The following is a 72,089-nucleotide window of genomic DNA, read 5'->3' on the forward strand; positions in this document are numbered from 1 at the left end:
CAGTTAGATTGGCAAAGGCAGTCAGGAGATATTGCCAGTTTTTAGTTGTAGCGCCCCCTATTGACGAAATGCGGCCCGCCTCGGACCGTGTCCCCAGAATGGTGTAGGGAGGTAGCATTTCAAATTTGGTCAAGGTAGGCCAAGGCACGGCCAAGTTATAGCCGTCAGACCAAAACGGGCCAAATTTGGACATTGTTTGGGCGTGGCTAATGGCCGTAGGATATAAAAATGTCTGAATTTTGTGGATAATTCTTGATCAGCAGAGAATTCTGATTCGTCTGACACCTCATTTGTCTGATTTGGTAGGACAAGCCAGGACTTTAAGGAAAAAGTAGGATTGGCAAATTATGCAAATTAGCAAAAAATCTAAGTAGGCGGAGCTTCATAGTCCAAATGGCAAGTTGGTAGGGCTTTGCTGTCTGTATATGTAGAACAAAGAATTTCGATTGTAGGTCTAACAGGACAGGAGATATCGACCGAAACGTGTTGGGGGGCGCTAAGGCGCCCCCATCTGGCTGGCAGGACTGGGTAGGACAACCTGAGTAGTGGGTAGGAATTGACATCATCTGACCAAGTTTGGTTGGTCTAGCTCTTACAGTTTAGGCTGTACATTCAGTTTTAGGGCAGAAAAATAATAATAATAATAATAATAATAATAATCCTAAGAAAAACAATAATGGTCCATAAGGACTTCGTCCTTTGGACCCTTAATAATAATCCTAAGAAAAACAATAATGGTCCATAAGGACTTCGTCCTTTGGACCCTTAATAAAAGAGAAAAATCCTAAGAAAAACAATAATGGTCCATAAGGACTTCGTCCTTTGGACCCTTAATAATAAAAGAGAAAAATCCTAAGAAAAACAATAATGGTCCATAAGGACTTCGTCCTTTGGACCCTTAACTAGAAACTGCAGGCAGTTACTGAAGGGTCCAAAGGGTATGACAAGTAGGACAGGTAGGACAGGTAGGACAAGTAATAGAGCAATAACGGCAGGGGACTGGTGACCAGGAAAGTAGAAAGTCATACAGAATTAGACTGCCATAACAGGATGGAGATTTAACGTAGCTCTAATGTGACAGGAGATGTAGAGCAAACCGTAGAGGAGGGTACTAACAAGTCAGACAGAAATACAGGTCAGCAGATGTCAGACAGAACAGAACTTGTTTGGGTCAGATGGTTTGAGTAGAAGGTAGAAATCAGGATGGAGATTGTTGAGTGTTGGTCTAACAGGTCAAGAAATGTAGGACAGAATGTAGAACCCTGTGGTGTAGTGCCTGAACCTGACTGAATGCATTGTTTTGGTCAGATGGTCTGAGTAGTAGGTAGAAATCAGGATATAGATTAGTTAGTATCGGTCTAACAGGTCAGCAAATGTAGGACAGAATGTAGAACCCTGTGGTGTAGTGCCTGAACCTGACTGAATGCATTGTTTTGGTCAGATGGTCTCGGTAGTAGGTAGAAATCAGGATATAGATTAGTTAGTATCGGTCTAACAGATCAGCAAATGTAGGACATAATGTAGAACCCTGTGGTGGAGTGCCTTAGCCTGACTGAATGCATTGTTTTGGTCAGATGGTCTCGGTAGTAGGTAGAAATCAGGATATAGATTAGTTAGTATCGGTCTAACAGGTCAGCAAATGTAGGACAGAATGTAGAACCCTGTGGTGGAGTGCCTGAACCTGACTGAATGCATTGTTTTGGTCAGATGGTCTCGGTAGTAGGTAGAAATCAGGATATAGATTAGTTAGTATCGGTCTAACAGGTCAGCAAATGTAGGACAGAATGTAGAACCCTGTGGTGGAGTGCCTTAGCCTGACTGAATGCATGGTTTGGGTCAGATGGCCTGACTAGTTGGTAGATTTAGGGACCTTCATACCTGGTCTGGTAAGTCTAGATATTACAGAGTTGCTTTTTTATACTGCCTGTGTAAACATAGGCTGTGTTGCATATTCTTAACAAAGTGCTGAGTTGCGTAGTGTCACATGTAACAGCAGTAATATCATGCTGTATCGTATTCTAGGTTATACATTTAGACAGGAGAAAGGCTAAAAGTATTGAAGGCATTATTGAAATGGAGCGCTGACTCCACCTGCTGGCCAATTTATTATAAAATTGTAATTGCTGCAGTGTACACAGCCTGAAGAAAGATTGAAGTTTGAAAGATTTGTAAAAGTCAAATGGCAGGAAAATATAAGCAGATTAAAAATATGGACTTAGATGAAGGGAAAGGTGATTAATATTTTAATTTTTAAATAAACAATAAGCAGATTTCAGCTGCATTAACAAAGGTTAGTCTTAGACAGATTAAGACAGTGGCTGTAGGGCCCCCGTTTGACCTATTGCCTCCAAACTTGGAAGGTCTTTCTGAAGTCTAGTAACACAGATGTGCGTCAAATTTTGTGAGGATTGGATGAAGCATGCCAGAGATATAGCTATTTGAATGAAATGGGCATGGAAATAGTGTGGCCAGCAGGTGGAGTCAGCGCTCCATTTTAGAAATTATATTGAATACTTTCAGACCTTCTTATGTGTAAATTAAGTCTGATAATGTTCTATGAGGCAAATGGGTGAAAAATGAAAGTGAATAAAAAATATGGACTAAGGTGAAGGGAAAGGTAAGAATTCTTTCAAGGTTTTATGAGAAATAAGGACATTTCAGCTGAATTTGCTAAGGTGGGTCTTAGACATATATGGACAGTGGCTGTAGCGCCCCCGTTTGACCGATTGGCACCAAAATTGGAGGGTCTGTCTGAGGTCCCTTACTACATTAGCCGGTCAAATTTGATGAGGATTGGATGAAGAATGCCTCAGATTTAGCTGTTTGATTGAAATGAGCATGGAAATGCTGTAGGTTCAGTGTGGCTGGTGGCCATACTGTACAGGCAGGTGAAGTTATCTTTATAAATTATACATAAGGGCAGTGTCCTGATTGATCTACTACCAGAATGACCTACTTCGGCTGGACATTGCAGTAGTGTTAGTTATATGTTATTTATTAAGTTTTTAAATATGACAAGGGAATGCAAATGACTATCATGCGACATTGCATATATCTTGATTTGGCATGAATCACTGAAATTGCTGGACAAATGATTTTAACCAGTGAAATGTCACTGGATCAACAATTAGATAAATGTAAGATGAACTGATTTTGCAGGTTTACACAGACATGTTATGTTGCTGTAGCGCCCCTGTTTGACCGATCGGCACAAAATTTGGAGGGCCCTTCCGCAGTAATGTCTTACATTATGGATTTAAGTTTGGTGATGATTTGGTGAGACATGCCTGAGATATAGCTGTCTGATTGAAATGGGCGAGGCACCAGTACAGTCAGGGTGTCCCTGGTGGCCATACCTTACCGAAAGTTTATGTTTTTTCTGTAAATCTTTAAAAGGACTGTCTCCTGATTATAATGACAACAGACTTATGTAGATTGGCCGAAAATCCTAGGAGATGAATGAAAAAGCCTGTTTTTATAAAAATATAAATTGTGCAAAAACGCAAAGATGAAGAGAAAAGCTCTATATGTTGTTTGATTTGTCATGACATAGTGGATTAGACTGGCAATAAATTTCAACTGTAGGCATGACAGTTCTGCAGATATAGGCAGAAATGTAAATCAGGGCACTGTAGCGCCCCCATGTGGCTCAGTGAGGTGTCCTTTGTATAGTGGGCTGCGGGTCGTAGGCCAAATATACCACCAAAAGTTGGTCTTGATTGGTCATTGATAAGCCTGTCAAATGGCTGCTCGATTTTGATTGGCTGATGGCGGCCACTCTTTAAGCAATAATGACTGCCATTGTATGTGACTGACCTCAGGCTGGGCCCTAGTACATATCTGCCAAATTTCAGTTTGATTGGCCAAGGCAGTCAGGAGATATTGCCAGTTTTTAGTTGTAGCGCCCCCTATGGACGAAATGCAGCCCGCCTTGGACCGTGTCCCCAGAATGGTGTAGGGAGGTAGCATTTCAAATTTGGTCAAGGTAGGCCAAGGCACGGCCAAGTTATAGCCGTTAGACCAAAACGGGCCAAATTTGGATATTGTTTGGGCATGGCTAATGGCCGTAGGATATTAAAATGTCTGAATTTTGTTAATGATTCTTGATCAGCTGAGAATTCTGATTCGTCTGACACCTCATTTGTCTGATTTGGTAGGACAAGCTTTGACTGTAAGGAAAAAGTATGATTTGCAAATTATGCAAATTAGCAAAAAATCTAAGTAGGCGGAGCTTCATGGTCCCATTGACTTTTTGGTAGGGCATGGCTGTCTGCATCAGTAGAAAAAAGAATTTCGAACGTAGGACAAACAGGACAGGAGATATCATCCAAAACGCGTTGGGGGGCGCTACGGCGCCCCCCTTTGGCTGAGTCGGACGGGTCGGACACGCTGAGTAGTGGGTAGGAATTGCAATCATCCTACCAAATTTGGTCGGCCTAGGACTTACGGTTTAGGCTGGGCATTCAGTTTTACGGCAGAAAAATAATAATAATAATAATAAAAGAGAAAAATCCTAAGAAAAACAATAATGGTCCATAAGGACTTCGTCCTTTGGACCCTTAATAATAATCCTAAGAAAAACAATAATGGTCCATAAGGACTTCGTCCTTTGGACCCTTAATAACTAGAAACTGCAGGCAGTTACTGAAGGGTCCAAAGGGTATGACAAGTAGGACAGGTAGGACAGGTAGGACAAGTAGGACAAGTAATAGAGCAATAACGGCAGAGGACTGGTGACCAGGGTAGTAGAAAGTCAGACAGAATTAGACTGCCATAACAGGATGCAGATTTAGTGTAGCTCTATTGCGACAGGAGATGTAGGGCAAACTGTAGAGGAGGGTACTAACAAGTCAGACAGAACTACAGGTCAGCAGATGTCAGACAGAACAGAACTTGTTTCAGTCAGATGGTTTGAGTAGCAGGTAGAAATCAGGATGGAGATTGTTTAGTGTCGGTCTAACAGGTCAGGAAATGTAGGAAAGAATGTAGAACCCTGTGGTGTAGTGCCTGAACCTGACTGAATGCATTATTTTGGTCAGATGGTCTCAGTAGTAGGTAGAAATCAGGATATAGATTAAATATTATCGGTCTAAAAGGTCAGCAAATGTAGGACAGAATGTAGAACCCTGTGGTGGAGTGCCTTAGCCTGACTGAATGCATGGTTTGGGTCAGATGGCCTGACTAGTTGGTAGATTTAGGGACCTTCATACCTGGTCTGGTAAGTCTAGATATTACAGAGTTGCTTTGTTATACTGCCTGTGTAAACATAGGCTGTGTTGCATATTCTTAACAAAGTGCTGAGTTGCGTAGTGTGACATGTAACAGCAGTAATATCATGCTGTATCCTATTCTAGGTCGTACATTTAGACAGGAGAAAGGCTAAAAGTATTGAAGGCATTATTGAAATGGAGCGCTGACTCCACCTGCTGGCCAATTTATTATAAAATTGTAATTGCTGCAGTGTACACAGCCTGAAGAAAGATTGAAGTTTGAAAGATTTGTAAAAGTCAAATGGCAGGAAAATATAAGCAGATTAAAAATATGGACTTAGATGAAGGGAAAGGTGATTAATATTTTAATTTTTAAATAAACAATAAGCAGATTTCAGCTGCATTAACCAAGGTTGGTCTTAGACATATTAGGACAGTGGCTGTAGTGCCCCTGTTTGACCGATTGCCACCAAACTTGGAAGGTCTTTCTGAAGTCTAGTATCACAGATGTGCGTCAAATTTTGTGAGGATTGGATGAAGCATGCCAGAGATATAGCTATTTGAATGAAATGGGCATGGAAACAGTGTGGCCAGCAGGTGGAGTCAGCGCTCCATTTTAGAAATTGTATTCAATACTTTCAGGCCTTCTTTTGTGTAAATTAAGTCTGATAATGTTCTATGAGGCAAATGGGTGAAAAATAAAAGTGAATTAAAAATATGGACTCAGTTGAAGGGAAAGGTAACAATTCTTTCAAGGTTTTATGAGAAATAAGGACATTTCAGCTGAATTTGCTAAGGTGGGTCTTAGACATATATGGACAGTGGCTGTAGCGCCCCCGTTTGACCGATTGGCACCAAAATTGGAGGGTCTGTCTGAGGTCCCTTACTACATTAGGCCGTCAAATTTGATGAGGATTGGCTGAAGCACGGCTGAGATTTAGATGGTTGATTGAAATGAGCATGGATATGGTGCAGGTTTGTTATAGCTGGTGGCCATAGCATACAGGTCAAGATATTTTTTATGAATTATCCATAAGGGCAATGTCCTGATTGATGTACTACCAGAATGACCTACTTGGGCTGGACATTGTAGAAGTTACAGTAATATTTTATTTATTAAGTTTTTAAACATCACAAGGGAATGAAAATGACTATCATTGGGCATTGCATATGTCTTGATTTGGCATGACTCACAGAACTGGCAGTACAAAATATTTTAACCAGTAATATGTCACTAGAACAGAAATGAGATAAATGTAAGTTGAACTGATTTTCAAGGTTTATACAGACATGTTATATTGTTGTAGCGCCCCCGTTTGACCGATTGGCACCAAAATTGGAGGGTCTGTCTGAGGTCCCTTACTACATTAGGCCGTCAAATTTTATGAGGATTGGCTGAAGCACGGCTGAGATTTAGATTGTTGATTGGGTCAGATGGTTTGAGTAGAAGGAAGAAATCATGATGTAGATTGTTGAGTGTCGGTCTAACAGGTCAGGAAATGTAGGACAGAATGTAGAACCCTGTGGTGTAGTGCCTGAACCTGACTGAATGCATTGTTTTGGTCAGATGGTCTGAGTAGTTGGTAGAAATCAGGATATAGATTAGTTAGTATCGGTCTAACAGGTCAGCAAATGTAGGACAGAATGTAGAACCCTGTGGTGGAGTGCCTTAGCCTGACTTAATGCATGGTTTTGGTCAGATGGCCTGACTAGTTGGTAGATTTAGGCACCTTCAAACCTGGTCTGGTAAATCTAGATATTACATAGTTGCTTTTTTATACTGCCTGTGTAAACATAGGCTGTGTTGCATATTCTTAACAAAGTGCTGAGTTGCGGGAGTGTGACATGTAACAGCAGTAATATCATGCTGTATCGTATTCTAGGTTATACATTTAGACAGGAGAAAGGCTAAAAGTATTGAAGGCATTATTGAAATGGAGCGCTGACTCCACCTGCTGGCCAATTTATTATAAAATTGTAATTGCTGTAGTGTACACAGCCTGAAGAAAGATTAAAGTTTGAAAGATTTGTAAAAGTCAAATGGCAGGAAAATATAAGCAGATTAAACATATGGACTTAGATGAAGGGAAAGGTGATTAATATTTTAATTTTTAAATAAACAATAAGCAGATTTCAGCTGCATTAACCAAGGTTGGTCTTAGACATATTATGACAGTGGCTGTAGTGCCCCCGTTTGACTGATTGCCACCAAACTTGGAAGGTCTTTCTGACGTCTAGTAACACAGATGTGCATCAAATTTTGTGAGGATTGGATGAAGCATGCCAGAGATATAGCTATTTGAATGAAATAGGCATGGAAACAGTGTGGCCAGCAGGTGGAGTTAGCGCTCCATTTTAGAAATTGTATTCAATACTTTCAGGCCTTCTTATGTGTAAATTAAGTCTGATAATGTTCTATGAGGCAAATCGGTGAAAAATGAAAGTGAATAAAAAATATGGACTAAGGTGAAGGGAAAGGTAACAATTCTTTCAAGGTTTTATGAGAAATAAGGACATTTCAGCTGAATTTGCTAAGGTGGGTCTTAGAAATATATGGACAGTGGCTGTAGCGCCCCCGTTTGACCGATTGGCACCAAAATTGGAGGGTCTGTCTGAGGTCCCTTACTACATTAGGCCGTCAAATTTGATGAGGATTGGCTGAAGCACAGCTGAGATTTAGATGGTTGATTGAAATGAGCATGGATATGGTGCAGGTTTGTTGTAGCTGGTGACCATAGCATACAGGTCAAGATATTTTTATGAATTATCCATAATGGCAATGTCCTGATTGATGTACTACCAAAATGACCTACTTGGGCTGGACATTGTAGAAGTTACAGTAATATGTTATTTATTAAGTTTTTAAACATCACAAGGGAATGAAAATTACTATCATTCGGCATTGCATATGTCTTGATTTGGCATGACTCACAGAACTGGCAGTACAAAATATTTTAACCAGTAATATGTCACTAAAACAGAAATGAGATAAATGTAAGTTGAACTGATTCTCAAGGTTTATACAGACATGTTATGTTGTTGTAGCGCCCCCGTTTGACCGATCGGCACCAAATTTGGAGGGCCCTTCCGGACTACTATTGTACAGGATATATTAAAGTTTGGTGATGATTGGCTGAGGCAGGCCTGAGATATAGCTGTCTGATTGAATTGGGCATGGCACCTGTATGGTTTGTGTGTGGCTGGTGACTATACGTCATGGAAAGTTTATGATTTTTTTATGAATTATTTATTAGGACTGTCTCCTGATTTAAATGATACCAGATTTGTGTAGGTTTGGTGAAAATCCTAGGAGGTTAACGAAATGTCTTGTTTTCAGACCAATATGAATTATGCAAAAACGCAAAGATGCAGAAGCAAGTTCTACATGTTGTTTGATTTGGCATGTCGTACTGAATTGACCTGGCAAGAAATGTCGATTGTAGGCTTCACCGTTCTCGAGAAATTGGCAGAAATGCAAAAGTTGTCACTGTAGCGCCCCCATCTGGCCGAGTGAGGTGTCCTTTACAGGGTAGGCAGAGGGTCAGAGCACAAATGTATCACCCAAATTTGATTTAGATTGATCATTGAGAAGCCTGTGAAATGCCTGCTTGATATTGATTGGCCGATGGCGGCCACTCTTTAAGGAAGAATTACTGCCATTGTAGGTGACTGACCACAGGCTGGGTCCTAGTACATATGTACCAAATTTCAGTTAGATTGGCAAAGGCAGTCAGGAGATATTGCCAGTTTTTAGTTGTAGCGCCCCCTATTGACGAAATGCGGCCCGCCTCGGACCGTGTCCCCAGAATGGTGTAGGGAGGTAGCATTTCAAATTTGGTCAAGGTAGGCCAAGGCACGGCCAAGTTATAGCCGTCAGACCAAAACGGGCCAAATTTGGACATTGTTTGGGCGTGGCTAATGGCCGTAGGATATAAAAATGTCTGAATTTTGTGGATGATTCTTGATCAGCAGAGAATTCTGATTCGTCTGACACCTCATTTGTCTGATTTGGTAGGACAAGCCAGGACTTTAAGGAAAAAGTAGGATTTGCAAATTATGCAAATTAGCAAAAAATCTAAGTAGGCGGAGCTTCATGGTCCCATTGACTTTTTGGTAGGGCATGGCTGTCTGCATCAGGAGAAAAAAAAATTTCGATGGTAGGACAAACAGGACAGGAGATATCGTCCAAAACGTGTTGGGGGGCGCTACGGCGCCCCCATCTGGCTGGCAGGACTGGGTAGGACAACCTGAGTAGTGGGTAGGAATTGACATCATCTGACCAAGTTTGGTAGGCCTAGGACTTACGGTTTAGGCTGGGCATTCAGTTTTAGGGCAGAAAAATAATAATAATAACTAGAAACTGCAAGCAGTTACGAAAGGGTCCAAAGCGTAGGACGATCGGACTGGTAGGACAGTAGAGGAATTAGGGCAGAGATCCGGCGGCCAGGGTAGTAGAAAGTCAGACAGAATTAGACTGCCATAACAGGATGGAGATTTAGCGTAGCTCTAATGCGACAGGAGATGTAGGGCAAACCGTAGAGGAGGATACTAACAAGTCAGGCAGAACTACAGGTCAGCAGATGTCAGACACAACAGAACTTGTTTAGGTCAGATGGTTTGAGTAGAAGGTAGAAATCAGGATGGAGATTGTTGAGTGTCGGTCTAACAGGTCAGGAAATGTAGGACATAATGTAGAACCCTGTGGTGTAGTGCCTGAACCTGACTGAATGCATTGTTTTGGTCAGATGGTCTCAGTAGTAGGTAGAAATCAGGATATAGATTAGTTAATATCGGTCTAACAGGTCAGCAAATGTAGGACACAATGTAGAACCCTCTGGTGGAGTGCCTTAGCCTGACTGAATGCATGGTTTGGGTCAGATGGCCTGACTAGTTGGTAGATTTAGGGACCTTCATACCTGGTCTGGTAAGTCTAGATATTACAGAGTTGCTTTTTTATACTGCCTGTGTAAACATAGGCTGTGTTGCATATTCTTAACAAAGTGCTGAGTTGCGTAGTGTGACATGTAACAGCAGTAATATCATGCTGTATCGTATTCTAGGTTGTACATTTAGACAGGAGAAAGGCTAAAAGTATTGAAGGCATTATTGAAATGGAGCGCTGACTCCACCTGCTGGCCAATTTATTATAAAATTGTAATTGCTGCAGTGTACACAGCCTGAAGAAAGATTGAAGTTTGAAAGATTTGTAAAAGTCAAATGGAAGGAAAATATAAGCAGATTAAAAATATGGACTTAGATGAAGTGAAACGTGATTAATATTTTAATTTTTAAATAAACAACAAGCAGATTTCAGCTGCATTAACCAAGGTTAGTCTTAGACATATTATGACAGTGGCTGTAGTGCCCCCGTTTGACCGATTGCCACCCAACTTGGAAGTTCTTTCTGAAGTCTAGTAACACAGATGTGCATCAAATTTTGTGAGGATTGGATGAAGCATGCCAGAGATATAGCTATTTGAATGAAATGGGCATGGAAATAGTGTGGCCAGCAGGTGGAGTCAGCACTCCATTTTAGAAATTGTATTCAATACTTTCAGGCCTTCTTATGTGTAAATTAAGTCTGATAATGTTCTATGAGGCAAATGGGTGAAAAATGAAAGTGAATAAAAAATATGGACTCAGGTGAAGGGAAAGGTAACAATTCTTTCAAGGTTTTATGAGAAATAAGGACATTTCAGCTGAATTTGCTAAGGTAGATCTTAGACATATATGGACAGTGGCTGTAGCGCCCCCGTTTGACCGATTGGCACCAAAATTGGAGGGTCTGTCTGAGGTCCCTTACTACATTAGGCCGTCAAATTTGATGAGGATTGGCTGAAGCACGGCTGAGATATAGATGGTTGATTGAAATGAGCATGGATATGGTGCAGGTTTGTTGTAGCTGGTGGCCATAGCATACAGGTCAAGATGTTTTTATGAATTATCCATAAGGGCAATGTCCTGATTGATGTACTACCAGAATGACCTACTTGGGCTGGATATTGTAGAAGTTACAGTAATATGTTATTTATTAAGTTTTTAAACATCACAAGGGAATGAAAATGATTATCATTGGGCATTGCATATGTCTTGATTTGGCATGACTATCAGAACTGGCAGTACAAAATATTTTAACCAGTAATATGTCACTAGAACAGAAATGAGATAAATGTAAGTTGAACTGATTTTCAAGGTTTATACAGACATGTTATGTTGTTGTAGCGCCCCCGTTTGACCGATTGGCACCAAATTTGGAGGGCCCTTCTGGACTACTATTCTACAGGATATATTAAAGTTTGGTGATGATTGGCTGAGGCAGGCCTGAGATATAGCTGTCTGATTGAATTGGGCATTGCACCTGTATGGTTTGTGTGTGGCTGGTGACTATACCTCATGGAAAGTTTATGATTTTTTTATGAATTATTTATTATGACTGTCTCCTGATTTAAATGATACCAGATTTGTGTAGGTTTGGTGAAAATCCTAGGAGGTTAACGAAATGTCTTGTTTTCAGACCAATATGAATTATGCAAAAACGCAAAGATGCAGAAGCAAGTTCTACACGTTGTTTGATTTGGCATGTTGTACTGAATTGACCTGGCAATAAATGTCGATTGTAGGTTTCACCGTTCTCGAGAAATAGGCAGAAACGCAAAAGTTGTCACTGTAGCGCCCCCATCTGGCCGAGTGAGATGTCCTTTACAGGGTAGGCAGAGGGTCAGAGCACAAATGTATCACCCAAATTTGATTTAGATTGGTCATTGAGAAGCCTGTCAAATGCCTGCCTGATTTTGATTGGCCGATAGCGGCCACTCTTTAAGTAATGATGACTGCCATTGTATGTGACTGACCACAGGCCAGGTCCTAGTACATATCTGCCAAATTTCAGTTAGATTGGCAAAGGCAGTCAGGAGATATTGCCAGTTTTTAGTTGTAGCGCCCCCTATTGACGAAATGCGGCCCGCCTCGGACCGTGTCCCCAGAATGGTGTAGGGAGGTAGCATTTCAAATTTGGTCAAGGTAGGCCAAGGCACGGCCAAGTTATAGCCATCAGACCAAAACGGGCCAAATTTGGACATTGTTTGGGCGTGGCTAATGGCCGTAGGATATAAAAATGTCTGAATTTTTTTAATGATTCTTGATCAGCTGAGAATTCTGATTCATCTGACACCTCATTTGTCTGATTTGGTAGGACAAGCCAGGACTTGAAGGAAAAAGTAGGATTTGCAAATTATGCAAATTAGCAAAAAATCTAAGTAGGCGGAGCTTCATGGTCCCATTGACTTTTTGGTAGGGCATGGCTGTCTGTATCAGGAGAAAAAAGAATTTCGAAGGTAGGACAAACAGGACAGGAGATATCGTCCAAAACGTGTTGGGGGGCGCTACGGCGCCCCCCTCTGGCTGAGTCGGACGGGTCGGACAACCTGAGTAGTGGGTAGGAATTGCAATCATCCTACCAAATTTGGTAGGCCTAGGACTTACGGTTTAGGCTGGGCATTCAGTTTTAGGGCAGAAAAATAATAATAATAATAATAATAATAATAATAATCCTAAGAAAAACAATAATGGTCCATAAGGACTTCGTCCTTTGGACCCTTAACTAGAAACTGCAGGCAGTTACGAACGGGTCCAAAGCTCGGACAAGTAGGACAGGTAGGACAAGTAATAGAGAAATAACGGCGGAAAACTGGAGGACTGTCACTGGCGGCCAGCATAGTACAAAGTCAGACATAACTATAATATTATAACAGGATGTAGATTAAGTGTAGTTCTAATGATATTGTAGATGAAAGACAGAGCAGGAGTGGTTTTGATGAGATGGTCGTAGTATTAGGTAGAACTTTTGATGAGATGCTTTTAGTGTAGCTGTAACAGGTCAGTAGATGTTGGATAGAATGTTGAACCCTCCGGTGAAGTGCCTTTGCCTATCTTAATTATAATAAAGAAGCTTCATTGCCTAAATAAACAGTACAGGCATAATTTGCAGAACATAATGTAAGACCTGGAGGAGTGACTGTTACTGGTGGCCACTGTAGTAATATGTCAGATAGTAGTAATCAGTGCTTGGACAGGATAGAGATTTTTGAGTCTAGGCCTAATGTCTGAGGAGATATAGGACAGAATGTAGAAACCTAGCAGCTCCCTCGCTTTGGATGTCTGATTTGGTTGAGATAGTCTGAGTAGCTGAGTAGTACAGTAGGTAGAAATAGTCAGCTTCTTACCTATTCTGGTAGGTGTAGATCATACAGGTTAAGCTTTGTTTGTGCTGCTGTGTAAGCTTAGACTTTCTTGCATATTCTGCACAGCATTGCTCTGTTGGGACATGGCCCATATAATAGCAGTATGATCATACTTTGTCCTTCGTACAAACTGTTCATCTAGACATGAGATGGCCTTAAAGTACTTAATGGCATTCATGAAATGTAGCACTGACTCTGTCTGCTAGCCAATTCACTTACAAGTGTTACATGTCCAACATATTAAACAGTCAGACAGTAGTATTCCGAAATTGACAACTTCCTACCTAATTTGGTAGGTGTAGATGTTACAGGTTAAGCTTGATTTATGCTGGCTGTGTAAACTTAGTCATGCAAATTTACAGCAATATTGCTGACCTGGGGCGTTGGTCAATATAACAGAACTACAGTAATGCTTTGTCGTTTTTGTAGGCTCTTCATTTAGATGTGATTTTAGCCTCATATATGCAGTAGTATGTTAGTTGTGCTGTTACCAGTATTGTGACTATGAAATCCTTTATCAGCTGCCTCAGACAGTAACATAAGCATAGTAGTTTGTTTCAGACAACTGTAGTCTATTTTCATTTTACAATGTGTATAATGTGTTTTCCATTATGTCTCTAATGAATAATAATAAATATTATAATCATTAATAAAGTCATCATTCTTAAGCATGTTAAATACACATGTAAATGTCACAATAAATTTCAATTACGGTAGGTGAAACAGGCAGTAAAGGAAATACACATACAGAAAGTATTACAATGTCCTGAGCAACATTGAAAGAAAAACACAATACACTATAATGACATTATATTGTAAATGGCCATAATGTATAAAATTAGCCTGCTGTATGCATGCAGTCCCTGGTGTGGCAGTTTGACTACTGCCATTTGCAGAAGCAGCATTAGTACACCAATATAGGATATAATATAGAACCCTTTGGTGAAGTGCCTTAGCCCAAAATAATGTGTGGTTTGTGTCAGATGGTCTAAGTAGTCGGTAGAAATAGGCACTTGCATACCTAATATTTTAAGTCTTGATCATAAAAGTTAAGCTTACTTTATAATACCTCAATAAACAGATGCTGTCTTGTATATTTAAAACAACAGTGGCTTATTCCATTTGTAAAGTATTCTTTTAGACATGAGAAGCCCTGAAATAATTAAATGGCATTAATGAAATAGAGGACAAACTCCACCTGCTGGCGAATCCATAAAAAATAATCCAAAAAAGTGCAACATAAATAGAGCAACATCTCCACCTACAGTACTGGCCAATTTAATACAAAAATGCAAAAAATCTGCAATATATTCTGCCTGGCTTATAAATAAAATCTGATAATTTTCTATAAGGCAAATAGCAGAAAAATTAAAGGAGCTTAAAAATATGGACTGAGGTGAAGAGAAAGTTAACAATTCTTTGAAAGTATTATGAAGGATATTTCAGCTGAATTAGCCAAGGTAGGTATTAGACATAGTAGGACAATAGCTGAACCACTCCCGTTTGACTGATCGCCACCAAACTTGGAAGGTCTGTCTGAAGTCCAGCGATACCAAAGTGAATCAAATTTTGTATGGATTGGATGAAGCATGCCTGAGATTTAGCTGTTTGAATGAAATGGGAATGGAAATGGTGTGGCCAGCAGGTGGAGTAAGCGCTCCATTTTAGAAATGCTATTAAATGCTTTCAGACCTTCTCATTTGAAATGAAGTCTGATAATGCTGTATAAGGCAAATTGGTGAAAAATTAAAGGAAATTAAAAATATGGACTCAGGAGAAGAGAAAGATAACAACTCTTTGAAGGTTTCATGAGGAATAAGGACTTTTCAGGTGAATCTGCTAAGGTGGGTCTTAGACATATATGGACAGTGGCTGTCGCGCCCCCAATTGACTGATCGGCACCAAACTTGGAGGGTCTGTCTGGGGTCCCCTGCTGCATTAGTCAGTAAAATTTGATGAGGATTTGATGAAGAATGCCTAAGAATTAGCTGTTTGATTGAAATGAGCATGGAAATGCTGTAGGTTCAGTGTGGTTGGTGGCCATACTGTACAGGCAGGTGAAGTTATCTTTATAAATTATACATAAGGGCAGTGTCCTGATTGATCTACTACCAGAATGACCTACTTCGGCTGGACATTGCAGTAGTGATAGTAATATGTTATTTATTAAGTTTTTAAATATGACAAGGGAATGCAAATGACTATCATGCGACATTGCATATATCTTGATTTGGCATGAATCACTGAAATTGCTGGACAAATGATTTTAACCAGTGAAATGTCACTGGATCAACAATTAGATAAATGTAAGATGAACTGATTTTGCAGGTTTACACAGACATGTTATGTTGCTGTAGCGCCCCTGTTTGACCGATCGGCACAAAATTTGGAGGACCCTTCCGCAGTAATGTCTTACATTATGGCTTTAAGTTTGGTGATGATTTGGTGAGACATGCCTGAGATATAGGTTGGTGGCCATACTGTACAGGCAGGTGAAGTTATCTTTATAAATTATACATAAGGGCAGTGTCCTGATTGATCTACTACCAGAATGACCTACTTCGGCTGGACATTGCAGTAGTGATAGTAATATGTTATTTATTAAGTTTTTAAATATGACAAGGGAATGCAAATGACTATCATGCGACATTGCATATATCTTGATTTGGCATGAATCACTGAAATTGCTGGACAAATGATTTTAACCAGTGAAATGTCACTGGATCAACAATTAGATAAATGTAAGATGAACTGATTTTGCAGGTTTACACAGACATGTTATGTTGCTGTAGCGCCCCTGTTTGACCGATCGGCACAAAATTTGGAGGACCCTTCCGCAGTAATGTCTTACATTATGGCTTTAAGTTTGGTGATGATTTGGTGAGACATGCCTGAGATATAGCTGTCTGATTGAAATGGGCGAGGCACCAGTACAGTCAGGGTGTCCCTGGTGGCCATACCTTACCGAAAGTTTATGTTTTTTCTGTAAATCTTTAAAAGGACTGTCTCCTGATTATAATGACAACAGACTTATGTAGATTGGCCGAAAATACTAGGAGATGAATGAAAAAGCCTGTTTTTATAAAAATATAAATTGTGCAAAAACGCAAAGATGAAGAGAAAAGCTCTATATGTTGTTTGATTTGTCATGACATAGTGGATTAGACTGGCAATAAATTTCAACTGTAGGCATGACAGTTCTGCAGATATAGGCAGAAATGTAAATCAGGGCACTGTAGCGCCCCCATGTGGCTCAGTGAGGTGTCCTTTGTATAGTGGGCTGCGGGTCGTAGGCCAAATATACCACCAAAATTTGGTCTTGATTGGTCATTGATAAGCCTGTCAAATGGCTGCTCGCTTTTGATTGGCTGATGGCGGCCACTCTTTAAGCAATAATGACTGCCATTGTATGTGACTGACCTCAGGCTGGGCCCTAGTACATATCTGCCAAATTTCAGTTTGATTGGCCAAGGCAGTCAGGAGATATTGCCAGTTTTTAGTTGTAGCGCCCCCTATGGACGAAATGCAGCCCGCCTTGGACCGTGTCCCCAGAATGGTGTAGGGAGGTAGCATTTCAAATTTGGTCAAGGTAGGCCAAGGCATGGCCAAGTTATAGCCGTTAGACCAAAACGGGCCAAATTTGGATATTGTTTGGGCATGGCTAATGGCCGTAGGATATAAAAATGTCTGAATTTTGTTAATGATTCTTGATCAGCTGAGAATTCTGATTCGTCTGACACCTCATTTGTCTGATTTGGTAGGACAAGCTTTGACTGTAAGGAAAAAGTATGATTTGCAAATTATGCAAATTAGCAAAAAATCTAAGTAGGCGGAGCTTCATGGTCCCATTGACTTTTTGGTAGGGCATGGCTGTCTGCATCAGTAGAAAAAAGAATTTCGAACGTAGGACAAACAGGACAGGAGATATCGTCCAAAACGCGTTGGGGGGCGCTACGGCGCCCCCCTTTGGCTGAGTCGGACGGGTCGGACACGCTGAGTAGTGGGTAGGAATTGCAATCATCCTACCAAATTTGGTCGGCCTAGGACTTACGGTTTAGGCTGGGCATTCAGTTTTACGGCAGAAAAATAATAATTATAAAAGAGAAAAATCCTAAGAAAAACAATAATGGTCCATAAGGACTTCGTCCTTTGGACCCTTAATAATAAAGATAACTGCAAGCAGTGACAATCGGGTCCAAAGCTAATGGAAAGAAGCAATGAAGAGGAAAGAAGTGAATGGCATAAAATTAGAAGTTCACTAATTATTTGAAATGAAGTACAGACTGTAATTGATGAGCAATGCATTTAAATCAGCAGAAAATAGGAAATGCTACTATGAGATGATACCTGACATTTGAACATTACCGTAGAAATGTTGATTAAGGTACAATAAATGGAAATCGGTAGATGAGAAACAGAAGGGAAATGTGGTGACTAGCTGTTCAAAGAAATTGCAATTGCTGCAATGTACAGAGCCTGAAGTATCACTGAAGTTTGATACATTTCTAAAAGTCTAATGGCAGGAAAATTAAAGCAATTTAAAAATATTAACTGAGATCAAGGTAATGGTGATTAATCTTTAAATATTTGATGAGAAATAAGGTAATTTCAGCTGCTTTAGCCAATGTTGGTCTTAGACATATTTAGAGAGTAGCTGTAGCGCCCCCCTTTGACCAATCAGCACAAAAGGTGGAGGGTCTGTCTGTGGGCCAGAGATAAATCAGTCGGTCAATTTTTGAGAGGATTGGATGAAGCATGCCAGAGATATAACTGTTTGATTGAAATGGGCATGGAAATGGTTTGGCCAGCAGGTTGAGTCAGCACTCCATTTTAGAAATACTATTTAATAATTTCAGGCCTTCTCATGTGTAAATGAAGTCTCATAATGTTGTATGAGGCAAATTGGTGAAAAATGAAAGGAAATTAAAAATATGGACTAAGGTGAAGGGAAAGGTAACAATTCTTTGAAGGTTTTATGAGAAAGAAGGACATTTCAGCTGAATCTGCTAAGGTGGCTCTTAGACATAATACAACATTGGCTGTAGTGCCCCCGTTTGACTGATCACCACCAAACTTAGAAGGTCTGTCTGTAGTCCAGTGCTGCAGGAGTGAGTCAAATTTTGAGAGGATTGGATGAAGCATGCCAGAGATATAACTGTTTGATTGAAATGGGCATGGAAATGGTTTGGCCAGCAGGTTGAGTCAGCACTCCATTTTAGAAATACTATTTAATAATTTCAGGCCTTCTCATGTGTAAATGAAGTCTCATAATGTTGTATGAGGCAAATCGGTGGAAAATGAAAGGAAATTTAAAATATGGACCTAGGTAAAGGGAATGGGAACAACAGATTTAATGTTTGATGAGAAATAAGTACATTTCAGCTGAAGTTGCTAAGGTGGGTCTTAGAAATATATGGACAGTGGCTGTAGTTCCCCCATTTGACCGTTTGGCACTAAAGTTGGAGGGTCTCTCTGGGGTGCAGTGCTATATTAAGCGGTCAAATTTAGTGAGGATTGGTTGAAGCACGGCTGAGATTTAGATGGTTGATTGAAATGAACATGGAAATGGTGCAGGTTGGGTGTAGCTGGTGGCCATAGCATACAGGTAGGTCAAGATATTTTTATGAATCATACATAAGGGCAGTGTGCTGATTGATCTACTACCAGAATGAGCTACTTGGGCTGGACATTGTAGGAGTTACAGTAATATGTCATTTATTAGGTTTTTAAACATCACAGGTCAATGCAAATGACTATCATTGAGCATTGCATATATCTTGATTTGACATGACACAAAGAAATTGCAGCACAAATGATTTTAATCAGTAATATGTCAATTGATCAAAAATGAGATAAACGTAAGTTGAATTGATTTTTCAGGTTTATACAGACATGTTATATTGCTGTAGCGCCCCCGTTTGACTGATTGGCACCAAATTTGGAGGGGCCTTCCGGAGTAGTATCCTACACAACATATTAAAGTTTGGTGATGATTGGCTGAGGCATGCCTGAGATATAGCTGTCTGACTGAAATGGCCATGGCACCTGTATGGTTTGGGTGTGGCTGGTGGCCGAACCTCATGGAAAGTTTAGGATTTTTTTAATATTTATTTATTATGACTGTCTCCTGATTTAAATGATACCAGACTTGTGTAGGTTTGGTGAAAATCCTAGGAGGCTAACGAAATGTCTTGTTTTCAGACCAATATGAATTATGCAAAAATGCTAAGGTGCAGAAGCAAGTTCTACATGTTGTTTGATTTGGCATGTCGTACTGAATTGACCTGGCAGTAAATGTTGATTGTAGGCTTCACCATTCTCGAGAAATAGGCAGAAACGCAAAAGTTGTCACTGTAGCGCCCCCATCTGGTCGAGTGAGGTGTCCTTTACAGCGTAGGCAGAGGGTGAGAGCACAAATGTATCACCCAAATTTGATTTAGATTGGTCATTGATAAGCCTGTCAAATGGCTGCTTGATTTTGATTGGACGATGGCGGCCACTATTTAAGGACGAATTACTGCCATTGTATGTGACTGACCACAGGCTGCGTCCTAGTACATATCTGCCAAATTTCAGTTAGATTGGCCAAGGCAGTCAGGAGATACTGCCAGTTTTTAGTTGTAGCGCCCCCTATTGACGAAATGCGGCCCGCCTTGGACCGTGTCCCCAGGATGGTGTTGCGAGGTAGGATTTCAAATTTGGTCAAGGTAGGCCAAGGAATTGCCAAGTTATAGCCGTCAGACCAAAATGGGCGAAATTTGGCCATTGTTTGGGCGTGGCTAATGGCCGTAGGATATAAAAATGTCGGAATTTTGTAGATGATTCTTGATCAGCTCAGAGTTCTGATTCGTTTGACACCTAATTTGTCTGATTTGGTAGAACAAGCTAGGACTTGAAGGGAAAAGTAGGATTTGCAAATTATGCAAATTAGCAAAAAATCTAAGTAGGCGGAGCTTCATAGTCCAAATGGCAAGTTGGTAGGGAATGGCTGTCTGTATCAGCAGAAAAAAGAATTTCAATTGTAGGACTAATAGGACAGGAGATATGGACTGAAACGCGTTGGGGGGCGCTAGAGCGCCCCCATCTGGCTGACAAGACTGGGTCAGAGAATCTGAGTAGCGGGTAAGAATTGACATCATCTTACCAAGTTTGGTTGGTCTAGCTCTTACGGTTTAGGCTGTACATTCAGTTTTACGGCAGGAAAAAAATAATAATAATAACTAGAAACTGCAGGCAGTTACTGAAGGGTCCAAAGGGTATGACAAGTAGGACAGGTAGGACAGGTAGGACAACAGATGGTTTGAGTAGAAGGTAGAAATCAGGATGGAGATTGTTGAGTGTCCGTCTAACAGGTCAGGAAATGTAGGACAGAATGTAGGACCCTGTGGTGTAGTGCCTGAACCTGACTGAATGTAATGTTTTGGTGAGATAGTCTGAGTAGTAGGTAGAAATCAGGATATAGACTAGTTAGTATCGGTCTAACAGGTCAGCAAATGCAGGACAGAATGTAGAACCCTGTGGTGGAGTGCCTTAGCCTGACTTAATACATGTTTTGGGTCAGATGGCCTGACTAGTTGGTAGATTTAGGGACCTTCATACCTGGTCTGGTAAGTGTAGATATTACATAGTTGCTTTTTTATACTGCCTGTGTAAACATAGGCTGTGTTGCATATTCTTAACAAAGTGCTGAGTTGCGGGAGTGTGACATGTAACAGCAGTAATATCATGCTGTATGCTATTCTAGGATGTATATTTAGACAGGAGAAAGGCTAAAAGTATTGAAGGCATTATTGAAATGGAGCGCTGACTCCACCTGCTGGCCAATTTATTATAAAATTGTAATTGCTGTAGTGTACACAGCCTGAAGAAAGATTAAAGTTTGAAAGATTTGTAAAAGTCAAATGGCAGGAGAATATAAGCAGATTAAAAATATGGACTTAGATGAAGGTTAAGGTGATTAATATTTTAATTTTTAAATAAACAATAAGCAGATTTCAGCTGCATTAACCAAGGTTGGTCTTAGACATATTATGACAGTGGCTGTAGTGCCCCCGTTTGACTGATTGCCACCAAACTTGGAAGGTCTTTTGCAGCTTGGCTGAGGCAGTCTAGTAACACAGCCGTGCATCAAATTTTGTGAGGATTGGATGAAGCATGCCAGAGATATAGCTATTTGAATGAAATAGGCATGGAAACAGTGTGGCCAGCAGGTGGAGTCAGCGCTCCATTTTAGAAATTGTATTCAATACTTTCAGGCCTTCTTATGTGTAAATTAAGTCTGATAATGTTCTATGAGGCAAATTGGTGAAAAATGAAAGTGAATAAAAAATATGGACTCAGGTGAAGGGAAAGGTAACAATTCTTTCAAGGTTTTATGAGAAATAAGGACATTTCAGCTGAATTTGCTAAGGTGGGTCTTAGACATATATGGACAGTGGCTGTAGCGCCCCTGTTTGACCGATTGGCACCAATATTGGAGGGTCTGTCTGAGGTCCCTTACTACATTAGGCCGTCAAATTTGATGAGGATTGGCTGAAGCACGGCTGAGATTCAGATGGTTGATTGAAATGAGCATGGATATGGTGCAGGTTTGTTGTAGCTGGTGGCCATAGCATACAGGTCAAGATATTTTTATGAATTATCCATAAGGGCAATGTCCTGATTGATGTACTACCAGAATGACCTACTTGGGCTGGATATTGTAGAAGTTACAGTAATATGTTATTTATTAAGTTATTAAACATCACAAGGGAATGAAAATGACTATCATTGGGCATTGCATATGTCTTGATTTGGCATGACTCACAGAACTGGCAGTACAAAATATTTTAACCAGTAATATGTCACTAGAACAGAAATGAGATAAATGTAAGTTGAACTGATTTTCAAGGTTTATACAGACATGTTATATTGTTGTAGCGCCCCCGTTTGACCGATCGGCACCAAATTTGGAGGGCCCTTCCGGACTACTATTCTACAGGATATATTAAAGTTTGGTGATGATTGGCTGAGGCAGGCCTGAGATATAGCTGTCTGATTGAATTGGGCATGGCACCTGTATGGTTTGTGTGTGGCTGGTGACTATACCTCATGGAAAGTTTATGATTTTTTTATGAATTATTTATTATGACTGTCTCCTGATTTAAATGATACCAGATTTGTGTAGGTTTGGTGAAAATCCTAGGAGGTTAACGAAATGTCTTGTTTTCAGACCAATATGAATTATGCAAAAACGCAAAGATGCAGAAGCAAGTTCTACATGTTGTTTGATTTGGCATGTCGTACTTAATTGACCGGGCAACAATTAGACTGCCATAACAGGATGGAGATTTAGCGTAGCTCTAATGTGACAGGAGATGTAGGGCAAACCGTAGAGGAGGATACTAAAAAGTCAGACAGAACTACAGGTCAGCAGATGTCAGACAGAACAGAACTTGTTTAGGTCAGATGGTTTGAGTAGAAGGTAGAAATCATGATGTAGATTGTTGAGTGTCGGTCTAACAGGTCAGGAAATGTAGGACAGAATGTAGAACCCTGTGGTGTAGTGCCTGAACCTGACTGAATGCATTGTTTTGGTCAGATGGTCTCAGTAGTAGGTAGAAATCAGGATATAGATTAGTTAGTATCGGTCTAACAGGTCAGCAAATGTAGGACAGAATGTAGAACCCTGTGGTGGAGTGCCTTAGCCTGACTGAATGCATGGTTTGGGTCAGATGGCCTGACTAGTTGGTAGATTTAGGGACCTTCATACCTGGTCTGGTAAGTCTAGATATTACAGTTTTCTTTTTTATACTGCCTGTGTAAACATAGGCTGTGTTGCATATTCTTAACAAAGTGCTGAGTTGCGTATTGTGACATGTAACAGCAGTAATATCATGCTGTATCATATTCTAGGTTATACATTTAGACAGGAGAAAGGCTAAAAGTATTGAAGGCATTATTGAAATGGAGCGCTGACTCCACCTGCTGGCCAATTTATTATAAAATTGTAATTGCTGCAGTGTACACAGCCTGAAGAAAGATTGAAGTTTGAAAGATTTGTAAAAGTCAAATGGCAGGAAAATATAAGCAGATTAAAAATATGGACTTAGATGAAGGGAAAGGTGATTAATTTTTTAATTTTTAAATAAACGATAAGCAGATTTCAGCTGCATTAACCAAGGTTGGTCTTAGACATATTAGGACAGTGGCTGTAGTGCCCCCGTTTGACCGATTGCCACCAAACTTGGAAGGTCTTTCTGAAGTCTAGTAACACAGATGTGCGTCAAATTTTGTGAGGATTGGATGAAGCATGCCAGAGATATAGCTATTTTAATGAAATGGGCATGGAAACAGTGTGGCCAGCAGGTGGAGTCAGCGCTCCATTTTAGAAATTGTATTCAATACTTTCAGGCCTTCTTATGTGTAAATTAAGTCTGATAATGTTCTATGAGGCAAATCGGTGAAAAATGAAAGTGAATAAGAAATATGGACTCAGGTGAAGGGAAAGGTAACAATTCTTTCAAGGTTTTATGAGAAATAAGGACATTTCAGCTGAATTTGCTAAGGTGGGTCTTAGAAATATATGGACAGTGGCTGTAGCGCCCCCATTTGACCGATTGGAACCAAAATTGGAGGGTCTGTCTGAGGTCCCTTACTACATTAGGCCGTCAAATTTGATGAGGATTGGCTGAAGCACAGCTGAGCTTTAGATGGTTGATTGAAATGAGCATGGATATGGTGCAGGTTTGTTGTAGCTGGTGGCCATAGCGTACAGGTTAAGATATTTTTATGAATTATCCATAATGGCAATGTCCTGATTGATGTACTACCAGAATGACCTACTTGGGCTGAACATTGTAGAAGTTACAGTAATATGTTATTTATTAAGTTTTTAAACATCACAAGGGAATGAAAATGACTATCATTGGGCATTGCATATGTCTTGATTTGGCATGACTCACAGAACTGGCAGTACAAAATATTTTAACCAGTAACATGTCACTAGAACAGAAATGAGATAAATGTAAGTTGAACTGATTTTCAAGGTTTATACAGACATGTTATGTTGTTGTAGCGCCCCCGTTTGACCGATCGGCACCAAATTTGGAGGGCCCTTCCGGACTACTATTCTACAGGATATATTAAAGTTTGGTGATGATTGGCTGAGGCAGGCCTGAGATATAGCTGTCTGATTGAATTGGGCATGGCACCTGTATGGTTTGTGTGTGGCTGGTGACTATACCTCATGGAAAGTTTATGATTTTTTTTATGAATTATTTATTATGACTGTCTCCTGATTTAAATGATACCAGATTTGTGTAGGTTTGGTGAAAATCCTAGGAGGTTAACGAAATGTCTTGTTTTCAGACCAATATGAATTATGCAAAAACGCAAAGATGCAGAAGCAAGTTCTACATGTTGTTTGATTTGGCATGTCGTACTGAATTGACCTGGCAAGAAATGTCGATTGTAGGCTTCACCGTTCTCGAGAAATAGGCAGAAATGCAAAAGTTGTCACTGTTGCGCCCCCATCTGGCCGAGTGAGGTGTCCTTTACAGTTTAGGCAGAGGGTCAGAGCACAAATGTATCACCCAAATTTGATTTAGATTGGTCATTGAGAAGCCTGTGAAATGCCTGCTTGATTTTGATTGGCTGATGGCGGCCACTCTTTAAGGAATAATTACTGCCATTGTAGGTGACTGACCACAGGCTGCTTCCTAGTACATATCTACCAAATTTCAGTTAGATTGGCAAAGGCAGTCAGGAGATATTGCCAGTTTTTAGTTGTAGCGCCCCCTATTGACGAAATGCGGCCCGCCTCGGACCGTGTCCCCAGAATGGTGTAGGGAGGTAGCATTTCAAATTTGGTCAAGGTAGGCCAAGGCACGGCCAAGTTATAGCCGTCAGACCAAAACGGGCCAAATTTGGACATTGTTTGGGCGTGGCTAATGGCCGTAGGATATAAAAATGTCTGAATTTTGTGGATAATTCTTGATCAGCAGAGAATTCTGATTCGTCTGACACCTCATTTGTCTGATTTGGTAGGACAAGCCAGGACTTTAAGGAAAAAGTAGGATTGGCAAATTATGCAAATTAGCAAAAAATCTAAGTAGGCGGAGCTTCATAGTCCAAATGGCAAGTTGGTAGGGCTTTGCTGTCTGTATATGTAGAACAAAGAATTTCGATTGTAGGTCTAACAGGACAGGAGATATCGACCGAAACGTGTTGGGGGGCGCTAAGGCGCCCCCATCTGGCTGGCAGGACTGGGTAGGACAACCTGAGTAGTGGGTAGGAATTGACATCATCTGACCAAGTTTGGTTGGTCTAGCTCTTACAGTTTAGGCTGTACATTCAGTTTTAGGGCAGAAAAATAATAATAATAATAATAATAATAATAATCCTAAGAAAAACAATAATGGTCCATAAGGACTTCGTCCTTTGGACCCTTAACTAGAAACTGCAGGCAGTTACTGAAGGGTCCAAAGGGTATGACAAGTAGGACAGGTAGGACAGGTAGGACAAGTAATAGAGCAATAACGGCAGGGGACTGGTGACCAGGAAAGTAGAAAGTCATACAGAATTAGACTGCCATAACAGGATGGAGATTTAACGTAGCTCTAATGTGACAGGAGATGTAGAGCAAACCGTAGAGGAGGGTACTAACAAGTCAGACAGAAATACAGGTCAGCAGATGTCAGACAGAACAGAACTTGTTTTGGTCAGATGGTTTGAGTAGAAGGTAGAAATCAGGATGGAGATTGTTGAGTGTTGGTCTAACAGGTCAAGAAATGTAGGACAGAATGTAGAACCCTGTGGTGTAGTGCCTGAACCTGACTGAATGCATTGTTTTGGTCAGATGGTCTGAGTAGTAGGTAGAAATCAGGATATAGATTAGTTAGTATCGGTCTAACAGGTCAGCAAATGTAGGACAGAATGTAGAACCCTGTGGTGTAGTGCCTGAACCTGACTGAATGCATTGTTTTGGTCAGATGGTCTCGGTAGTAGGTAGAAATCAGGATATAGATTAGTTAGTATCGGTCTAACAGGTCAGCAAATGTAGGACAGAATGTAGAACCCTGTGGTGGAGTGCCTGAACCTGACTGAATGCATTGTTTTGGTCAGATGGTCTCGGTAGTAGGTAGAAATCAGGATATAGATTAGTTAGTATCGGTCTAACAGGTCAGCAAATGTAGGACAGAATGTAGAACCCTGTGGTGGAGTGCCTTAGCCTGACTGAATGCATGGTTTGGGTCAGATGGCCTGACTAGTTGGTAGATTTAGGGACCTTCATACCTGGTCTGGTAAGTCTAGATATTACAGAGTTGCTTTTTTATACTGCCTGTGTAAACATAGGCTGTGTTGCATATTCTTAACAAAGTGCTGAGTTGCGTAGTGTCACATGTAACAGCAGTAATATCATGCTGTATCGTATTCTAGGTTATACATTTAGACAGGAGAAAGGCTAAAAGTATTGAAGGCATTATTGAAATGGAGCGCTGACTCCACCTGCTGGCCAATTTATTATAAAATTGTAATTGCTGCAGTGTACACAGCCTGAAGAAAGATTGAAGTTTGAAAGATTTGTAAAAGTCAAATGGCAGGAAAATATAAGCAGATTAAAAATATGGACTTAGATGAAGGGAAAGGTGATTAATATTTTAATTTTTAAATAAACAATAAGCAGATTTCAGCTGCATTAACAAAGGTTAGTCTTAGACAGATTAAGACAGTGGCTGTAGGGCCCCCGTTTGACCTATTGCCTCCAAACTTGGAAGGTCTTTCTGAAGTCTAGTAACACAGATGTGCGTCAAATTTTGTGAGGATTGGATGAAGCATGCCAGAGATATAGCTATTTGAATGAAATGGGCATGGAAATAGTGTGGCCAGCAGGTGGAGTCAGCGCTCCATTTTAGAAATTATATTGAATACTTTCAGGCCTTCTTATGTGTAAATTAAGTCTGATAATGTTCTATGAGGCAAATGGGTGAAAAATGAAAGTGAATAAAAAATATGGACTAAGGTGAAGGGAAAGGTAAGAATTCTTTCAAGGTTTTATGAGAAATAAGGACATTTCAGCTGAATTTGCTAAGGTGGGTCTTAGACATATATGGACAGTGGCTGTAGCGCCCCCGTTTGACCGATTGGCACCAAAATTGGAGGGTCTGTCTGAGGTCCCTTACTACATTAGCCGGTCAAATTTGATGAGGATTGGATGAAGAATGCCTCAGATTTAGCTGTTTGATTGAAATGAGCATGGAAATGCTGTAGGTTCAGTGTGGCTGGTGGCCATACTGTACAGGCAGGTGAAGTTATCTTTATAAATTATACATAAGGGCAGTGTCCTGATTGATCTACTACCAGAATGACCTACTTCGGCTGGACATTGCAGTAGTGATAGTAATATGTTATTTATTAAGTTTTTAAATATGACAAGGGAATGCAAATGACTATCATGCGACATTGCATATATCTTGATTTGGCATGAATCACTGAAATTGCTGGACAAATGATTTTAACCAGTGAAATGTCACTGGATCAACAATTAGATAAATGTAAGATGAACTGATTTTGCAGGTTTACACAGACATGTTATGTTGCTGTAGCGCCCCTGTTTGACCGATCAGCACAAAATTTGGAGGGCCCTTCTGCAGTAATGTCTTACATTATGGATTTAAGTTTGGTGATGATTTGGTGAGACATGCCTGAGATATAGCTGTCTGATTGAAATGGGCGAGGCACCAGTACAGTCAGGGTGTCCCTGGTGGCCATACCTTACCGAAAGTTTATGTTTTTACTGTAAATCTTTAAAAGGACTGTCTCCTGATTATAATGACAACAGACTTATGTAGATTGGCCGAAAATCCTAGGAGATGAATGAAAAAGCCTGTTTTTATAAAAATATAAATTGTGCAAAAACGCAAAGATGAAGAGAAAAGCTCTATATGTTGTTTGATTTGTCATGACATAGTGGATTAGACTGGCAATAAATTTCAACTGTAGGCATGATAGTTCTGCAGATATAGGCAGAAATGTAAATCAGGGCACTGTAGCGCCCCCATGTGGCTCAGTGAGGTGTCCTTTGTATAGTGGGCTGCGGGTCGTAGGCCAAATATACCACCAAAAGTTGGTCTTGATTGGTCATTGATAAGCCTGTCAAATGGCTGCTCGATTTTGATTGGCTGATGGCGGCCACTCTTTAAGCAATAATGACTGCCATTGTATGTGACTGACCTCAGGCTGGGCCCTAGTACATATCTGCCAAATTTCAGTTTGATTGGCCAAGGCAGTCAGGAGATATTGCCAGTTTTTAGTTGTAGCGCCCCCTATGGACGAAATGCAGCCCGCCTTGGACCGTGTCCCCAGAATGGTGTAGGGAGGTAGCATTTCAAATTTGGTCAAGGTAGGCCAAGGCACGGCCAAGTTATAGCCGTTAGACCAAAACGGGCCAAATTTGGATATTGTTTGGGCATGGCTAATGGCCGTAGGATATAAAAATGTCTGAATTTTGTTAATGATTCTTGATCAGCTGAGAATTCTGATTCGTCTGCCACCTCATTTGTCTGATTTGGTAGGACAAGCTTTGACTGTAAGGAAAAAGTATGATTTGCAAATTATGCAAATTAGCAAAAAATCTAAGTAGGCGGAGCTTCATGGTCCCATTGACTTTTTGGTAGGGCATGGCTGTCTGCATCAGTAGAAAAAAGAATTTCAAACGTAGGACAAACAGGACAGGAGATATCGTCCAAAACGCGTTGGGGGGCGCTACGGCGCCCCCCTTTGGCTGAGTCGGACGGGTCGGACACGCTGAGTAGTGGGTAGGAATTGCAATCATCCTACCAAATTTGGTCGGCCTAGGACTTACGGTTTAGGCTGGGCATTCAGTTTTACGGCAGAAAAATAATAATAATAAAGATAACTGCAAGCAGTGACAATCGGGTCCAAAGCTAATGGAAAGAAGCAATGAAGAGGAATGAAGTGAATGGCATAAAATTAGAAGTTCACTAATTATTGGAAATGAAGTACAGACTTTAATTGATGAGCAATGCATTCAAATTGGCAGAAAATAGGAAATGCTTCTAAGAGATGATACCTAACATTTGAACATTACCGTGGAAATGTTTATCAAGGTACGATGAAGGGAAAAGGGTAGATGAGAAACCGAAGGGAAATGTGGTGACTAGCTGTTTGAGAAATATTGCAATTGCTGCAGTGTACACAGGATGAAGTAACATTGAAGTTTGATAGATTTCTAAAAGTCAAATGGCAGTAACATATAAGCAGATTAAAAATATGGACTTAGATGAAGGGAAAGGTGATTAATATTTAAATGTCTAAATAAACAATAAGGAGATGTCAGCTGCATTAACCAAGGTTGGTCTTAAATATATTAGGACAGTGGCTTAATTGGAAATGAAGTACAGACTGTAACTGATAGCCAATGCATTTAAATAGTCAGAAAATAGGAAATGCTACAATGAACATGCAGCTTCCTGGTTTTACTCTCTTTTCCAGTGCCTTATCTTCATATCAGTGACACCATACTCACCACATCAAGTTTCCCTGCACCCATTTTTTCGACAACCAAAGCGTTCTCTAAAGAACTCAGACTGCACACAGACAGTATGAACTACAAACAGATACCTGAAGTGAAATGCACCAGAAATCATCTCCACACACTATAGTCTGACAGCAAAGGTACTTTGAGTAAAATGTGCTGTTGCTTGTGGATATTTATTGCTGTGATGTCGCACAATTTTTTTTGTATTATTTATTAAGTTATTTTCAGTTTTACTCTGCAATAACAAAACATTAATGATGTGTTGTAACAGTTCTGCACTACATAATATGTTACGGAATTTACAGTCATGATGCCATGGTTAAATTGATGTCAAAATAATGGTCCAGCTTTGTTTGTGATGCCTGTGTTGACTTACACTAAATTGTATATTCAAAAGAATATTGCCATGTTGGGACTTTTGTAGTATATATATATATGAGTGCTACTATCACACTTTGTGGTCTTTATACACTGTTTATGTAAGAATGGTATGCACATCATATGCGAAATATTATGTCAATTGTGCTGGCTCAACTATTGTGGTCTCAATGTACTTTTTCAGCCTCCTCAAACAATGACACAAACCTAAATGTTTGGCTAAGACAGATGTATTTAATTGCAATTTTACAATGTGTATAATGTGTTTTCCATTATGTCTCTAATGAATAATAATAAATATTATAATCATTAATACAGTCATCATTCTTAAGCATGTTAAATACACATGTAAATGTCAGAATAAATTTCAAATACGGTAGGTGAAACAGGCAGTAAAGGAAATATACATACAAAAAGTATTACAATGTCCTGAGCAACATTTAAGGAAAAACATACTACACTATAATGACATTATATAGTAAATGGCCATAATGTATAACATTAGCCTGCTGTATGCATGCAGTCCCTGGTGTGGCAGTCTGACTACTGCCATTAGCAGAAGCAGCCTTAGTACACCAATATAGGATAGAATATAGAACCCTTTGGTGAAGTGCCTCAGCCCAAGACAATGTATGGTTTGTGTCAGATGGTCTAAGTAGTCGGTAGAAATAGGCACCTGCATACCTAATATTTTAAGTCTGGATCATACAAGTTAAGCTTACTTTATACTACCTCAGTGAACACATGCCGTCTTGTATATTGAAAACATCAGTGGCTTACTCCATTTGTAAAGTATTCTTCAAGACATGAGAAGCCCTGAAAGAAATGAATGGCATTAATGAAATAGAGGATGAACTCCACCTGCTGGCTAGTCTATAAAAAAAAAATCCAAAAAATTGCAATATAAATAGAGCACCATCTCCACCTACTGGCCAATTTAATACAAAAAAGAGAAAAATCTGCAATATATAATGCCTGGCTTATAAATAAAATCTGATAATTTTCTATAAGTCAAATAGCAGAAAAATGAAAGGAGCTTAAAAATATGGACTGAGGTGAAGGGAAAGTTAATTCCTTGAAAGTATTATGAAGGATATTTCAGCTGAATTAGCCAAGGTAGGTATTAGACATACTAGGACAGTGGCTGTACTGCTCCAGATTGACTGATCGCCACCAAACTTGAAAGATCTGTCTGTAGTCCAGTCATACAGAAGTGAATCAAATTTTGTAAGGATCGGATGAAGCATGCCTGAGATTTAGCTGTTTGAATGAAATGGGAATGGAAATGTTGTGGCCAGCAGGTGGAGTCAGCGCTCCATTTTAGAAATGATATTAAATGCTTTCTGACCTTCTCATTTGTAAATGAAGTCTGATAATGTTGTATAAGGCAAATTGGTGAAAAATGAAAGGAACTTAAAAATATGGACTAAGGTGTAGGGAAAGGTAAAAATTCTTTGAAGGATTTATGAGAAAGAAGGACATTTCAGCTGAATTTGCTAAGGTGGGTCTTAGACATATATGGACAGTAGCTGTAGCACCCCCATTTGACCAATTGGCACCAAATTTGGAGGGTCTGTCTGAGGTGCAGTGGTACATTAGTGGGTCAAATTTGGTGAAGATCAGATAAAGTATGCCTTAGATTTATCTGTTTGATTGAAATGAGCATTTAAATGTTGCAGGTTAGGTGTAGCTGGTGGCCATAGCATACAGGTAGGTCAAGTTATTTTTATAAATTATCCATAAAGGCCATCTCCTGATTGATCTACTACCAGAATGACGTACTTCAGCTGGATATTGTAGTAGTTATAGCAATATGTAATTTTTAAAGTTTTTAAATATCACAAGGGAATGGAAATGACTATCATTAGGCATTGCATATATCTTGATTTGGAATGACACACAGAACTTGCAGGACAAATGATTTTTATCAGTAATATGTGACTGGAACAGAAATAAGAACAATGTAAATTGAACTGATTTTCCAGGTTTATACAGACATGTTATATTGCTGTAGCGCCCCCGTTTGACCGATCGGCACAAAATTTGGAGGGCCCTTTCCGAGTAATGTCCTACATTATATATTTAAGTTTGGTGATGATTGGTTGAGGCACGCCTAAGATATAGCTGTCTGATTGAATTGGCCATGGCACCTATATGGTTTGGGTGTGGCTGGTGGCCGATCCTCATTGAAAGTTTAGGTTTTTTTGGATAATTATATATAAGGACTGTCTCCTGATTTAAATGATACCAGATTTGTGTAGGTTTGGTGAAAATCCTAGGAGGCTAACGAAATGTCTTGTTTTCAGACCAATATGAATTATGTAAAAATGCTAAGGTGCAGAAGCAAGTTCTACATGTTGTTTGATTTGGCATGTCGTACTGAATTGACCTGGCAGTAAATGTTGATTGTAGGCTTCACCATTCTCGAGAAATAGGCAGAAACGCAAAAGTTGTCACTGTAGCGCCCCCATCTGGCCGAGTGAGGTGTCCTTTACAGGGTAGGCAGAGGGTGAGAGCACAAATGTATCACCCAAATTTGATTTAGATTGATCATTGATAAGCCTGTCAAATGGCTGCTTGATTTTGATTGGATGATGGCGGCCACTCTTTAAGGACGAATTACTGCCATTGTATGTGACTGACCACAGGCTGCGTCCTAGTACATATCTGCCAAATTTCAGTTAGATTGGCCAAGGCAGTCAGGAGATACTGCCAGTTTTTAGTTATAGCGCCCCCTATTGACGAAATGCGGCCCGCCTTGGACCGTGTCCCCAGGATGGTGTTGCGAGGTAGGATTTCAAATTTGGTCAAGGTAGGCCAAGGAATTGCCAAGTTATAGCCGTCAGACCAAAATGGGCGAAATTTGGCCATTGTTTGGGCGTGGCTAATGGCCGTAGTATATAAAAATGTCTGAATTTTGTTGATGATTCTTGATCAGCTCAGAGTTCTGATTCGTTTGACACCTCATTTGTCTGATTTGGTAGAACAAGCTAGGACTTGAAGGGAAAAGTAGGATTTGCAAATTATGCAAATTAGCAAAAAATCTAAGTAGGCGGAGCTTCATAGTCCAAATGGCAAGTTGGTAGGGCTTTGCTGTCTGTATATGTAGAACAAAGAATTTTGATTGTAGGACTAACAGGACAGGAGATATCGACCGAAACGTGTTGGGGGGCGCTAAGGCGCCCCCATCTGGCTGACAGGACTGGGTCAGAGAATCTGAGTAGCGGGTAGGAATTGACATCATCTTACCAAGTTTGGTTGGTCTAGCTCTTATGGTTTAGGCTGTACATTCAGTTTTAGGGCAGGAAAAAAATAATAATAACTAGAAACTGCAGGCAGTTACTGAAGGGTCCAAAGGGTATGACAAGTAGGACAGGTAGGACAGGTAGGACAACAGATGGTTTGAGTAGAAGGTAGAAATCAGGATGGAGATTGTTGAGTGTCCGTCTAACAGGTCAGGAAATGTAGGACAGAATGTAGGACCCTGTGGTGTAGTGCCTGAACCTGACTGAATGTAATGTTTTGGTGAGATAGTCTGAGTAGTAGGTAGAAATCAGGATATAGACTAGTTAGTATCGGTCTAACAGGTCAGCAAATGCAGGACAGAATGTAGAACCCTGTGGTGGAGTGCCTTAGCCTGACTTAATACATGTTTTGGGTCAGATGGCCTGACTAGTTGGTAGATTTAGGGACCTTCATACCTGGTCTGGTAAGTGTAGATATTACATAGTTGCTTTTTTATACTGCCTGTGTAAACATAGGCTGTGTTGCATATTCTTAACAAAGTGCTGAGTTGCGTAGTGTGACATGTAACAGCAGTAATATCATGCTGTATCCTATTCTAGGTCGTACATTTAGACAGGAGAAAGGCTAAAAGTATTGAAGGCATTATTGAAATGGAGCGCTGACTCCACCTGCTGGCCAATTTATTATAAAATTGTAATTGCTGCAGTGTACACAGCCTGAAGAAAGATTGAAGTTTGAAAGATTTGTAAAAGTCAAATGGCAGGAAAATATAAGCAGATTAAAAATATGGACTCAGATGAAGGGAAAGGTGATTAATATTTTAATTTTTAAATAAACAATAAGCAGATTTCAGCTGCATTAACCAAGGTTGGTCTTAGACATAGTAGGACAGTGGCTGTAGTGCCCCCGTTTGACCGATTGCCACCAAACTTGGAAGGTATTTCTGAAGTCTAGTAACACAGATGTGCGTCAAATTTTGTGAGGATTGGATGAAGCACGCCAGAGATATAGCTATTTGAATGAAATGGGCATGGAAATAGTGTGGCCAGCAGGTGGAGTCAGCGCTCCATTTTAGAAATTGTATTCAATACTTTCAGGCCTTCTTATGTGTAAATTAAGTCTGATAATGTTCTATGAGGCAAATTGGTGAAAAATTAAAGCAAATAAAAAATATAGACTCAGGTGAAGGGAAAGGTAACACTTCTTTCAAGGTTTTATGAGAAATAAGGACATTTCAGCTTAATTTGCTAAGGTGGGTCTTAGAAATATATGGACAGTGGTTGTAGCGCCCCCGTTTGACCGATCGGCACCAAATTTGGACGGCCCTTCCGGAGTACTATCCTACACGACATATTAAAGTTTGGTGATGATTGGCTGAGGCATGCCTGAGATATAGCTGTCTGATTGAAATGGCCATGGCACCTGTATGGTTTGGGTGTGGCTGGTGGCCAGCGATTATTGCGGCTGGTGTGGCTGCTTCCCAGCGATTATTAATTGCTTTTATAAAACCAAGACCTAAATGAGAATGATACTAAAAAAACATTAGCATAACTTAAACCATCTAAAAACAGAAAACAGCAAATCGTCAACAAACTACAATTAAAAAGATGTGCCGTCAGACAATATTACAGATATTCTTACCTCTTGCAATGCCAGCAGCAAAATCTAAAAGACAAGCCTTGCAATGGCGGACACCGGAAAGCGGTCACGTACGGCAGCCAATCAGAACCGTAAAAACATGTCCCCCTTTTGGCGAATGTCTACTGAGCACAAACAAAATGTCCGCCACAGAAAGGCGTCTTCGCCGCTATGTAAGGGATAATGTACAGTCAGCCGGTAGTTATCGCAGAAATAAGCCCCGACAGTGTGATCAGGACCCGACGCGAAGCGGAGGGCCTTGTATCACACTGAAGGGGCTTATTTCGCGATGACTACCGGCTGCCTGTACATTATACCGCTTATTACACAGCTATTTGTCACATAAGGAAAAAACCTGGACATCAATATAAATTTGAAACATTTTATTGGCATATTTGTTTTAAATTAGCATTTTTACCCTTCCGCGAAACGATATAGTACCACGTGACCATGCGTTATTACTTTGGAGAGGTTATTTGAAAAGAACGAACCTGCAAATGTCTCAACTGACCAATCAGAATCAAGCATTCCAGAGAGCCATGTAATAAGCCGAATTAATGCTTAACCAGTTTATCCCTTTATGAAGTTAGTTTAGTCTAAATTAATAAATTCAACAGACTTAGCTCTTAAAGCATATAGCAGCAAACCTTTAACATACAACTAAAAACACCTTCGGCTGACAAAGAGCATATGATAACCTAGGCTGACCAGATAATCCATGTCAGGGAGGACACTTTAAGCTACTCCAGGTTTTACAAACTACTTTAAAACTGAAAGGCACCTGTGTTTGGCTAAATAGCTCACTTCTTCTTGTGCTTTGACTGGTTTGATTGAAAAACTCATCCAGCTGTTACACATTAACATTAGTGGCATATGCATGATTATAGGAGACTGATCAATCAGCACACAGCAAGAATTCGGTGCTTAACTGAGATCCAGGTCCTTTTAATTTAAATGGTATTTTACAAATCCTGTCCTAGCTCAATGTGTCCTCCCTGACATGGATTATCTGGTCACCCTAGATAACCCAATTAAAAAAGTAATAAAGTACAACTCCGACACTGACCAAAAAGCAATCATTTGCGTGCCGTTTGCGGTAAATCCCTTGTTGTAAACAATAACTACTAATCGAATTTTAATAACACAGAAGGATTCAAACATCGCCTGGCTGTTTCAGAATGCTTCGTTTTTGCTTAACCCGATAACATGTCTTATTGTAGGCAGTCCGGGCTAAATGTTAGTAAACGAAAATAAAGTTTATTTATTTAAAACTGAGGTACGCCTATCTAAAATCCAACAACAAGCAATCCAGCGAAAGAGGAAATGCTGCTTTCTGAAACTGACCCCAGCCGTTCGTAAAACTATTTATATTCATGGCTATATTTCACTGTTTGTCCGCTTTTTAGTCTTCACCGAGTAGGCCTATAGTCAATTAAACCGCAGATAATACCTAAGTAATAACAGGCGCTCTAAAACTACTAAAACGTTAAAACTGGACTGCATTATGCGTCTAGTTTCGGTCGCAAACCTACAGTCGATTTGTACGACAGACACGCGTATTTAATAAATGCTTCCCAGCGATTATTAATTGCTTTTATAAAACAAAGACCGAACTGAGAATGATACTAAAAAAAACCTTAGCATAACTTAAACCATCTAAAAACAGAAAACAGCAAGTCGTCAACAAACTACAATTAAAAAGATATGTCGTCAGACAATATTACATATATTCTTACCTCTTGCAACGCGACCAGCAAAATCAAAAAGACAAGCCTTGCTGTGGCGGGGGAATGTGGTCACGTACGGCAGCCAATCAGAACCGTAAAAACACATCCCCCTGTCGGCGAATGTCTACTGAGCTTAAACAAGAGAAAGGCGTCTTCGCCGATATGCCGAATTAATGCTTAACCAGCTTATCCCTTTATGAAGTTAGTTTAGTCTAAATTAATAAATTCCACAGACTTAGCTCTTAAAGCATATAGCAGCAAACCTTTAACATACAACTAAAAACACCTTCGGCTGACAAAGAGCATATGATAACCCAATTAAAAAAGTAATAAAGTACAACTCCGACACTGACCAAAAAGCAATCATTTGCGTCCGTTTGCGGTAAATCCCTTGTTGTAAACAATAACTACTAATCGAATTTTAATAACACAGAAGGATTCAAAACATCAAGATTTCAAACATCGCCTGGCTGTTTCAGAATGCTTCGTTTTTGCTTAACCCGATAACATGTCTTATTGTAGGCAGTCCGGGCTAAATGTTAGTAAACGAAAATAAAGTTTATTTATTTAAAACTGAGGTACGCCTATCTAAAACATTAAAACTGGACTGCATTATGCGTTTAGTTTCGGTCGCAAACCTACAATCGATTTGTACGACAGACACGCGTATTTAATAAACGCTTCCCAGCGATTATTAATTGCTTTTGTAAAACCAAGACTGAACTGAGAATGATACTAAAGAAACCTTAGCACAACTTAAACCATCTAAAAACAGAAAACACCAAATCGTAAACAAACTACAGTTAAAAAGATCTGCCGTCAGACAATATTACAAATACACTTACCTCTTGCAACGCCAGCAGCAAAATCTAAAATACAAGCCTTGTATAGCGGACACCTGGAAGCGGTCACGTACAGTACGGCAGCCAATTAGAACCGTAAAAACACGTCCCCCTGTCGGCAAATGTGTGTCAATATGTTGTAATTACATATTCTAAACTACAAACATTTTCTGATATATTAGACTGTGAAACTAACATATTTGGCAAGCTTGTAATAAGTGTAGTCTAACAAAATACAATTAAGCAAATCGCCTGCACTGTTCATTAGCTCAGAAAATGCGGGCTTTGACACAATTTAATGTTATGAAAATGCGCTATACAAATGAACAGTATATTTTCATGAGAGGTCGATTTGGCTACATACAGTATGTATATGCTCTCCTCTCAATAAATAGAACATTTTAAATCATAATGAAGTTCACAAACAAACATTCCCATAGTACGATTTGCCTTTAAACCCAAACAACTTCAAAAACATGAAACATTCACAGTCAATTTGACGTGGTTTTACTTTATAACACATAAAACACAAACCAAAATACAACCGAATTCGCCCTTCTCATGTAATACAAACTGTCATGTCACAAATAAATAGGTCAAACAAGAAGTAATGTACAGTACAATTAGTAGTCCCATACTACTGCCATTTACACAAACTTTATACAAAAAACTTCAAAACTTCACGCTCACAGCAACAGTAATGTACAGTACAAGTAGCCCTATACACCTGCTATTTACACAAACTTTATACAAAAAACTTCAAAACGTCACGCTCACAGCAACAGTAATGTACAGTACAAGTAGTCATATACTACTGCTATTTACACAAACTTTATACAAAAAACCTCAAAACTTCACGCTCAGACTGTCAGAGCAACACAACAAACATATTAAACTAAAAACAGAACACGCTAATACAAAACAAACTACTCCGGCGAGTCATCACATCTCTAGCTAGACGAAGGGACTGCGCTATCTGCAATGTCTACAATAGAAGAAACGTTGCATTCGTCGTCAAAAGAGAACTGAAGGCATTCCTCAAAAAGAAGATGCTCTTCAATAGCTTCCTCTTTGTCCATTAATGATGTTATATTCCGTCGTTTTAAATAGTCCACCAGAGTACAGTGTCCGACAGTCAATGTATAATCTGCGCCGTCATCATTTTTCACTTTTAAAGTTCCGCGTAATACTTTTGAAAATGCCCCCGATTTCTGCAGCATCCTGCAGCTCTGGCATCGTGCAAACCTGCTCTGGCTGTCCCAAGTATCCTGCCGGCTTCCACACAGGGCACACTTCAGGCTTGCCTTAATCTCAGCTCCACATATGGAAGCCTTCACCGTCACAACCGATTCCTCTTCTTGTACAGCGTCCGCGTCTCCCACATCCAAATCGCAGATCTTCTCAATCATGCTCTCTACGGTTGTTGTTAGTTCCACTTTCCCTTCAAAAACTCTAGTCGAAAGCTCCGTAAAGACGTAAGATGAGTCAACCTCCACGTCATGGATCAGTCTCTCCCAAACGCAAAGACTCATCTGGGCAGTTCCATCAAAGACTGTGAATCTCTTCACCTCTTTGTCGCTGCCTCTAATGCTTACAGTTTTCTGCAATGACGCTGCCACGACCTTGGCTTTCACCAAAGGCACCTATAGGAATGAACACCAGTCATTACTTTTCTAAACTTCTCATCCAGAAATAGCGAAATTTTACAAAAGGTGTACATTGTCATTGCAAACTTATTCTTAAACGCACCTTCTTGCCTGCCGGCAGAGCTGTGACATCAACCAGTGTCTGCCTAACGGGTGCTGCAGGTTTCCGAAAAGGAAACGTCACCTTCGTTACAGACAGCTCGGTCAACTGGTTCCCCATCACGTCGAAGTCAGACGTGCCTTTAAAACCTACCAAAAAAAAAAAAAAACCAACAGACATTAATACATACTCAGTAACAACCATGTCCTGGAAAACTGTGCTCTGTAAAGCAATACTTACTCAAAGCCTTTCTGACATGTGTCAGGCGTATTGCCGTGCCATTATCTGAAGCTTGGCTGAACAGCGCACGCTTTCTCGGACTGAAGATGGTCACATCGTGAAATTCTTCACGTCCAGTCTGTAGTACAGCATTAAAAAAACCTCTGTTTTTAGTGGTGAATTTTAATGCTGAGATAGAGTGGATATAGCCACTGACTACGTCTGTGTCCATCCTCATTTTCTTCGCTGGAGTCTCCATGTCGAAAAAGCAATTAGAAAAACATGCAAAACACCCCAATATATATACTGCTGGGACATGCCATTAACCTCCCCTTATTACACGACTCTCTGGAATGCTTGATTCTGATTGGTCAGGTGAGACATTTGCAGGTTTGTTCTTTTCAAATAATAACCGCTCTTTTCAAATAATAACCGCTCCAAAGTAATAACGCATAGCCGCTACTACTTGTATGTTTAAAATGTTAGTCACGTCGTACTATATCGTTTCGCCGAAAGATAAAAATGTTAATTTAAAACAAATATGCCAAGAAAATGTTTCAAATTCATATTCATATATTGTCTCGTGTAGAGTTAATGTTGTCTACACTGACTATAATTTATGTTTTTGTATTTGGGTACATATGTTTGTTCCTTATTTTATTTTTCCTTATTTATATAATTCTCTATGTCCGACATGGGGACTGCACCTAATTTAGTTGTACTTGTTACAATGACAATAAAGTTATTCTGATATTCATGTCCAGTTTTTTTCCTTATGTGGCAAGTAGCCATGTAATAAACTGGATAATGTACAGGCAGCCGGTAATTATCGCGAAATAAGCCCCGACAGTGTGATACAAGAAGCGGAGAGTCTTGTATCACACTGAAGGGGCTTATTTCGCGATAATTACTGGCTGCCTGTACATTATCCCTTACTTACACGGCTACTTGCCACATAAGGAAAAAAACTGGACATGAATATGAATTTGAAACATTGGCGTCGGGTCCTGATCACACGGTCGGGGCTTATTTCGCGATAACTACCGGCTGCCTGTACATTATCCCGCTTATTACACGACTCTCTGGAATGCTTGATTCTGATTGGTCAGTTGAGACATTTGCAGGTTCGTTCTTTTCAAATAATAACCGCTCTTTTCAAATAATAACCGCTCCAAAGTAATAACCCCTAGCCGCTACTACTTGTATGTTTAAAATGTTAGTCACGTTGTACTAATTATCGCGAAATAAGCCCCTTCAGTGTGATACAAGAAGCGGAGGGTCTTGTATCACACTGAAGGGGCTTATTTCGCGATAACTACCGGCTGCCTGTACATTATCCCTTACTTACACGGCTACTTGCCACATAAGGAAAAAAACTGGACATGAATATGAATTTGAAACATTGGCGTCGGGTCCTGATCACACTGTCGGGGCTTATTTCGCGATAACTACCGGCTGCCTGTACATTATCCAGTTTATTACACGGCTACTTGCCACATAAGGAAAAAAACTGGACATGAATATCAGAATAACTTTATTGTCATTGTGACAAGTACAATGAAATTAGGTGCAGTCCCCATGTCGGACATAGAAAATTATATAAATAAGGAAAAATAAAATAAGGAACAAACATATGTACCCAAATACAAAAACATAAATTATAGTCAGTGTAGACAACATTAACTCTACACGAGACAATATATGAATATGAATTTGAAACATTTTCTTGGCATATTTGTTTTAAATTAACATTTTTATCTTTCGGCGAAACGATATAGTACGACGTGACTAACATTTTAAACATACAAGTAGTAGCGGCTATGCGTTATTACTTTGGAGCGGTTATTATTTGAAAAGAGCGGTTATTATTTGAAAAGAACAAACCTGCAAATGTCTCACCTGACCAATCAGAATCAAGCATTCCAGAGAGTCGTGTAATAAGGGGAGGTTAATGGCATGTCCCAGCAGTATATATATTGGGGTGTTTTGCATGTTTTTCTAATTGCTTTTTCGACATGGAGACTCCAGCGAAGAAAATGAGGATGGACACAGACGTAGTCAGTGGCTATATCCACTCTATCTCAGCATTAAAATTCACCACTAAAAACAGAGGTTTTTTTAATGCTGTACTACAGACTGGACGTGAAGAATTTCACGATGTGACCATCTTCAGTCCGAGAAAGCGTGCGCTGTTCAGCCAAGCTTCAGATAATGGCACGGCAATACGCCTGACACATGTCAGAAAGGCTTTGAGTAAGTATTGCTTTACAGAGCACAGTTTTCCAGGACATGGTTGTTACTGAGTATGTATTAATGTCTGTTGGTTTTTTTTTTTTTTTGGTAGGTTTTAAAGGCACGTCTGACTTCGACGTGATGGGGAACCAGTTGACCGAGCTGTCTGTAACGAAGGTGACGTTTCCTTTTCGGAAACCTGCAGCACCCGTTAGGCAGACACTGGTTGATGTCACAGCTCTGCCGGCAGGCAAGAAGGTGCGTTTAAGAATAAGTTTGCAATGACAATGTACACCTTTTGTAAAATTTCGCTATTTCTGGATGAGAAGTTTAGAAAAGTAATGACTGGTGTTCATTCCTATAGGTGCCTTTGGTGAAAGCCAAGGTCGTGGCAGCGTCATTGCAGAAAACTGTAAGCATTAGAGGCAGCGACAAAGAGGTGAAGAGATTCACAGTCTTTGATGGAACTGCCCAGATGAGTCTTTGCGTTTGGGAGAGACTGATCCATGACGTGGAGGTTGACTCATCTTACGTCTTTACGGAGCTTTCGACTAGAGTTTTTGAAGGGAAAGTGGAACTAACAACAACCGTAGAGAGCATGATTGAGAAGATCTGCGATTTGGATGTGGGAGACGCGGACGCTGTACAAGAAGAGGAATCGGTTGTGACGGTGAAGGCTTCCATATGTGGAGCTGAGATTAAGGCAAGCCTGAAGTGTGCCCTGTGTGGAAGCCGGCAGGATACTTGGGACAGCCAGAGCAGGTTTGCACGATGCCAGAGCTGCAGGATGCTGCAGAAATCGGGGGCATTTTCAAAAGTATTACGCGGAACTTTAAAAGTGAAAAATGATGACGGCGCAGATTATACATTGACTGTCGGACACTGTACTCTGGTGGACTATTTAAAACGACGGAATATAACATCATTAATGGACAAAGAGGAAGCTATTGAAGAGCATCTTCTTTTTGAGGAATGCCTTCAGTTCTCTTTTGACGACGAATGCAACGTTTCTTCTATTGTAGACATTGCAGATAGCGCAGTCCCTTCGTCTAGCTAGAGATGTGATGACTCGCCGGAGTAGTTTGTTTTGTATTAGCGTGATCTGTTTTTAGTTTAATATGTTTGTTGTGTTGCTCTGACAGTCTGAGCGTGAAGTTTTGATGTTTTTTGTATAAAGTTTGTGTAAATAGCAGTAGTATATGACTACTTGTACTGTACATTACTGTTGCTGTGAGCGTGACGTTTTGAAGTTTTTTGTATAAAGTTTGTGTAAATAGCAGGTGTATAGGGCTACTTGTACTGTACATTACTGTTGCTGTGAGCGTGAAGTTTTGAAGTTTTTTGTATAAAGTTTGTGTAAATGGCAGTAGTATGGGACTACTAATTGTACTGTACATTACTTCTTGTTTGACCTATTTGTTTGTGACATGACAGTTTGTATTACATGAGAAGGGCGAATTCGGTTGTATTTTGGTTTGTGTTTTATGTGTTATAAAGTAAAACCACGTCAAATTGACTGTGAATGTTTCATGTTTTTGAAGTTGTTTGGGTTTAAAGGCAAATCGTACTATGGGAATGTTTGTTTGTGAACTTCATTATGATTTAAAATGTTCTATTTATTGAGAGGAGAGCATATACATACTGTATGTAGCCAAATCGACCTCTCATGAAAATATACTGTTCATTTGTATAGCTCATTTTCATAACATTAAATTGTGTCAAAGCCCGCATTTTCTGAGCTAATGAACAGTGCAGGCGATTTGCTTAATTGTATTTTGTTAGACTACACTTATTACAAGCTTGCCAAATATGTTAGTTTCACAGTCTAATATATCAGAAAATGTTTGTAGTTTAGAATATGTAATTACAACATATTGACACACATTCGCCGACAGGGGGACGTGTTTTTACGGTTCTAATTGGCTGCCGTACTGTACGTGACCGCTTCCAGGTGTCCGCTATACAAGGCTTGTATTTTAGATTTTGCTGCTGGCGTTGCAAGAGGTAAGTGTATTTGTAATATTGTCTGACGGCAGATCTTTTTAACTGTAGTTTGTTTACGATTTGGTGTTTTCTGTTTTTAGATGGTTTAAGTTGTGCTAAGGTTTCTTTAGTATCATTCTCAGTTCAGTCTTGGTTTTACAAAAGCAATTAATAATCGCTGGGAAGCGTTTATTAAATACGCGTGTCTGTCGTACAAATCGATTGTAGGTTTGCGACCGAAACTAAACGCATAATGCAGTCCAGTTTTAATGTTTTAGATAGGCGTACCTCAGTTTTAAATAAATAAACTTTATTTTCGTTTACTAACATTTAGCCCGGACTGCCTACAATAAGACATGTTATCGGGTTAAGCAAAAACGAAGCATTCTGAAACAGCCAGGCGATGTTTGAAATCTTGATGTTTTGAATCCTTCTGTGTTATTAAAATTCGATTAGTAGTTATTGTTTACAACAAGGGATTTACCGCAAACGGCACGCAAATGATTGCTTTTTGGTCAGTGTCGGAGTTGTACTTTATTACTTTTTTAATTGGGTTATCATATGCTCTTTGTCAGCCGAAGGTGTTTTTAGTTGTATGTTAAAGGTTTGCTGCTATATGCTTTAAGAGCTAAGTCTGTGGAATTTATTAATTTAGACTAAACTAACTTCATAAAGGGATAAACTGGTTAAGCATTAATTGGGCATAGGCGAAGACGCCTTTCTCTTGTTTAAGCTCAGTAGACATTCGCCGACAGGGGGACGTGTTTTTACGGTTCTGATTGGCTGCCGTACGTGACCACATTCCCCCGCCATAGCAAGGCTTGTCTTTTTGATTTTGCTGGTCGCGTTGCAAGAGGTAAGAATATAGGCTATGTAATATTGTCTGACGACACATCTTTTTAATTGTAGTTTGTTGACGACTTGCTGTTTTCTGTTTTTAGATGGTTTAAGTTGTGCTAAGGTTTTTTTTAGTATCATTCTCAGTTCGGTCTTTGTTTTATAAAAGCAATTAATAATCGCTGGGAAGCATTTATTAAATACGCGTGTCTGTCGTACAAATCGATTGTAGGTTTGCGACCGAAACTAGACGCATAATGCAGTCCAGTTTTAACGTTTTAGTAGTTTTAGAGCGCCTGTTATTACTTAGGTATTATCTGCGGTTTAATTGACTATAGGCCTACTCGGTGAAGACTAAAAAGCGGGCAAACAGTGAAATATAGCCATGAATATAAATAGTTTTACGAACGGCTGCGGTCAGTTTCAGAAAGCAGCATTTCCTCTTTCGCTGGATTGCTTGTTGTTGGATTTTAGATAGGCGTACCTCAGTTTTAAATAAATAAACTTTATTTTCGTTTACTAACATTTAGCCCGGACTGCCTACAATAAGACATGTTATCGGGTTAAGCAAAAACGAAGCATTCTGAAACAGCCAGGCGATGTTTGAAATCCTTCTGTGTTATTAAAATTCGATTAGTAGTTATTGTTTACAACAAGGAATTTACCGCAAACGGCACGCAAATGATTGCTTTTTGGTCAGTGTCGGATTTGTACTTTATTACTTTTTTAATTGGGTTATCATATGCTCTTTGTCAGCCGAAGGTGTTTTTAGTTGTATGTTAAAGGTTTGCTGCTATATGCTTTAAGAGCTAAGTCTGTGGAATTTATTAATTTAGACTAAACTAACTTCATAAAGGGATAAGCTGGTTAAGCATTAATTCGGCATAGCGGCGAAGACGCCTTTCTGAGGCGGACATTTTGTTTAAGCTCAGTATAGACATTCGCCGACAGGGGGATGTGTTTTTAGGGTTCTGATTGGCTGCCGTACGTGACCGCTTCCCCCCGCCATAGCAAGGCTTGTCTTTTTGATTTTGCTGCTAGCGTTGCAAGAGGTAAGAATATATGTAATATTGTCTGACGACACATCTTTTTAATTGTTGTTTAAATTGTTGTTTGTTGACGATTTGCTGTTTTCTGTTTTTAGATGGTTTAAGATGTGCTAAGGTTTTTTTTTAGTATTCTCAGTTCGGTCTTGGTTTTATAAAAGCAATTAATAATCGCTGGGAAGCATTTATTAAATACGCGTGTCTGTCGTACAAATCGATTGTAGGTTTGCAACCGAAACTACTAACATTTAGCCCGGACTCCCTACAATAACACATGTTATCGAGTTAAGCAAAAACGAAGTATTCTGAAACAGCCTGGCGATGTTTGAAATCCTTCTGTGTTATTAAAATTCGATTAGTAGTTATTGTTTACAACAAGTGATTGTCAGCCGAAGGTGTTTTTAGTTGTATGTTAAAGGTTTGCTGCTATATGCTTTAAGAGTTAAGTCTGTGGAATATTAATTTAGATTAAACAACTAACTTTATAAAAGGATAAGCTGGTAAAGCATTAATTCGGCATAGCGGCGAAGACGCCTTTCTGTGGCGGACATTTTGTTTTCGCGGCAGACATTTTCTTTACGCTCAGTAGACATTCGCCGAAAGGGGGACTTGTTTTTACGGTTCTGATTGTCTGCCGTACGTGACCGCTTCCAGGTCTCCGCTATAGCAAGGCTTGTGTTTTAGATTTTGCTGCTCGCGTTGCAAGAGGTAAGAATATATGTAGTATTGTCTTTGTGCCATTGCACTACTAAGAATGGTACAGTGCAAAATCTGTCTGTACGTTTATGGGAAGTTTATCATGCAGCTGCATATACTAATGAAATGTATGTACAAATGCACCTGTCAATCATTAACTGATGCATGTTGTCTTTGTAGACTGAAGGGCTGTGATATCACAGGAATCAAAAGTAAATATTTTTAGGGTGATGTCTATCAGCAATCGTGTTTGAGGTTTTCTTAAGTTGAATAACATTGAAAGGTATATCAACTTTACATGGTGTTTTCAATGAAGGTGACTGTTGGCAAATGTTTATGAAATGAAACTTGTGTGTCACTTTTCTCTGCAGAGTTGTGCTGGACTGCCACCCTTGAGGAGAAAGTGATATACGGTATGCTTTGTGTACTTAGACAACATACACTGACATACACTGTGTGCAGAATTAGGCAAGTAATATTTCCGGAGATATTTCTTGCCAACAGTTGGGCAGAATTATACATTCTGAAGTTTTTCTTTTGCTCTAAGTAAATGTACTTAGAGAAAATGTTACATTATAGTTTCACAAAGGAAAATAAAAGAAAAGCACTTCTGTGGGCACAATTATCAAGCAATCAGAAACTAAGTGGATTTTTTTCACTTAACTATCAACAGAAATAATAATGAAATTGTCTGAAGTCTATATAAGGAACAACGAACGTCACCAAGTTTATTGTCCTGTATCGTCACCTTTATTCTGAATGACCATCATCAGCCTGTTTGCCATTGAACCACCGAAGTCTTTGTTTTGATCCTGTCTTATATTAGCCACGTCAGCTAGGACCGTGTCCCAGATGCTGATCTGAGAAGTGTCCTGCTTGCTTGGTAAATCTCATACTTCACTCGGGCTGTGTAGCTCTTAATGGGCGTTGAGTCAGGCGATGATGACAGCCTGGTCATAAGTCAGTGACCTTTTTTGTCTAATCTATGGAATACTTTGATGCATGGGAAGGGGCACTGTCTTGCATGCATATCAAGGAGACAGGCACTGTTGTGCATGAATATCATAGGAAGGGGCAGTGTTCTGCATGCATGTCATAACATTTTTGAAAGCTGCTGAAATTTCCTCTAGAAATTGGCAGTAGTTAATTTTATACCACCTGGAAGTCTGAAAGAGCCAACAAGTTCATCACTGATAACTGCAGCCCACACCATCACTTCTCCACTGCCCTGTGGGTGCTCGAAGAAGATGACCATCCATGGACCTATCCATCTGCTACAAGAGTCACTCTCACCTCATCTGATTTTTTTCACAAAACCTTTATAAAATCATTCTTGACATGTCTGTGTGCATTCTTGACTTTTTAGCTTGCATACCTTTATTGCGTAGAGCTTATATTACAGCAATTCTGATCCTAGTGATTTCATGTAACACACTACAAAGTGCTTCCAGAGCGTTCAGATTGCAGTTGTTAAAAGTGGTGGCATTTGATTCTAAAGTCTTCTTTTTAATTGAACACATAACTTTGGCAGTTATTTTGTTGCCTCGCTATATGCTGCTTCCATCCTCTTTGTGTGTTGCCCACAAAACAATCAATTGTACAATAATTATGTTTTGAATGTTTAGCAGGTTTGGTTATTTCGACTGGCACTTTAATATTTTGATTTTCTTCTGTCTGCAAGGTGCTTTTCTGGCCCATTTCAGTAATCATAAACATGCTTCATTCTGCATAGGAAAGTATGTTTTCCTGTTATCAAAACAAAGTACTCAGATCAAAAACCAAACATTTTGCCATTTTTAAACATTCTGTTTTAGGTTCATCTGGACTGAAAACATTGGTCGACAAGATACAAATAAAGTACATGCCTAATTCTGCACACAGTGTACATATCACAAACGTGGGTCAGTTAGTGTTGAGGTGAAACTTTTGTGTGTAATGCAGATGTGACAGGTAAGTGTTTTGTCTGATTAAAAAAAAAACATAAGTCATGAGGCATATTTATTTTAGGATAATGAGTGTAATGGTTAAAATTCAGTTTGTAGGTTGTGTAACTTCCAGACAGTTGCTGAGTCAGCTGCATCACTGACTTACTGTAAGTGGTGAGAAAGCTGTTAGTGGAACTGCTCCTGATTGATGTGCACTATGTATACACATTTGATGGCTTTGTGACAACATCAGTGCAAAGTACAGTTGCAAGCAGGTGTGCTTCTCCCCCCCCCCCCCCGTTCATCTGCAGATGCCTCGCACAAAGGCTTCCCGGCGTTCCGCAGCAGCGAAGAAGAGGCTGTTGGACCGGCAGCGAGCTCCTGATAGTTTTGATGTGGCTATGACTGATGACGGGGTTAACCCGTTTCCCCCCTCTCGGAATACCAAAACGGCGATGACTGTGACTAATCGGACGAGCCACAACCAACGGACTGACCCCGCTGCTGCTGCCGTCCATGTCGTGGCTATGACTGATGACGGGGTTAACCCGTTTCCCCCCTCTCGGAATACCAAAACGGCGATGACTGTGACTTTCCTGACGAGCCACGACCAACAACCTGAGCAGGCCGCACAGCAGCGGCCTGTGTCCGTCATGGCTATGACTGATGACGGGGTTAACCCGTTCCCCCCCTCTCGGAATACCAAAACGGCGATGACTGTGACTTTTCCGACGAGCCATGACCACCGGGTTCCCGCCCTGGGTGCCATTTGTAGGACCGTCGACGAGTTCTGTATGCCTTTTCTTGATAAAGATAAGGCAAGGACGGACGAGGTACTGCAGCCCCCTCATAAAAGAAAGGCTGCAAAGTGGACTGACCCCAAAAGTGAACCAGAATGTGAACCAGCATGCGAACTTGAAACAAAACTTGAAACAAAACTTGAAACAGAACTTGAAACAGAACTTGAAAGTGAACTTGAACTGAGAAATACCCTGGCAGTGCCAAACTATTACCCAACCGTGGATCAACAACAGCATGTGAACCCTGTAACTATCTGTGTATCTCCTCATTTTCCTCAGGCACGTGCAGTGAGAGGCTCATTCCATCAAGGACACCCACGATTTGGAGTCAACAGTAACAAGCAATGTGTTGCTAATAGTTTGATTGCTATAGTAACGTGTAAGGTAAAGAATGTTTTAACCTGGTCAGTCACAGACATTGATCAAGTGCTGCTGAAAGGAGATGACCTCTACACTACCATCAGAGATGCTAGGAGAATTGGAGATGCTTCTGGGTATCTGTTAGTTAGAGATCTACCAACAGAGTACACATTGAATGGTGATAAATATGAAATAAACTACCATGATGACATGTTTGTTGGCTTGTTTGGTGTCAGTGAATATGGAGATATGGGTGACATTTTCATGTCAGCTGATGCAGCGGTAAGAAGAGTATTCTCACAGTATGATGCGTGTCTTTTTACTCTTAAAGTAAATACATGTGCCATCATTAAGCAAGGGTCATGGTATGTGGTGATCGACTCCCATTCCCGACGAGGAGATGGAGCAAGCGACGCATCAGGCAGAAGTATATTGGTGTGCCACTCTACCATAGATTCTTTGCTAGACCATGTGGATACCCTAGGACTATCTTTAGATGCAACAGGGGAACAGTTTGAGATTACAGCTGTGAGTGTGACTAGTCGAAGCATCCTGCACCAGCATCCAGATGGCAACTGCCCAGCCACCAGCGTCAACCAGCTTACCAGCATGTCAGGCCATCCAGACGGTAAGTCCTCAGTCACCAGTGTCAACCAGCGTACCAACATATCAGACCATCCAGACGACAACTCCTCAGTGACCAGAGTCCAGCAGTTTGCCAGAATGTCAGACAGCCAATATGGTGTGGTAAGGCCAAATGTGACACATGGTACAGACCCTGAGGTTGATGTCCGTGTGAACAATGAAGGTGATGTAGTTTTTATCAGTGAGCTACGCAGTGAGCAGTTTCTGTTCAGTCCTTTGACAATCCAGCAGCAAAGAAGGCTTTCCTGTAAGCTTGGTGTGGTGTACATTGATCATGGCCATGTAAACATGGATGCAGAGTTTCCAATGGGTGATCCTTGCAGAATGGTGCCAATCACTGGTGATGGCAACTGCTTTTTCAGATCTCTGGCTTTTGCTATTACTGGAAATGAGAAAGAACACAGGAAAATTAGGTGTGCTATTGTTGCTCACATACTAAGAAATGAATCCAGGTATGTTGCTTGTCTTAGAGATGGTCACTCTTCTGTCACTGAGTATGTCACTGCATCACGGATGAAATATGTTGGTACTTGGGCATCTGAGGTAGAGATTCAAGCTGCCGCTGATCTGCTTGGTGTGGATATTTTCACATACTCTGACAACAAATGGTTGAAGTACTCCACATGTATTGGTTCTGATCAGAGAGGTATATACCTGAAACATTGTAATGAGTCACATTATGAGGTTGTAATTTGTGTGAAAGGGCATGACACTGAGGGTTGTGCAACACAATGCTCTGAAATCGATAACACACCATCTGAAATGGCATCAAGTCGACGAAAACTTGAACGAGAAAAAAGACGGTATGAAGTAAGTATGGTGTACAAGGAGGAACAACTTGAGAGAAGCATAAAGCGCTACCGTGAGGATGAAGTGTACAGAGAACATGTTAAACAGTCAAGTATAAGTAAGTATGCAACAGATATGGGGCACCGCAAATATGTACAGCAGTCAAGTGTGAGCAAATATGCAACAGATGATAGACACCAGCAACGTGTAAAGCAGTTGAGTGTGAGCAAGTATGCGACAGACGTTGAACACCAGCAACGTGTGAAGCAGTCGAGTGTTAGGAAATATGCCACAAATGTTGAACACCAGCAATGTGTGAAGCAGTCAAGTGTTAGGAAATATGCCACAAATGTTGAACACCAGCAACGTGTGAAGCAGTCAAGTGTAAGTAAATATGCCACAGACATTGAACACCAGCAACGTGCGAAGCAGTCAAGTGTAAGTAAATATGCCACAGACATTGAACACCAGCAACGTGCGAAGCAGTCAAGTGTAAGTAAATATGCCACAGACATTGAACACCAGCAACGTGCGAAGCAGTTAAGTGTTGATAAATACAAAACAAACAGCGATTTTGCTACTGCAGTAAAAAAGAGAAATGTTGAGAAACGAACTAAGCAGAAGGATAAAAGAACAGATATTGCGTATGTGATCGAACAATTTGGAGAGAAAATAAATACAGGCCCTGTATACATTTGCTCAGTTTGTCATCGAATGTTGTTTAAATACCAAGTTGTGATATGCAGAAAAGATGAATACCTAAAAAAATCACAAGGAGTTGCATTACTGGCAATGCAGTGCATAACTGACACATACTTACACAAATGTATAGATACTTGTTCTGATGATTGTAGCAGTCTGTTGGGCCCTACAGGTTCATTATGGATTTGTCACACATGTCATAGAAAGATTCTTGATGGGAAAATGCCAGCAGAGAGCGTTGGAAACTGTCTAGCTCTAGACCCAGTTCCTCCTGAGTTGCAGTGTCTAAATACTCTGGAACAACATCTGATTGGTATTCATATTCCTTTTATGAGAATTGTGTCTTTGCCAAAAGGTGGACAAAATGGTGTTCATGGTCCTGTGACTTGTGTCCCGTCAAGCATTTCGAATGTAGCTGAATCTTTACCAAGAGTGAATAATGATGACCTTATGATCCGTGTGAAGTTGAAGCGGAAGTTAACTTACAAAGGGCATTACAAATATGAATTTGTGCATCCAGAAAAAATAAAGAAGGCTTTGGTGTATCTTACAGAGAATAACAAATTTTATAGCAATGTGCAGTTCAATGATGACTGGATTAATCCCCTGCAGAAAACTGAAGTGCCTGGTGATGTAAGTGACATACATGCAGATGAAGAGCGTAATGAAAATAACATGGAGGATGAGGAGATGGATGAAACTCTGCATGATAGACAACAACATGGCATGCACATGGATACGTGTCTTCAACCTGTCGACATAGCACAAGAGGTGTTGGATCAACACTTTGATGGAATCATGTCTATGGCACCTGCAGAAGGAAACAACCCAGTGAGGCTTCTAACTGATGAGTCAAATGAAGCTAAATGTTTTCCAGTCCTTTTCCCAAAAGGAACAGGCACTTTTCATGACAGAAGGAAGGGAAAACTGACACTGTGTAGGTATTTAAATACAAGAATTCTTAATGCAGATGGACGTTTTGGGAAAAACTTGGACTATATATTTTATGGGCAGTATTTGTCTGAGCTTCAGCAGGTTGTGTCAAATGTGTCAATTGCTGTGAGAAAGGGCTATGATGCACGGGATAAGTGTCCTGTCACATCAGAAACTTTGACAAATAAGGAGTCTCTACAAAAGATGTTCAATTTTGATGAAGGTTATAAATTTCTAAGACCAATCAGAGGCACCCCTGTTTTTTGGCAAAGTGTTCAGAAAGATCTGTTTGCAATGGTAAGACAGCTTGGTATTCCCACATGGTTTTGCTCATTTTCTTCTGCTGATTTACGCTGGAGAGAACTTATGACAGCAATCTTCAAACAAGATGGCATAGATGCATCAAGTGCTGAGCTTGACTGGTCAGAAAGGTGTGCACTGTTGAAAAACAATCCTGTGACAGCTGCCAGAATGTTTGATTATCGATTCCACTGCTTCCTAAAAGATGTCATCATGTCAGAAGCACAACCCATTGGCAAAATAGTTGATTATTTCTACAGAGTAGAATTTCAGCAACGAGGATCACCTCACACTCACTGTTTGTTTTGGGTGGAAGATGCGCCTAAGGTTGGCAAAGATGATGAAGATGAGGTATCAGCTTTCATTGATCAATATGTGACATGTGAAATGCCAGAGGGTGACGATGAAATGCATGAAATTGTATGTAGTGTACAGCAACATAGTAAGAGGCACTCAAAAACATGCAAGAAAAAAGGGAAAACTTGTAGATTCAATTTCCCACGTCCTCCAAGCAACAGAACATTTGTGTCATCATGCAAAGTTGGAGATGGTGAGACAGACGGACAGCCCCTGAAAAAAGAAGTAGCAGACGCTATCATGAAAAAAGTGAAGGATGCTGTACTAAACCCTGAGGCCAACTATGACTCTGTTGATTCCTTATTTAGTACAATTGGTATCAGTCAGGACATATTTCAGGCTGCGTACTCAAGAATCACAAAGAAAACTACCATTGTTCTTAAGAGGAGACCATGTGAAGTGTGGGTCAACCAATATAACAGAGACCTTTTACGCTGTTGGAATGCAAACATGGACATTCAGTTTGTGGTTGATGCATATTCATGTATTGTGTACATCATTTCCTACATTTCCAAAGCTGAGAGAGAGATGGGACTGCTACTGGCAAATGCTCAGAAAGAGGCCTCCCAGCAAGGTAACCTTGATGCAAAAGAAGCTCTTCGCCAACTTGGCAGTGTTTTCCTGCACAATCGTGAAGTTTCGGCCCAGGAAAGTGTTTATCGTCTGACTAACATGAGGTTGAAAGAGGGATCACGAAAGGTGCAGTTTATCCCAACCGGAGAAAATGTGGTAAAAATGAGCCTTCCATTGAACATCATACGGAAGAAAGCTGAGTGTGAGAATGAGGATGAACAAGGTATTTGGATGAACAGTATCACTGATAGATATAAAGCCAGACCAGAAACAAAAGAGTTTGCAGTAATGTGCCTGGCGAGATTTGCATCTGAGTACAGAATACTATGTAAGTCTCAGAGCTCATGCCCTGGAAGTGTGCAGTTGGACAGAAAATTAGGATTTGTGAAGAAAAGGACACGCACAGAGGCAGCCGTTGTTCGGTATGCTCGCTTTTCACCCACAAAGGACCCAGAAAAATATTACCACAGCATTTTGCAACTTTTTCTGCCACATTATTTCGATGCACAATTAAAACCTTCTACTTTTGGCAGTTACCAGGAATTCTATGAGACTGGTTGTGTCAAGTTCTTTGATGATGAATTGCATTCAGTAAAACTGGTTGTGCAGTCAAACATGTCAAGTTTTGAAAAGGAATCACATGCAATTGACAAAGCTGAAGAAGACTTACAGCAGCATGGTGTAATGGAAGATGCCTGGGCAGAGATTTGTCCGGAAACTGAACGTGAACGGCTAGAGTGTCTTGCTAGCAAATCCAACACTACACCAGAAATGAGAGAACAACGTGATGAGATACCAGATTTGTTACCAAGGCCGAGGCGCTATATGTTGCATGACAATCCTTGTGGTATGTCCAGGCAGGAAGCACTGGCTTTGCTTCGCTCACTGAATAACAAGCAGTCTGAGACTTTTTACAAAATACGAAACTGGTGTTTACAGAAGGCACGTGGTGAAAACCCAGAACCATTTCATGTATTCATATCTGGACCTGGAGGTGTGGGCAAGTCAGTCTTGATCAAAGCAATACATTATGAGGCAGCTCGTATCTTGCGTCAGTTGTCACAAAATCCAGATGAGACACACGTGTTACTGACTGCTCCAACTGGGGTTAGTGCTTACAACATCAAAGCTGCAACAATACACGCCTGTTTCCATATTGCAACGGACGCAAAGCTGCCATATGAACCACTTGGAGATGAAAAAATAAATTCATTGAGAGCTGAACTGGGAAACCTGCAAATATTGATCATAGATGAAATTTCAATGGTTGATCACAAGCTGCTTGCATGTATTCATGGCAGATTAAGACAAATCAAACAAATTGGAGATTATTCTGCTTTTGGAAATGTCTCAATCATTGCTGTTGGAGATTTCTACCAGCTTTGTCCTGTGAAAGGGAAAGCTTTGTATACTGAGGGTAAAGCTGTTGATCTATGGCAGAATCATTTCGCTATGGTGGAGCTGACTGAAATTATGAGACAGAAAGACATGCAGTTTGCACAGTTGCTGAATCGGCTAAGGAAACGCAAAAGGGGTGATGCAATGCTGGAGGAAGACATTGCTATGCTGAAACTACGTGTGACAGGTGAAGGACAAGACAGTACTGGTCTTCATATTTATGCAACCAATGATGAAGTTGATCAACATAACTACCATATGCTGCGGAAGATCTGCTCAGACCATGTCATCATTCATGCTCAGGATTTTCAAAGGGTTGCTGCAACTGGCAGACTGGAAAAGAAACATGGACATCATGCTAATGTTCAGAAGACATGTCTCCCCGAATCACTACATGTAGGTGTCAATGCACGAGTAATACTTCTGAAAAATATTGACGTTTCAGACGGCTTGGTAAATGGTGCATTTGGTACAGTTAGTGACATCTGCTTTGATACTGATGAGGATTTTCCATCAGAGATATACATCACATTTGACAACGAAGCAGCTGGAAAGTCACTCAGGGGAAAGAAGCCATGCCTAAAAGCAGGGTTGGACAAAGCTACACAAATCAAAGCAGAGGAGGAGAGAGTGACAAACAGTGGTGGAACACGACGGCAGTTTCCATTGAAATTGGCTTGGGCTTGTACAGTACACAAGGTACAAGGTCTGACAGTAGATAAGGCTGTTGTATCACTAAAGAAGATATTTGCAGCTGGACAGGCATATGTAGCATTAAGCCGTGTCACTTCTCTGGAAGGCCTTATAATAGAAGACTTTAAGGAGACTGCTATATATGCAAAACAAGACATTGAGACTGCAATGCAAAGCATGCCTGCATTTATTGAGCCCGTCATGGAAGTGCCATCATTATGTAAGATTTTACTGCACAATGTTGAAGGACTTACATGTCACCTGGATGACCTAAAGCAAGACAGAAGGTATATGGAAGCTGATATCATCTGCTTGACAGAGACATGGTTAAATTCAAAGGAAGACACAGAAGGTGTACAGCTGCCTGGATTTTCATACCATGGGAAGCCCAGACATCAGGCATATGATGGTAGTGATGCTATCTCTGCTGAACTGAAGAAGCAACAACATGGTGGTGTGGGTTTGTATTATAAAGAACATACCAACTGTACTGTGACTGATGTGCAGTGTGTCAACATTGAGTGTGTGCAGTTCAGTGTGGGCCTACTAAGAACAACAGTCTTGGTACTATACAGACCACCCTTGTATAATCTAACAATCTTTCAGAAGAACCTGATGCAGTTGATCACTCAGTTGGACAGTGTGGAAGGTGGGAAAATCATCATGGGCGACTTCAATGAAAATCTTCTGGCAGTAAGTACAATTGCTAATTTCATGGAAGAACATGGGTATGCTCAACTTGTGAAAGAAGCAACCACTGGGAAAGGCACTTTGATTGATCATGTGTATGTGAAAGACATTGTGACTAACAGCATCTCTGTTTCAGTAATGCCGACGTATTTCAGCCATCATGAATGTGTAGTGCTACATTATCTGTAAGAAACTGTATAAAAAAACAAAAAAAAAATTTGTCATGCAGTAAATCATTTGGCAGTAAGTACAATTGCTAATTTTATGGAAGAACATGGGTATGCTCAACTTGTGAAAGAAGCAACCACTGGGAAAGGCACTTTGATTGATCATGTGTATGTGAAAGACATTGTGACTAACAGCATCTCTGTTTCAGTAATGCCGACGTATTTCAGCCATCATGAATGTATAGTGCTACATCATGTATAAGAAACTGTATAAAAAAATATGAAAAAATTTGTCATGCAGTAAATCATTTGACAGTAAGTACAATTGCTAATTTTATGGAAGAACATGGGTATGCTCAACTTGTCAAAGAAGCAACCACTGGGAAAGGCACTTTGATTGATCATGTGTATGCGAAAAATATTTTGACTAATAGAATTTTTATTTCAGCAATGTAGATGTATTTCAGCCATCATGAATGTGTAGTGCCACATTATCTGTAAGAAACTGTATAAAAGACATTATGAGTAAGAAACATAAATTTTTTGCTGCAGTGATAGTTTTCTGGGGTGCGTCAGCCTCGGGAGGCTGGCACTGCGACTGGGGCTATGGCTGTACTAGGGGGGATTGGCAGGGAGGCTTGGCCTGGTGCCAAGCTTTGGGGGTTAGGCCTGGGGCTGGCCGTCAGCTGCTACCACTGGGGTTGCCGGTAGGCTGTGGGGGGCTAGGACTAGGGCTGGCCTTCAGAAGGCTGCAACTAGGCCTCAGAGGTTGGCAGTGGAGCTGGTGTTCCAGGGCTTGGCATTTAGCCTGAGGCTGATGTTGGGCTTTGGGGGTTGGGGTCGACCTTGAGGGGGCTGCTGCTGGGCCTGGGGCTGGCACCATGCTTTTGGGGGCTGCGGCTGGGCTTCAGGAAGCTGGCACTGGGGCTGAGGCAGGGGGTACTAAAGCTGGACATGGCGGCCTGTTGCTGGGGATAAGTCTGAGGTGGGCTGCTTGGGTTACCACTAGGCATAGGACTAAGGTTACGGGAGGGTCACTAGGGCTAGGCATAAGGGGGCTAGGATGGGGCACATGGCACTGGGGGTTGGTGTGGGGGCTAGGGGAAGTTTAGGACAGAGCAAGCAATGTGGTCTTTGAAAAGGGAGGTAATGTGCTCTGTCAAGTACCTCACAACAGCAGTATGCCAAACTTGTTAATGTCATGAATTTTCCACAAAAAAATAAACAATTTTAGATGTCCTGTGATATAATTCAGTATTTATTAAATGCATTGTTGCCTATATAGAAATTTTGTGTTGTGGGCCAGTACAGTGCACTGAACCTCTTTACAAAGCACCACACACTTGGAAAATGTAAATGTATAGTTGCTTATGTAACGTAGAATATATAATTACAATGAATTAAATGTAAGGAGATGAAGAAGTACCATCAGATGTAGACACTACCAAACTAATGTCTTGTACCACAAAACGTGCTGAAAAGACACAGAATTTCACAAAGCAAGGCTTTGATTGAAAAGAATGGTGAGAGGGTGAAGAGGCACAGACATCTATGGGCAAAGGTAAGACCATATACTGACATGTCTCTGTATAGTGTCGTAGAGTGTACTTTCACACTGTAAAAGGAAATGGACATATGTACACTGACTGTATTATGGCATTATGTATATGATGTAATTTTTGGAGTAATGTGTATGTTTTGTGTGTTTCTTGAAACAGCTAAAATGAAGTAACACTAAACAGTCATACATGTGGATGACCTAAAATCTAAGTGGGAAAGCTGGGCAGTGTGTGTGAGACATTCATCTAGACACAGTGGATGTGCCATGACTGGGTGGGCAAAGCAAAGGTACGTGAGTGACAGTTTCTCACTTAACATGAGCATGCTAGTTAAGACATACCAGTTTGCAGTGTATGAGCTTATAAATTGGGTAACTAAGTATTGTCAGAAATCCCTACTACATTGTTATATTCCATGTTTTAACCTGCCTTCTCCTATGTATAACCTCAGGTTACTAAGGCACAACTGTCATGTGCTTCCCTGATGATCAAGCCAACACACATCTGTCTGTTGAAGCTCTGCTATACTGCATCCTCCGTCATACAGCTGTACATTGGGAGTGTGACACATCACACTGAATGCTGCATAGCCAGAGGAGCAGGCGCTGACCTTGTGAGTTTGCCTTTTTCAGACATTTCTTCCTCTTTGGTGTAGTTCTAGTTTTACTCTGTCAGTGTTTGTCTAACTTACATGCCAGTTCATGCTTTTAATCTTTTAATCTTTTCCAGCGCCTGCTGTTGATGACACTGACCCCATGCCCACCACATCAACTTTCGTTAACACATCACACTGCCTGGTACGTTGGAACAATGAGATGGGCTGGCCTGGTGAGTTTGCCTCTTTGATGGATTATTTTGTCTGTGAAGTAGTTTCACTTTACAACTGCAAGTGTCTGATTGGCTGACATGCAGCTTTCTGGTTTTACTCTCTTTTCCAGTGCCTTATCTTCATATCAGTGACACCGTACTCACCACATCAAGTTTCCCTGCGCCCATGTTGTCGACAACCAAAGCGTTCTCTAAAGGACTCAGAGACTGGACACAGACAGTATGAACTACACACAGATGCCTGAAGTGAAATGCACCAGAAATCATCTCCACACACTATAGTCTGACAGCAAAGGTACTTTGAGTGAAATGTGCTGCTGCTTGTGGATGTTTATTGCTATAATGTCTCACAATTTTTCTTGTAGTATTTATTGAGTTATTTTCACTTTTACTCTGCAATAACAAAACATTAATGATGTGTTGTGACAGTTCTGTAGTACATAATATGTCATGTAATTTACAGTCATGATGCCATGGTTAAATTGATGTCAAAATAACGATCCAGCTTTGTTTGTGATGCCTGTGTTGACTTACACCAAATTGTATATTCAAAAGAATATTGCCATGTAGGGAGTTGTGTAGTATATATATACAGTATGAGTGCTACTATCACACTTTGTGGTCTTTGTACACTGTGTATGTAAGAATGGCATACACATCATATGCGAAATATTATGTCAATTGTGCTGGCTCAACTATTGTGGCCTCAATGTACTTTTTCAGCCTCCTCAAACAATGACACAAACCTAAATGTTTGGTTAAGACAAATGTAGTCAATTGCAATTTTACAATGTGTATAATGTGTTTTATATTATGTCTCTAATGAATAATAATAAATATTATAATCATTAATACAGTCATCATTCTTAAGCATGTTAAATACACATGTAAATGTCAGAATAAATTTTAATTAGCGTATAGGTGAAACAGGCAGTGAAGAAAATACGCATACAAAAAGTGCAGTTGAACCCGGTTATGTTGCCGGCCTAGGTGGTTGCCAAAAAGCGTCGAGATAACCGATGATCGAGATAACAGAAAACCAATATGGGGGCAATATACCATGTTGACATATGCTTGAAATTTATTTATGTGCGTTAATAAATGAGAATGTACATGCACTGGTTTTTGGTGTTTTTTTACACAACAGCGTTGCCGCGATTTGTTTGCTGACGCGATCGGCATGTTATATAAATGTACATACATGTTGGCTAACAACAAAAGGCATATGTGCACCAACCAAAAGCAGACATTTACCAGTATATAATATAAACCACCGTCGATTCTCGATAGAAGCCTTTAATTATATCATCCAACATTGCAAACACAAAGATCGCTCACAAAATCACATAAAAACCTGTGGGGTGTAGTTCGTTGTCACAAAAAGCAAACCAGTGTCAAAATCAAATTCACAAGTAATTTCGCTCTGACAGCTCTGAAAAGTATCGTACACGCAATTAATATGGTTTCTTTACAAAGTCTAAAATGCTTTGTTGCTTTTTGCCTTTGACAGTCTACTTGAAAATAAATGCTTCGATATTACTTATGCTGTCTAAAACAGTTTCATCCCCTGCAAAAGAACCATACCGTCGATTTTTTGTAGCATTTTTATCACCTCACTGGCAGAGGGAATTTGTTCCAAATCTTCGTCCGCATCTTCTTCATCTTCGTTGTCATTGCCGCATGCGGATATGCTTGGCTTTGGTTTTGATGGGGATTTACCTAGATCGCGTTTAACCGCTGCGTTGTTCAGCAAATTACCATGCGAATGGGATTTGAGTACGCGCTGTTTAGCACGTGAGATACATTTTAAAAAGCCGGCGATTAGTCACAGGGATCGAGATAACCGATGTTAAGTGGCGATTTTGGCCCTCTTTCGGGCTCGAGATATTAGGGTTCAGCGACATAAAAGAATCGACATAACCGATGAGAAATGCTAATGCAAAGAGGGAATTTTGGTGATTGCACTTCAAAAACATCGACTTAATAGGGTTGGCGAGTTAGCCGAGGTCGAGATAAGTGGGTTCGACAGTATTACAATGCCCTGAGCAACATTTAAGAAAAAACACACTACACTATAATGACATTCTATAGTGACTGGCCATAATGTATAATATGAACCTGCTGTATGCATGCATTAATGAAATACAGGACGAACTACTGGCCAATCTATAAAAAAAATCCAAAAAAGTACAATATAAGTAGAGCACCATCTCCACCTACTGGCCAATTGAATACAAAAAAGCGAAAAATCTGCAATATACACTGCCTGGTTTATAAATAAAATCTGATAATTTTCTGAGTCAAATAGCAGAAAAATGAAAGGAGCTTAAAATATGGACTGAGGTGAAGGGAAAGTCAACAAGTCTTTGAAGGTATTATGAAGGATATTTCAGATGAATTAGCCAAGGTAGGTCTTAGACATATTAGGACAGCGGCTGTAGCACCCCCGTTTGACAGATTGCCACCAAACTTGGAAGGTCTGTCTGTAGTCCAGTGATACAGAAGCGAGTCAAATTTTGTAAGGATTGGATGAAGCATGCCAGAGATATAGCTGTTTGATTGAAATGGGCAGGGAAATGGTGTGGCCAGCAGGTGGAGTCAGCGCTCCATTTTAGAAATTGTATTCAATACTTTCAGGCCTTCTTATGTGTAAATTAAGTCTGATAATGTTCTATGAGGCAAATGGGTGAAAAATGAAAGTGAATAAAAAATATGGACTCAGGTGAAGGGAAAGGTAACAATTCTTTCAAGGTTTTATGAGAAATAAGGACATTTCAGCTGAATTTGCTAAGGTGGGTCTTAGACATATATGGACAGTGGCTGTAGCGCCCCCGTTTGACCGATTGGCACCAAAATTGGAGGGTCTGTCTGAGGTCCCTTACTACATTAGGCCGTCAAATTTGATGAGGATTGGCTGAAGCACGGCTGAGATTTAGATGGTTGATTGGGTCAGATGGTTTGAGTAGAAGGAAGAAATCATGATGTAGATTGTTGAGTGTCGGTCTAACAGGTCAGGAAATGTAGGACAGAATGTAGAACCCTGTGGTGTAGTGCCTGAACCTGACTGAATGCATTGTTTTGGTCAGATGGTCTGAGTAGTAGGTAGAAATCAGGATATAGATTAGTTAGTATCGGTCTAACAGGTCAGCAAATGTAGGACAGAATGTAGAACCCTGTGGTGGAGTGCCTTAGCCTGACTTAATGCATGGTTTTGGTCAGATGGCCTGACTAGTTGGTAGATTTAGGCACCTTCAAACCTGGTCTGGTAAATCTAGATATTACAGGGTTGCTTTTTTATACTGCCTGTGTAAACATAGGCTGTGTTGCATATTCTTAACCAAGTGCTGAGTTGCGTAGTGTGACATGTAACAGCAGTAATATCATGCTGTATGCTATTCTAGGTTGTATATTTAGACAGGAGAAAGGCTAAAAGTATTGAAGGCATTATTGAAATGGAGCGCTGACTCCACCTGCTGGCCAATTTATTATAAAATTGTAATTGCTGTAGTGTACACAGCCTGAAGAAAGATTGAAGTTTGAAAGATTTGTAAAAGTCAAATGGCAGGAAAATATAAGCAGATTAAAAATATGGACTTAGATGAAGGGAAAGGTGATTAATATTTTAATTTTTAAATAAACAATAAGCAGATTTCAGCTGCATTAACCAAGGTTGGTCTTAGACATATTATGACAGTGGCTGTAGTGCCCCCGTTTGACCGATTGCCACCAAACTTGGAAGGTCTTTCTGAAGTCTAGTAACACAGATGTGCGCCAAATTTTGTGAGGATTGGATGAAGCATGCCAGAGATATAGCTATTTGAATGAAATGGGCATGGAAACAGAGTGGCCAGCAGGTGGAGTCAGCGCTCCATTTTAGAAATTGTATTCAATACTTTCAGGCCTTCTTATGTGTAAATTAAGTCTGATAATGTTCTATGAGGCAAATCGGTGAAAAATGAAAGTGATTAAAAAATATGGACTCAGGTGAAGGGAAAGGTAACAATTCTTTCAAGGTTTTATGAGAAATAAGGACATTTCAGCTGAATTTGCTAAGGTGGGTCTTAGAAATATATGGACAGTGGCTGTAGCGCCCCCGTTTGACCGATTGGCACCAAAATTGGAGGGTCTGTCTGAGGTCCCTTACTACATTAGGCCGTCAAATTTGATGAGGATTGGCTGAAGCACAGCTGAGCTTTAGATGGTTGATTGAAATGAGCATGGATATGGTGCAGGTTTGTTGTAGCTGGTGGCCATAGCGTACAGGTTAAGATATTTTTATGAATTATCCATAATGGCAATGTCCTGATTGATGTACTACCAGAATGACCTACTTGGGCTGAACATTGTAGAAGTTACAGTAATATGTTATTTATTAAGTTTTTAAACATCACAAGGGAATGAAAATGACTATCATTGGGCATTGCATATGTCTTGATTTGGCATGACTCACAGAACTGGCAGTACAAAATATTTTAACCAGTAACATGTCACTAGAACAGAAATGAGATAAATGTAAGTTGAACTGATTTTCAAGGTTTATACAGACATGTTATGTTGTTGTAGCGCCCCCGTTTGACCGATCGGCACCAAATTTGGAGGGCCCTTCCGGACTACTATTCTACAGGATATATTAAAGTTTGGTGATGATTGGCTGAGGCAGGCCTGAGATATAGCTGTCTGATTGAATTGGGCATGGCACCTGTATGGTTTGTGTGTGGCTGGTGACTATACCTCATGGAAAGTTTATGATTTTTTTATGAATTATTTATTATGACTGTCTCCTGATTTAAATGATACCAGATTTGTGTAGGTTTGGTGAAAATCCTAGGAGGTTAACGAAATGTCTTGTTTTCAGACCAATATGAATTATGCAAAAACGCAAAGATGCAGAAGCAAGTTCTACATGTTGTTTGATTTGGCATGTCGTACTGAATTGACCTGGCAAGAAATGTCGATTGTAGGCTTCACCGTTCTCGAGAAATAGGCAGAAATGCAAAAGTTGTCACTGTTGCGCCCCCATCTGGCCGAGTGAGGTGTCCTTTACAGTTTAGGCAGAGGGTCAGAGCACAAATGTATCACCCAAATTTGATTTAGATTGGTCATTGAGAAGCCTGTGAAATGCCTGCTTGATTTTGATTGGCTGATGGCGGCCACTCTTTAAGGAATAATTACTGCCATTGTAGGTGACTGACCACAGGCTGCTTCCTAGTACATATCTACCAAATTTCAGTTAGATTGGCAAAGGCAGTCAGGAGATATTGCCAGTTTTTAGTTGTAGCGCCCCCTATTGACGAAATGCGGCCCGCCTCGGACCGTGTCCCCAGAATGGTGTAGGGAGGTAGCATTTCAAATTTGGTCAAGGTAGGCCAAGGCACGGCCAAGTTATAGCCGTCAGACCAAAACGGGCCAAATTTGGACATTGTTTGGGCGTGGCTAATGGCCGTAGGATATAAAAATGTCTGAATTTTGTGGATAATTCTTGATCAGCAGAGAATTCTGATTCGTCTGACACCTCATTTGTCTGATTTGGTAGGACAAGCCAGGACTTTAAGGAAAAAGTAGGATTGGCAAATTATGCAAATTAGCAAAAAATCTAAGTAGGCGGAGCTTCATAGTCCAAATGGCAAGTTGGTAGGGCTTTGCTGTCTGTATATGTAGAACAAAGAATTTCGATTGTAGGTCTAACAGGACAGGAGATATCGACCGAAACGTGTTGGGGGGCGCTAAGGCGCCCCCATCTGGCTGGCAGGACTGGGTAGGACAACCTGAGTAGTGGGTAGGAATTGACATCATCTGACCAAGTTTGGTTGGTCTAGCTCTTACAGTTTAGGCTGTACATTCAGTTTTAGGGCAGAAAAATAATAATAACTAGAAACTGCAAGCAGTTACTAAAGGGTCCAAAGCGTAGGACAATCGGACTGGTAGGACAGTAGAGGAATAAGGGCAGAGATCTGGCGGCCATGGTAGTAGAAAGTCAGACAGAATTAGTCAGCCATAAAATGATGGAAATTTTGGCATAGGTCTAATGCGATATGACTATATATGTTCCTGGATTTGGTACAAGATAGTAAATTTGACTGCCAATAAAATTTAAGTGTAGGACAAGTAGGACAGGAGATATCGACCAAAACGTGTTGTGGGGTGCAACGGTGCCCCCCTCTGACTGACTGGGATAGGTCAGAGAGGCTCAGTAGTGGATAGCAATAGGAATCTTACTGCCAAATTTGGACGGCCTAGGACTTACGGTTTAGGCTGGGCATTCAGTTTTAGGGAAGAAAAATAATTATAATCGAACCCGCCGGAGGAGTGCCTAAGCCCGTCTGAATGGCTGGGTTAATAACAAAAATAGAAGCTTCATTGACCATCATGGGGAAAATGCCTATATGTCTCCCCAGCTTGCTTTACAGAGAACATGCTGTGCACATCGGGCTGCCTAGCTCAAGTACCAACTGAGGCTGGGTTCGAACCGGTGACCCTCTGATTACAAGCACACAGGTTTAGCCCACTGAGCCACCCGCTTCTGATGGTAAGATCAGTGAGATCAGTAGGCACTTTCATAACTGATCTGGTAACTCAGTATAGCTGAATTGGCCTAGGTTGGTCTTAGTAAGATATAAACAGTGGCCGTAGCGCTCCCGTTTGACTGATCGACACAAAATTTGGAGGGTCGCTCGGTGGTATAGCACTACATTAGTGAGAGAAATTTGGTAATGATTGGCTGTAGCATGCCTGAGATATAGCTGTCGGATTGAATTGGGCATGGCACCTGTATGGTTTGTGTGTGGCTGGTGACTATACCTCATGCAAAGTTTATGATTTTTTTATGAATTATTTATTATGACTGTCTCCTGATTTAAATGATACCAGATTTGTGTAGGTTTGGTGAAAATCCTAGGAGGTTAACGAAATGTCTTGTTTTCAGACCAATATGAATTATGCAAAAACGCAAAGATGCAGAAGCAAGTTCTACATGTTGTTTGATTTGGCATGTCGTACTGAATTGACCTGGCAATAAATGTCGATTGTAGACTTCACCCTTCTCGAGAAATAGGCAGAAATGCAAAAGTTGTCACTGTAGCGCCCGCATCTGGCCGAGTGAGGTGTCCTTTGCATGGTGGGCTGCGGGTCAGAGGACAAATATACCACAAAAATTTGGTATAGATTGGTCATTTATAAGCCTGTCAAATGCCTGCTTGATTTTGATTGGCCGATGGCGGCCACTATTTAAGGAATGATGACTGTCATTGTATGTGACTGACCACAGGCTGGGTGCTAGTACATATCTGCCAAATTTCAGTTAGATTGGCAAAGGCAGTCAGGAGATATTGCCAGTTTTTAGTTGTAGCGCCCCCTATTGACGAAATGCGGCCCGCTTCGGACCGTGTCCCCAGAATGGTGTAGGGAGGAAGCATTTCAAATTTGGTCAAGGTAGGCCAAGGCACGGCCAAGTTATAGCCATCAGACCAAAATTGGCCAAATTTGGACATTGTTTGGGTGTGGCTAATGGCCATAGGATATAAAAATGTCTGGATTTTGTTGATGATTCTTGATCAGCTGAAAATTCTGATTCGTCTGACACCTCATTTGTCTGATTTGGTAGGACAAGCCAGGACTTTAAGAAAAAAGTATGATTTGCAGATTATGCAAATTAGCAAAAAATCTAAGTAGGCGGAGCTTCATGGTCCCATTGACTTTTTGGTAGGGCATGGCTGTCTGTATCAGGAGAAAAAAGAATTTTGAAGGTAGGACAAACAGGACAGGAGATATCGTCCAAAACGTGTTATGGGGCGCTACGGCGCCCCCCTCTGGCTGATTCGGACGGGTCAGAAAACCTGAGTAGTGGGTAGGAATTCCAATCATCGTACCAAATTTGGTAGGCCTAGGACTTACGGTTTAGGCTGGGCATTCAGTTTTAGGGCAGAAAAATAATAATAATAATAATAATAATAATAACTAGAAACTGCAGGCAGTTACTGAAGGGTCCAAAGGGTATGACAAGTAGGACAGGTAGGACAGGTAGGACAACAGATGGTTTGAGTAGAAGGTAGAAATCAGGATGGAGATTGTTGAGTGTCCGTCTAACAGGTCAGGAAATGTAGGACAGAATGTAGGACCCTGTGGTGTAGTGCCTGAACCTGACTGAATGTAATGTTTTGGTGAGATAGTCTGAGTAGTAGGTAGAAATCAGGATATAGACTAGTTAGTATCGGTCTAACAGGTCAGCAAATGCAGGACAGAATGTAGAACCCTGTGGTGGAGTGCCTTAGCCTGACTTAATACATGTTTTGGGTCAGATGGCCTGACTAGTTGGTAGATTTAGGGACCTTCATACCTGGTCTGGTAAGTGTAGATATTACATAGTTGCTTTTTTATACTGCCTGTGTAAACATAGGCTGTGTTGCATATTCTTAACAAAGTGCTGAGTTGCGGGAGTGTGACATGTAACAGCAGTAATATCATGCTGTATGCTATTCTAGGATGTATATTTAGACAGGAGAAAGGCTAAAAGTATTGAAGGCATTATTGAAATGGAGCGCTGACTCCACCTGCTGGCCAATTTATTATAAAATTGTAATTGCTGTAGTGTACACAGCCTGAAGAAAGATTAAAGTTTGAAAGATTTGTAAAAGTCAAATGGCAGGAGAATATAAGCAGATTAAAAATATGGACTTAGATGAAGGTTAAGGTGATTAATATTTTAATTTTTAAATAAACAATAAGCAGATTTCAGCTGCATTAACCAAGGTTGGTCTTAGACATATTATGACAGTGGCTGTAGTGCCCCCGTTTGACTGATTGCCACCAAACTTGGAAGGTCTTTTGCAGCTTGGCTGAGGCAGTCTAGTAACACAGCCGTGCATCAAATTTTGTGAGGATTGGATGAAGCATGCCAGAGATATAGCTATTTGAATGAAATAGGCATGGAAACAGTGTGGCCAGCAGGTGGAGTCAGCGCTCCATTTTAGAAATTGTATTCAATACTTTCAGGCCTTCTTATGTGTAAATTAAGTCTGATAATGTTCTATGAGGCAAATTGGTGAAAAATGAAAGTGAATAAAAAATATGGACTCAGGTGAAGGGAAAGGTAACAATTCTTTCAAGGTTTTATGAGAAATAAGGACATTTCAGCTGAATTTGCTAAGGTGGGTCTTAGACATATATGGACAGTGGCTGTAGCGCCCCTGTTTGACCGATTGGCACCAATATTGGAGGGTCTGTCTGAGGTCCCTTACTACATTAGGCCGTCAAATTTGATGAGGATTGGCTGAAGCACGGCTGAGATTCAGATGGTTGATTGAAATGAGCATGGATATGGTGCAGGTTTGTTGTAGCTGGTGGCCATAGCATACAGGTCAAGATATTTTTATGAATTATCCATAAGGGCAATGTCCTGATTGATGTACTACCAGAATGACCTACTTGGGCTGGATATTGTAGAAGTTACAGTAATATGTTATTTATTAAGTTATTAAACATCACAAGGGAATGAAAATGACTATCATTGGGCATTGCATATGTCTTGATTTGGCATGACTCACAGAACTGGCAGTACAAAATATTTTAACCAGTAATATGTCACTAGAACAGAAATGAGATAAATGTAAGTTGAACTGATTTTCAAGGTTTATACAGACATGTTATATTGTTGTAGCGCCCCCGTTTGACCGATCGGCACCAAATTTGGAGGGCCCTTCCGGACTACTATTCTACAGGATATATTAAAGTTTGGTGATGATTGGCTGAGGCAGGCCTGAGATATAGCTGTCTGATTGAATTGGGCATGGCACCTGTATGGTTTGTGTGTGGCTGGTGACTATACCTCATGGAAAGTTTATGATTTTTTTATGAATTATTTATTATGACTGTCTCCTGATTTAAATGATACCAGATTTGTGTAGGTTTGGTGAAAATCCTAGGAGGTTAACGAAATGTCTTGTTTTCAGACCAATATGAATTATGCAAAAACGCAAAGATGCAGAAGCAAGTTCTACATGTTGTTTGATTTGGCATGTCGTACTTAATTGACCGGGCAACAATTAGACTGCCATAACAGGATGGAGATTTAGCGTAGCTCTAATGTGACAGGAGATGTAGGGCAAACCGTAGAGGAGGATACTAAAAAGTCAGACAGAACTACAGGTCAGCAGATGTCAGACAGAACAGAACTTGTTTAGGTCAGATGGTTTGAGTAGAAGGTAGAAATCATGATGTAGATTGTTGAGTGTCGGTCTAACAGGTCAGGAAATGTAGGACAGAATGTAGAACCCTGTGGTGTAGTGCCTGAACCTGACTGAATGCATTGTTTTGGTCAGATGGTCTCAGTAGTAGGTAGAAATCAGGATATAGATTAGTTAGTATCGGTCTAACAGGTCAGCAAATGTAGGACAGAATGTAGAACCCTGTGGTGGAGTGCCTTAGCCTGACTGAATGCATGGTTTGGGTCAGATGGCCTGACTAGTTGGTAGATTTAGGGACCTTCATACCTGGTCTGGTAAGTCTAGATATTACAGTTTTCTTTTTTATACTGCCTGTGTAAACATAGGCTGTGTTGCATATTCTTAACAAAGTGCTGAGTTGCGTATTGTGACATGTAACAGCAGTAATATCATGCTGTATCATATTCTAGGTTATACATTTAGACAGGAGAAAGGCTAAAAGTATTGAAGGCATTATTGAAATGGAGCGCTGACTCCACCTGCTGGCCAATTTATTATAAAATTGTAATTGCTGCAGTGTACACAGCCTGAAGAAAGATTGAAGTTTGAAAGATTTGTAAAAGTCAAATGGCAGGAAAATATAAGCAGATTAAAAATATGGACTTAGATGAAGGGAAAGGTGATTAATTTTTTAATTTTTAAATAAACGATAAGCAGATTTCAGCTGCATTAACCAAGGTTGGTCTTAGACATATTAGGACAGTGGCTGTAGTGCCCCCGTTTGACCGATTGCCACCAAACTTGGAAGGTCTTTCTGAAGTCTAGTAACACAGATGTGCGTCAAATTTTGTGAGGATTGGATGAAGCATGCCAGAGATATAGCTATTTTAATGAAATGGGCATGGAAACAGTGTGGCCAGCAGGTGGAGTCAGCGCTCCATTTTAGAAATTGTATTCAATACTTTCAGGCCTTCTTATGTGTAAATTAAGTCTGATAATGTTCTATGAGGCAAATCGGTGAAAAATGAAAGTGAATAAGAAATATGGACTCAGGTGAAGGGAAAGGTAACAATTCTTTCAAGGTTTTATGAGAAATAAGGACATTTCAGCTGAATTTGCTAAGGTGGGTCTTAGAAATATATGGACAGTGGCTGTAGCGCCCCCATTTGACCGATTGGAACCAAAATTGGAGGGTCTGTCTGAGGTCCCTTACTACATTAGGCCGTCAAATTTGATGAGGATTGGCTGAAGCACAGCTGAGCTTTAGATGGTTGATTGAAATGAGCATGGATATGGTGCAGGTTTGTTGTAGCTGGTGGCCATAGCGTACAGGTTAAGATATTTTTATGAATTATCCATAATGGCAATGTCCTGATTGATGTACTACCAGAATGACCTACTTGGGCTGAACATTGTAGAAGTTACAGTAATATGTTATTTATTAAGTTTTTAAACATCACAAGGGAATGAAAATGACTATCATTGGGCATTGCATATGTCTTGATTTGGCATGACTCACAGAACTGGCAGTACAAAATATTTTAACCAGTAACATGTCACTAGAACAGAAATGAGATAAATGTAAGTTGAACTGATTTTCAAGGTTTATACAGACATGTTATGTTGTTGTAGCGCCCCCGTTTGACCGATCGGCACCAAATTTGGAGGGCCCTTCCGGACTACTATTCTACAGGATATATTAAAGTTTGGTGATGATTGGCTGAGGCAGGCCTGAGATATAGCTGTCTGATTGAATTGGGCATGGCACCTGTATGGTTTGTGTGTGGCTGGTGACTATACCTCATGGAAAGTTTATGATTTTTTTTATGAATTATTTATTATGACTGTCTCCTGATTTAAATGATACCAGATTTGTGTAGGTTTGGTGAAAATCCTAGGAGGTTAACGAAATGTCTTGTTTTCAGACCAATATGAATTATGCAAAAACGCAAAGATGCAGAAGCAAGTTCTACATGTTGTTTGATTTGGCATGTCGTACTGAATTGACCTGGCAAGAAATGTCGATTGTAGGCTTCACCGTTCTCGAGAAATAGGCAGAAATGCAAAAGTTGTCACTGTTGCGCCCCCATCTGGCCGAGTGAGGTGTCCTTTACAGTTTAGGCAGAGGGTCAGAGCACAAATGTATCACCCAAATTTGATTTAGATTGGTCATTGAGAAGCCTGTGAAATGCCTGCTTGATTTTGATTGGCTGATGGCGGCCACTCTTTAAGGAATAATTACTGCCATTGTAGGTGACTGACCACAGGCTGCTTCCTAGTACATATCTACCAAATTTCAGTTAGATTGGCAAAGGCAGTCAGGAGATATTGCCAGTTTTTAGTTGTAGCGCCCCCTATTGACGAAATGCGGCCCGCCTCGGACCGTGTCCCCAGAATGGTGTAGGGAGGTAGCATTTCAAATTTGGTCAAGGTAGGCCAAGGCACGGCCAAGTTATAGCCGTCAGACCAAAACGGGCCAAATTTGGACATTGTTTGGGCGTGGCTAATGGCCGTAGGATATAAAAATGTCTGAATTTTGTGGATAATTCTTGATCAGCAGAGAATTCTGATTCGTCTGACACCTCATTTGTCTGATTTGGTAGGACAAGCCAGGACTTTAAGGAAAAAGTAGG

At 40.4% G+C, this 72,089-nt stretch overlaps 3 protein-coding genes and 1 long non-coding RNA gene across 4 annotated transcripts; 3 read left to right on the top strand and 1 right to left on the bottom strand.

The window, feature by feature from the left end:
• Positions 1 to 38,305: 38,305 nt before the first annotated feature.
• LOC140587677 (uncharacterized) lies at positions 38,306 to 40,589 on the bottom strand. Its single transcript, XM_072709217.1, has 3 exons — positions 39,808 to 40,589; positions 39,571 to 39,716; positions 38,306 to 39,464 (listed from the first exon to the last, which is right to left on the bottom strand). Exons 1-3 carry the CDS (start codon positions 40,043 to 40,045, stop codon positions 38,772 to 38,774), a joined length of 1,077 nt encoding a protein of 358 aa, XP_072565318.1. The 5' UTR covers positions 40,046 to 40,589; the 3' UTR covers positions 38,306 to 38,771.
• Positions 40,590 to 40,653: 64 nt separating this feature from the next.
• Positions 40,654 to 43,534, top strand: LOC140587676 (uncharacterized). The gene is made up of 3 exons (XM_072709216.1): positions 40,654 to 42,039; positions 42,131 to 42,276; positions 42,383 to 43,534. Exons 1-3 carry the CDS (start codon positions 41,802 to 41,804, stop codon positions 43,073 to 43,075), a joined length of 1,077 nt encoding a protein of 358 aa, XP_072565317.1. The 5' UTR covers positions 40,654 to 41,801; the 3' UTR covers positions 43,076 to 43,534.
• A 2,371-nt stretch (positions 43,535 to 45,905) lies between these two features.
• On the top strand, positions 45,906 to 52,186 carry LOC140587764 (uncharacterized). Its single transcript, XM_072709291.1, has 4 exons — positions 45,906 to 46,592; positions 46,952 to 46,993; positions 48,817 to 51,483; positions 52,157 to 52,186. The coding sequence occupies exons 3-4, from the start codon at positions 48,817 to 48,819 to the stop codon at positions 52,184 to 52,186; spliced, it is 2,697 nt and encodes an 898-aa protein (XP_072565392.1). The 5' UTR covers positions 45,906 to 46,592; positions 46,952 to 46,993.
• A 5,785-nt stretch (positions 52,187 to 57,971) lies between these two features.
• Positions 57,972 to 59,270, top strand: LOC140587732 (uncharacterized). The gene is made up of 4 exons (XR_011989409.1): positions 57,972 to 58,473; positions 58,631 to 58,760; positions 58,923 to 59,084; positions 59,201 to 59,270. It is a non-coding gene; the product is annotated as an uncharacterized lncRNA (long non-coding RNA).
• The last annotated feature ends 12,819 nt before the right edge of the window (positions 59,271 to 72,089 follow it).

This window comes from Paramormyrops kingsleyae, chromosome 2 (genome assembly GCF_048594095.1).
Source record: "Paramormyrops kingsleyae isolate MSU_618 chromosome 2, PKINGS_0.4, whole genome shotgun sequence".
NCBI classification, from domain to species: domain Eukaryota; kingdom Metazoa; phylum Chordata; class Actinopteri; order Osteoglossiformes; family Mormyridae; genus Paramormyrops; species Paramormyrops kingsleyae.

Bases quoted from the DNA above. Each gene is read 5' to 3' on its own strand.
- LOC140587764 (XM_072709291.1), top strand. From the start codon at position 48,817: ATGCCTCGCACAAAGGCTTCCCGGCGTTCCGCAGCAGCGAAGAAGAGG. The intron at 51,484-52,156 runs GTAAGTAAATAT...CTTTGCCAAAAG, and splicing joins AACGTGTGAAGCAGTCAAGT to GTGGACAAAATGGTGTTCAT.
- LOC140587677 (XM_072709217.1), bottom strand. From the start codon at position 40,045: ATGGAGACTCCAGCGAAGAAAATGAGGATGGACACAGACGTAGTCAGT. The intron at 39,717-39,807 runs GTAAGTATTGCT...TTTTTTTGGTAG, and splicing joins ACATGTCAGAAAGGCTTTGA to GTTTTAAAGGCACGTCTGAC. The intron at 39,465-39,570 runs GTGCGTTTAAGA...TCATTCCTATAG, and splicing joins CTCTGCCGGCAGGCAAGAAG to GTGCCTTTGGTGAAAGCCAA.
- LOC140587676 (XM_072709216.1), top strand. From the start codon at position 41,802: ATGGAGACTCCAGCGAAGAAAATGAGGATGGACACAGACGTAGTCAGT. The intron at 42,040-42,130 runs GTAAGTATTGCT...TTTTTTTGGTAG, and splicing joins ACATGTCAGAAAGGCTTTGA to GTTTTAAAGGCACGTCTGAC. The intron at 42,277-42,382 runs GTGCGTTTAAGA...TCATTCCTATAG, and splicing joins CTCTGCCGGCAGGCAAGAAG to GTGCCTTTGGTGAAAGCCAA.